The 64,911-nt window shown below is 39.3% G+C and overlaps 2 protein-coding genes and 1 long non-coding RNA gene across 4 annotated transcripts; 1 reads left to right on the forward strand and 2 right to left on the reverse strand.

The window, feature by feature from the left end:
• Window positions 1–14,254: 14,254 nt before the first annotated feature.
• gnrh3 (gonadotropin-releasing hormone 3) lies at window positions 14,255–15,550 on the reverse strand. 2 transcript variants are annotated; one of them, XM_084948149.1, is made up of 5 exons: window positions 15,353–15,550; window positions 15,222–15,246; window positions 15,007–15,149; window positions 14,788–14,868; window positions 14,255–14,462 (listed from the first exon to the last, which is right to left on the reverse strand). In XM_084948149.1, exons 1-5 carry the CDS (start codon window positions 15,443–15,445, stop codon window positions 14,409–14,411), a joined length of 396 nt encoding a protein of 131 aa, XP_084804275.1. In that variant the 5' UTR covers window positions 15,446–15,550; the 3' UTR covers window positions 14,255–14,408. The 2 variants fall into 2 exon arrangements, with proteins under 2 accessions (XP_084804275.1, XP_084804276.1); XM_084948150.1 differs by lacking the exon at window positions 15,222–15,246 and having other exon boundaries at window positions 15,353–15,391.
• Window positions 15,551–15,628: 78 nt separating this feature from the next.
• Window positions 15,629–40,190, reverse strand: LOC146375054 (receptor-type tyrosine-protein phosphatase epsilon-like). Its single transcript, XM_084948148.1, has 21 exons — window positions 39,775–40,190; window positions 33,638–33,869; window positions 27,338–27,409; window positions 25,976–26,072; window positions 25,514–25,587; window positions 24,958–25,094; window positions 24,715–24,805; window positions 24,481–24,557; window positions 24,358–24,394; window positions 24,177–24,274; window positions 23,482–23,601; window positions 21,927–22,090; window positions 21,097–21,232; window positions 20,759–20,908; window positions 20,201–20,294; window positions 19,753–19,829; window positions 19,480–19,614; window positions 19,130–19,255; window positions 18,801–18,952; window positions 17,736–17,871; window positions 15,629–17,638 (listed from the first exon to the last, which is right to left on the reverse strand). Exons 3-21 carry the CDS (start codon window positions 27,402–27,404, stop codon window positions 17,564–17,566), a joined length of 2,043 nt encoding a protein of 680 aa, XP_084804274.1. The 5' UTR covers window positions 27,405–27,409; window positions 33,638–33,869; window positions 39,775–40,190; the 3' UTR covers window positions 15,629–17,563.
• On the forward strand, window positions 39,418–41,129 carry LOC146375055 (uncharacterized). Its single transcript, XR_014801920.1, has 2 exons — window positions 39,418–39,677; window positions 39,765–41,129. It is a non-coding gene; the product is annotated as an uncharacterized LOC146375055 (long non-coding RNA).
• The last annotated feature ends 23,782 nt before the right edge of the window (window positions 41,130–64,911 follow it).

Here is a 64,911-nt window from a genome sequence, read left to right on the forward strand (position 1 = left end):
AATGAAATGGCAGAATGAATTTGGCAGCATTACGCTCCACTTGAAGAATTTCTTTTAGACATATTGTCAGATGGGTTTGATACTTTGATAATTCAACTGAATCATCAACATGAATATAAATCAAAAAGAGGCCCTTGTATCTCAGCCAATAGGAACACACTCAAGAATACAGTATCCACTTAGTAATTAGGGAACATAAAGTTGCAGCTTGACACTGCTTGGTTTCCCATTGTTGTCCTGTCTTTGTTGTTACGCACACGCGGGCTCTCACAGACATGCACTGTCGCACTCACTGAATGGCACATGAATGCATAGACATGCCTGAGCAGAACACGCGCGCGTGCGCACGCACACAAACGCAGACATGCGCACGCACGCATGTGCTTTTACACACACAAATGCACTCACACACATATAAAGATTTCCCAGTTTCCCAGTTATGTTTTCATCAAAGCTTTTCTTTGGCACTACAGAGCAGCGTCAGTATGGTAATGTGTTGTGCTGCCTGGAAAGCTGTCAAAAAGCTCCCACCTTGGATGAGAGACCACGGTAATTCAACTGGGCTCCTGTCTTCTGTGTGTTCAGGTCTCCTCATTATTCCGCTTTGCGGGGTAATGGCGTCTTGCACTGTTTTATCTGTCAGCTCACAGCAAACTATAGTTTTTTAGCCCTGTATATTAGATGCTAACATCAAAGGCAGCTGTCTTGACACAGGAGAGAAAGAAAAAAATTGTTGCGTAAAAAAAAAATGGAAACACTCCCGGTAGGCGAAAATTGAATCTCTTTACGTCTAGGGTGATGTGTGTATTGAGAATAGATTTGCTGGTTGGCGTCTATGTGTTTGTTCTCAAGTAAACAGCAAGGCTTGTTTGGGTGTAACTGTCAGGTATATGCGTGTGCCCCGTGTGAAAATGGGTTTGTTGGCAAAGTGGGAGTTAGAAAAAAACAGCAACACAAATTCACTCTAGCTGTCTGATCAATGGGGATTTAAGTTACCAGTGACAACTGCACAGCAGATGTCAAGAGACACAGACCCTTCGCATAGCGTAGCAATGCTAGCCGCATATTCTATCCGCAGGTTTTGTGACTTGTCTCTTTTTACCCAGCTGAACGCCTCTGAAAAGTGATTTGTACAGGCACCGGTTTGATCATCTGCGCAAGTTTCAAGAAAAGTGTGCCTCCAAAACTATAGTCTGGCACCATCCTGTTATCCCCCTCCTTTGCACTCACCTCTATTTGGGCATGTGGGGCTTTTGCCCCCTTGGGTGGTGGCAGACTTGTATACAGTATGTGTGTTTATTGCAAGTGTGTGTAACATGAGGTAAGTTTATAGGAATAGATGAATGTGTGTGCATGTGTGCATGTGTGTGTGTGTGTGTGTGTGTGTGTGGTGGGGGTAGGGTTCTTCAGAAGATGCGGGTAGAGCAAATTAAAACTCACCGCAGGAAATGAGCGCCCTTGGCACTCCTCTTCCCAAGCAGCTGCACACACCCCAACCATCATCTGCCATTTTGACACATCCACGGGGCGTAGCAGGGAGCGACAAGGGTGGGGTGAGGTGGGGTTGGGGGAGGCCGAGGGGTGCCAGCGCGACACCCACGGCTGCAAGCATCGCCGGGCCGCAGCCTCCAGCCAAACAGGTGTGTGACATCATGCCGCTGGTTCCTCTTCGGGGGCCCGGGGAGCTGGCTGGGGGACTGGAGCAGAGAGGGGGGTGTGGGAGGAAACAAAGGGAGGTTAGGTCTCTACCTGACAAGCTCATTGATAACGTTTGGGACAAGAGCCCTGAAGTCGATGGCAAATTGCCTCTAATGTCTCCCGGAGATCACGGGCCAAAGTCAGGTGCTGGGCGCTAAATGGGCTCATTAGTTATGATTTTTTTCTTTCTTTTTTGGACTTTGCAAGGAGTTTTACACACACGTACACACACACACACACACACACACACACACATACATGCACACGCACACACATCAGAGATAGTTGAAGCCAGAGGGCTTTTGCAAACTTGGGACGTCATCATAACTCAAGACAGGGTTATAGCTGAGCCCAAGTGTTGAGACCTTTTCCTCACAGCTTTCGTAGCACTTACACGAGACATTTTTGGTTTGGAGTTTGACTATATCAACAGCTGAGACATGCAGAGTTACACCTGGGGAATACACAAGTGAATTCACAAATGATCTGAAATCAATCCCACACAGGAGGTGAACACTGTAATTTTTTTTCCAACAAATTTGTAACCAGAACAAAACTTTACACAGAGATAAATGAAATCAGCACGTACCTATTTAGAATTCTCAGCATGTCTCCTGCATACACCCCTCTTCACACTTCAGTCGAATCCCCCAGCGACAGATCCTGTAACAGAGGAGAAGGAGGCTGTGAGTAGCCTGGGGGGTTCCTAAAGGCACCCGTCTGGGACCTGCTTCATAATCAGTGGACAGAGAGGATAGTGGTGGTACAGCTTCCCAGAGCCACTCTCTCCCCCTGGCTGCCCGAACTCTGTTAAGCACCCCAGGGCTACCTGTTAAGGTGTTCCCCCTGGTCCAGTCTCTCTTCCTGGGCAAAAAAACTCACATGTAGGCTGCTGTCGTGAACACGATCTAAGGTCTGACTGCATAAAGGTGTTTTTGCATGAACGTAAAGGTGCATTATTTATGTGTGACCAATGCATACGTATACAGATACACAGCAGACACACACACACACACACACACATTCCAAGTGTGCCTCAACACATCTTGTGTGTGATTTCTTGCGCTATTAAGAGGAGGTGTATTATTGTTAGTTGTCAAGGAGACATTGCAAGGGAGCTAGAATTACTCACCCACATGGACATAACTGCATGCCAAGAAATAGCCTGGACAATACAAGTCTCTCTGCAGACCTCTTTGGCCCTTATCAACAATAATAGTTGTAAAATGGCTCTAATTAGTCTGCAGTGAAGTTAAGTGCTGTAGTCCAATAACAAATGCTCTTCTCGATAATAAGATAAAAATGCATATTAAAAAATATTAAAAAAGAAAGCAGCTAAGAAATTACAAACCCTAAACTTGGAATTATATCTGTGGCTGTTGGATTTTTATTTTTTTAGCTTCTTAAAAAAGTACATTATGACATGTTGTCTAGGATCTGTTTTATCTGTCTGGGTTTTTATTGTAGTTACTGTAGGTATATGTAACATTGGCTGTTTCTGTTTCCATAGTCAGGTAGAATATTCCCTTGACTATGCCTCGGGGTATCTCCTCCTTTCCGCTTTTCCACAGCAGACCTCAACATCACTGCTGTTGTAGATGCAGAAAACTGTGTAGTGGTAAGCAACCAGGGAGGCAGGTCTGGGGTTGCAGCCGTAGACTTTCTAATTCAGGGCCTGGCCAAGGGATCTGGGAGACATCGTCGATTTTAACAAACACACTGGCCATTTCCAAATCTGCCTTGTGTGCTCAGCCGTCCATGGTTCTCCAAGATATCTGGAGGAGAGGGAGGGTAGGCGTGAGGCTTCTGGGAGGAGGGGTGTACAAGGCGGAGAGAGCCAGGACTGTGCCGTCTCTCCAGTTTGGTTTGGTCCAAGCACAGAGCCAGCTGGCCTCATTAGGACTTGATGGGAGGCGGGCTGGCATGAGACGTGCACATGCATGCACACATCAACAAATGTAGTGTGAAGCGTGGCCTGATGCCCGTGAAAGACCCACACGAAAGTTTTTTTTTTCTCTCCCCCCCCCATCTTTCTTTTTTTTTTTTTTTATTGAGTGCACAGTGGCTTATGGGCAGAGAGAGTGCATGATGTGGGAAAACATGATCATTAGTTTATGTCTCTCTTTAAGGTGCTGTCTTTACCTGGCTCACCTGGGCGATCACAGTGTGCTTCAGTGCTTGTTTGAGAAAAGAGCGAACCATGAACAGGGGCGATGAGGGCTGGGTTGGATGGAGTGGAGTGGGTATAAAGGGACGAGAGAATATGATTCATGGTAGGGTGGGTTCATCACGAGAGACGGCCACTGACCTACAGTCTGAGGGCCATTGGACCGGAACCAAGGCCTTGTTCCGACAGAGCGAGTGTAGCGTGAGCTGTGACGGATGGCGCCGGTCTGTTTGAGAGCCCCTGAGCAGGTGTGTGTCTCGCTCACATCTGCAGGCAAGCACAGTGAACCGAGACCAAATGGCAGACGCATGGGGCCCATCGGGTACCTGTGCACTGAGACACACTAATGATTATGGATGCAGGCCTATTAACGGTCACATCTGTAAGGGAGAACAACAACCAGCGCACTGGGAGTGAGTCAGCAGTTTTAACTCCCCTCTGAAACATAGACATGCTGGTGTCAATGTTGGGATAAAAACTCAAGTCAAAATGCTGCCTTAGCCTGAGCTCAGGTACAGACCTCTGCTCGGGCTCTGCTGAAATTGAGGAGGCTCTCTGGCCTCCTTGAGAGAAGACTTCAAGAAGTTTACTTGTTGAACTTGAAAACTGACACATGCTGAAGGACACTGTAAGAAGCAAAAAAAAAAGGAAAGAAAGAAAAAAAAGACTTCCTGTTACAACTCAACACTAAATTATCTAATGAATTCATCAACTTAAAAACAGCGTTAAATATTCATTCTAAGAGTATAGGTAATAAATTAAATATTACTCATTGACTCATTATTTAAAAATGCATAATATGATTTGCATAGTTTTATCCTGATAGGAAATAATAATGGGTAGTTGTCTTGTAGCGTCTTTCATGACGGATGAAGCTTGCGTCTTTTTGTTCCCTCATCATCCCTCTATCCTACTTGCTTCTCATTAAAGTTTTAACGGAGGCTGTTTTAATTGTCAATCCTTTGACAGGTTGATAAAAGCAACTTGACAATTAAGTTCATTGGCTCTGCTATGCATATTAATTAGGTCTTATTTGGGTTTCTATTGTTATTGGAAGGAGCACTCATGGTGTAGCAAAATGTCATCCATTAACTTCTCTCTTCTCAGAACTTAATGTAATTAAGCTTGCTATTGTATGACTACGAGAGGAGACTCTAGAGAGAGGAACTTTTAGTATTCATTGTATAAATGAGTAATGCCATTCCTGTGACACTGCAACAACGCTGTTTCCCCAAAAATCAGCCATTCACAACTTTATTATCTGTAACAAGTGCTGCCTGCTCTTGTTTGGTTAATGAACAAAGGGGGCTTGCTTTCATGTCGCTACATGTGTGTACGCACATGTGCGCGCGCTGCATGTGTGTGTGCGCTTGTGCGTCTGCACATGGGTTTGTTTATGCCTGTGCAAAGCAGGGATGAAGCGAGAGAGGGAGCGCGTGTCAGAGGGGAAAGCGGGGCAGGACATAAAGGGTGCGGAGAGGCTCGGCATTGGGAGGGAGGAGAAAGAAAAATGAAGTAGCGCCGCGGCTCGAGGTGGGATGGATGTGTTCTAGCAGATTACCCAGTGCACCTTGCTCAACTCTGCAGGCCCACACACTCACATCAAAGTGGTACCCCCTATCTGCCCGAGGCTTAGTCGGCCCCTGTCCACCCCCCGTGTCACTCCATACATCCTCGTGTTCGTGTTGAATAATTGACAGTTCTGTTTTACATGCTCAGCATTTGCCAGGACATGGAAGTGTGGCTCCAAACAGGGCATGACTCTGAGAGGTGCCGCGTGTTGGTTTGACTTCATTAGAATGTGCCCTACTAATGCTCTGCACGCACCCTGAGCTGAATACCATCAAGCATAATCCACAGAGGAATGTCTGTGGAATCAACAAGGTGGTTGCGGTAATAAAGATGTGTTTTTGCTGCGCTTTTATCGCAACTTAATTGTCCACATAGCTTCAAGAGTTTCCCCTTCCCACATGTGAGCAGACAGCAGGTTTCATTTCCAAGCCAGGTTTATGAAGGGAGCAGCACCTCCCTTCATTACAATGGGACTGTTTCAGCTCCTTCTTTGAAGATACTACGTACTGTCTGGTGTGCACTTACATTCTGAATCTGCTGAACTTGTTGGACGTCACTCAAGACTGCCAGAATGGCCATGCATAGCAAAGGACAATGACTGCCATGGGTATCTGAAGGGGCTAGAGTGTTTGTGCCAGGGCGATCTCTGAAGTCAAATAAGCCATTATCAGTCTGTCAAGCCAGGTCTCATTTCAGGTCTCTTAATAACAGTTAGGCAGTTTGGTGAAGTCCCTATCAATGCCCCAGTAATTGCTTTTTACAACTACTGTAGAGAAATGAGACAAAGAACTGAAGCGATAAAGCATGGTTGCAACAGAGTGGTGAGATTATAATCTCTTCTTGTGTTTGGACTGAAATAAGTAAAAAAAATATCAAGGAATGCATGTGGTTTTGACTTTGGATCACACAGGTCTGTACGGAAACTTAAGTGTAACAGTAGGAGTGTAGTATGGTATAGCCTAGTACTCAAAGCAAAGGAGGGAAAGGCCTGGCTGTTCATTTGATAGTTTACCTTGACCCCTGAAGTGTGTCGCTCACACCCCGAGGGCTTGGGCTGGCAAAACCTTTCTCACTCCCCCTGGGAATGATAATCTCAACGTGGGCGTTTACCACGGACACCAGACACAACACCATTAGCCACAGCTCCGCTGCTGCTCATTAGGACCCCCCGATCGATATAGGCGGCCACAGAAATCGCCAGCGCTGCGGAACCAGCTATCACTCTTCAGAGTTATTATCGTAAACAGCTCTGGCCAAGATTTAGGGCAGTACCCCACTTTTGCTGCTTCTATTGAAAATAGAGGGTTGGGAGGACCATAACAGAGTGACCGCGGCCCTTCTAAGGACATTATATTGTATGACTTGTTCTCAAACTTTGTGCTGTGTGGAGTCATTGCCTTGCTATAAAATTAGAAGCAGTCAGGAATCATTACAGTGTACGCTGCACTGTTCTCTGGGGCCTGGTATTATGACATGGTTGAAGCAGAAAAACACTGACACAGAGGAAGTTCACTCATTACTGCAAAGATATCTGAGCTCTGATGTCTCCCTTATTGAGTGTCAAAAATAAAGGATTCAGTTTAAGCACAGCTACACAATCTGCTGAGTTTGCAAAGCAACTTTCTTAATGGCACACACACATATATGTATATATATATATATATATGTATGTATGTATATACATATATAAAGGGTTAAAAAAGGAGCAAGTAAATGTAGGATGACTGGGTGCTTTCAAAATGTTTCTCCACACACGCTCTGTTTGATATCAACATGACAAGATAATTTAATTATTTTCCCATTCTTTCCCTTGAAACACGAGGTGTGGAGACATTAGTCACAGGAAATTGTAGATGAAAAGACAAAAAAAAGAGGATAACCCGTTGGTTTCTGGCAGTAGGAGAGAATAATATTGAGGCAAAATTGTGAAAATAAGAAAAAGGGGAGATGTATTGATTTTTGGTGGAGCCAGGGAAAGAAAAGAGAGGGAATAAAGAAGTGCTCTTTGGCCGATGTGTCCAAATGATGTCTCAGGGGAGGTTCTTAATGGTAGGGGGAGGGGTGGAGGGGGGTTAAGGGGGTGAGGTGGGGGTGACGGGGGCAGGTGCCTACCCTGACTAAGGCATGGAACTGCCCTTAGGCTAGGGCTAATGGTATTGGCTGAGCTTACTTTAAGCAGCTCTTTCCTAATGGCCAACTATGAGTGTGCCACAGGATAGACAGGTATTGATTGGTTCAAATGCTCTTGAGTTGACAAGAACTGAAAGTCCCTCAAGCATATACAATCTTGCAGCAAATTATGTCACATGGAAAGGTGATTAAAAACAGAAGCTTGGAGCAGGCACACTCATTAAAAGTGTATATAATATTTCTCTTGTTGTCCTTGTATTACTGTCTCTTGTTTGTGTTCACTCTTTTTTTTTCTTTTTGTTGCAGGAATGAGGGGGGCAAAGCGTTTGTCTCCCTGGTGTTAGTATGTGTTTTCTGGGAAATGTCTGTTTGTACAATGTGGAATTCCAGTAGCAACACAGTTTTCAAGCCTATTTTCCATCATAGGGATCCACTGCATTGACGGTTGAACCTCCATCGCATCAGTCAAAGCGGTGCACACATTGTAGATATGCACTTCATCAGCTGGGCTCAAAATTGTCATTTGAGCAGAGTCAAATGGTCAGACACTCCCCCTCCTCACCATTTAAATGTATGCAGGTGTGATGGTTATATTCACTTTTAAAAAAGGTGCAGCATACGGGTATAGTATACAGAGAACAATGCCATATATTTGCTTTGTTGTCATGCCCCCCTTCCTCATACACACATACAAAAAATGCTGTGTACAAGATTTTCTCTTATTCACAAGGGGCGCTTTCTAGACTGCTTGAGGCATCTGCTTTGATTGCATAATTCCCAAGAGACGAACAACACAAAACAAAAATACTGACTGAATTCAGACTTATAATATACCGAACAAATAACATACCAGCTCCACTCTTCAAAACCATAGTTCTCTAAAGAAAAGGAATTGGAGAGTAATTCAAAGTTGAAAGCTTAGCTCTTTCGTGGTGAATGCAGGGATGAGGGTAAAAGATGAAACAAACTTTTTCTCCTGGCTGAAAATGTGCAGTATTACTAAAACAAATAGGTGATAGCATACACATTTGCGTACACTTAAACTTAAGAGGCACATATCCGAGATACTATAAACCCTTTTTAAGCCTTAAATGCTGCAGATATTTCAGGAATGGATGCCGAGGAAATGTATTATGATGCAGGGGTAACACAACAGGTCCTTTATGTCATCTGGTGCTTTGCCGAATGTAGCATGACAGTTTCAAACAAAGTAAACACTGTTGGCGAAATGAAAATTAAATTAAATGACAGGTCCATTTTCTTCAAAAAAGACAAAAAAAGTAGGGGAGATTTTCTGCATCCAAATGATACGGCTGCTCTCAAAGCTCACAGTTTTCTTCTCTTTCGATTAAATGCTCTTTCTCTGGCTGTTTGTGCTTTACAGTGGAGTGTGCTACATCGCTACTTTCTTCTCTACAGGGGCCCCTGGGCTCCCCAAGCAATAGGAGTAAATTAGAGTGCACCTGTTCCAGCTCCAAGATAAGCCATCTCCAGAGGATTTCCTCTGAGTAAAATGAAGTGAGTGAAGAATAAACAGAATATCACAGCATTACTCCGCCAAGGTGAAGTTGCTGCTGCTCTGGGGACACGGTTCGTTTTGCACAACACCCAGCAAAATATCCTCTATAAACCTCTGGATGTAAGACTGTAGGAATGGTCTCTGCTCACAGCGGAGAGAATAGGTGCTGCACTTTTGTGTTCCAACCAAGGCAGCGCGTCTGCTTCTCAACTGTATCTACTCACAGCCTTGACTTGAAATGCTGTTATTTGTGGTCTGGGTTTTGTGGTTTGTTTCCAGCATGTTTTGATTCTGTGTCAACACATCTGCGATAGTCAAACATCAAACCACATACTTTCCCTTTTTCCATTCCTGTACCGCTGCCAAACATTTCTGAAAGTATCTAATTAAGTCAACTAAGAAAATTGTCAGTACATCTTTCCCCTCTTCCCATCAGCTTAGCCACATGAGTAACTCCTTGTATGTTTCTTAGAGGAAATAAAAGCTGTAACCCCAGTGTGATGCCCAAAGACCACTGACCGTAGATGTCTAGAATGCAAAATTCACTCAGTTGGTTTACACATAAAAGGCACGGATAATTAGAGGAAAAATGTAATTCATCATACGTTTGATAATCAGTCTGATTTGGTCTCCTATCTGCACTAGGGCATTCAAATAACCCCCCTACTATTAGCACCCCTCTCTCCCTCACACCAGTAGTCTGTTTTACCCTCTCTTTGTTCCCCTACAACACATTATCATTATTGTAGCTAATTGCATGGTTTGCCTTGAAGTCAGGCTGGAGACTCATGATCTGGGGTTGAAACATGGACAGGGATCCAGTCTTCTCCACAGCTTGCTTTACTCTGCTAATTGCTGTTACCACAGGATAAGGCGTGCTCCTCGCTGTGGCCAGCCGGACAAGGCTGGAACAAGCATGGGGTGGGATGGGTGGAGGGATACTATCACACAAGGGTGGTAAGATGTGGGAGGGAGAGCCAAGGGTGGCATAACTGACGTGGGATGGGTAGACCAGATTGGGGAGGGAAAGGATAGCGGTTGGAGGTAAACGGGGGGGGGGGGATGGAGCTGGTGTTAGATGTAGGTCAGCAGGAGTGGAGAACCCTAAAGATTACAGTTGGTTAGTGCGACCCCTCTCTGACAGGATCTGAGACCTTATTCCCAGCAGAGGTGGAGCCTGGCATTTGGGGAACCCAGCTATTAGTGAGGCTAATAAAGCCCATGCAGAAAGTTTTGAACCTCCAGTAGCCCAGAGACATTGTCCTGACATGAGTCCAAAGGCTGAATCTTAGTTAATATAAACCTAAATGACTAAAGAGAGTCTTTAAATGACTGTTAATTAGACAGCCGAGCCGTGCTGCGGAGTAAAACACATCTATAGGCACCCATTCTCATTTACAGTCTCTCTTAATAATTATTTTTACGAGCACCTCTTTTTATTATCGTTGTTTATTAAAGAAGAGTAATTTAAAAGATGAGTTCATCTAACTCTAAAAATCTGAAATCTCTCTGAGCGCTGACAGTTTCCTAATTCATATGGGAATGTTAGTTTTACACCACAGTATCAGCTTCCAACTTTAAAATGAGTCAGAGCTCCCCGATGGGGTTTTAGAAAAGGAAATGGAATCACAGACATAACGAGTGACAAAGCCTCCATCACCTCATATAAGATCTCATTCCATCTGTGAGAACTTTGGGTCTACCCTAGAAAAATAATAAATATCCCCCTCTCATGGCTGCCGCTCTTTTTGTTCAAAAGGTGTTTTCAAGACCAAACAAAAGAAATGGTGTCATTAATGATATATATTATGAACTAGCGCCTCTTAGAACAGTTTCCTACAAATGCATGGATAAGGGGTTGATCTCTCTCCTAACAAAGGATCTCTAAAATATGAAGTGAAAAGCTACCCAAGATGAAGCTGGTAAAGAAACAAGCGAGGAAGAGCCTATTTCCACAACACAAACAGATTTCCTGGCCTTTAGCAGTCTCTTACTGGGATACTTTGAGACATATCCATCAAAACACAGCTGTATTCATTCATATTTCATATCTCCTCCTTCTCCCAGTGCTTTAACACTGTTCTTTGATCAAAGGAGAGAAGTCGGATCACAACAGGAAGGTTCCCTGCCAGCCAAGAAGGAGAAGGAAGGCCAATTCACTACTGTACTTGTTACCATATAGCTAGCTGTAGTTGAAGACTTCACTCAACGAAACAAGGGGAGAAAAGTAGAATAAAATAAATGAATGTCTTGCAAATGCAAAACTAAGAACGCTTCAGAAATTCATGACTTTCCATTGAGGAAATGCGAATTTCCACATTTTAGAGAGAGCTTAATTCTCGGCCGTGTGCAGGCCTGCTGCAAAACTGTGCAAAATAAGACACAAACTCCATCAGACAGTGGGATCAAAAATGAGCAATTGTCGAAGAGTTTGGGATGATTGAATGAAGCCTTTGTTAGATTTAGAGGAATAACAGTTTCTCCAACTTAAGTGATGGAATTGCTGAGAGATGGGCATCCACAAGCTGATTCAAAACACACAGCTCAAGAGTGTCACCATGTGGAGATGAGGCGACATAGCAAAAAAAAGTCCCTGAGCAGCTGTCTGAACAAATGCTTAACATCAGAACGCGGCTCTAGAAAAGCATTAATATTTTCATTTCTTCTATTAACCTTTCCCTAGTCTTTAAAATACATTTTCTCCAATTAAATTTCACCTGTTTTACATTAAGCCTTCAGCCACTCTCTTTACCTGACGTCTACCATATCAATTCCAAGACACAGCCGTTCCAAAGACCCTTTTCAGTGAGGCTCTGGGAAAAAAGTGTTTGAAGACCTCCCTGACATTTAGACTCTCTCTGAAGATGACTTTGCCTTCTACTATAGCCTGCGGGAACATAGTAAGACCCACACTAAACTTCAATTGATATGCAGTGCCAGATTCCTCCAGGGGAAATTATCATTCTGTTCATAATAAGAGCCACAACAAGCACCTGGAAAATGACTTTATTATACACTCCGCTTCAATAAAAGTTTCCTATGACCCATCAGAAACACACACGGTGCAAGGGGCATAATAGTGATGAAATGAAAACTATATTATGCATATGATAGAATGCTTATTTGATGGTAGGCAGCGCAAGGATGCACATCTGCTCGGATGTGCTTGATTGGCAGGTGTGTTAATGCTGCGCCGTAGCCTTGGATGGAGGTGCTCTGAGACCCCCTTTTTCCTGAAGCCATTATCCAAATATGTTCTGTTTTTCAAACAAATGAATGGCACAAAAATCAAAGTATCAAAAATGTATTGCCCTTCATAATGGAATTCCCTCTGAGCAAGGACATGTAACAATGGGCCATTCTCAGCTTCCTGTGCTTTCCCTCTCTATGCCAATGGACGTGACCTCCACTGCTTTAACAATGGGGCATCCAGCAGCATAAGCACTTGGCTTCTCTCACCGCAGCCTCTACATGCTGTAAAGCTGCTTTTATCTTTGTTGTTATATTTAAGGGTGACATCCTAGCCTGTCGGCCTCTACTATTGTCTTCACCGTGATTATTTTCTATCCGTTGTTTAGCCCCAGTTGTGGCTCTTTGATGAAAAGGTCGCCACTCAATTGGAAAACAGTCATTAAAATGCGGTGGGTACTATTCACCAGTGTGCATGGGGGAACCAACTCAACTGAGCTGGTTAATCAAAAGTTAATTATATAATTTTCATGCAGATGAGGGAAACATTCAAATGAATCCCAACTCTACAATCATTACAAAAAATAAATAAAGAAATAATTCTAAAATGCTATAAAATGTTCAGGGACCAGGAGGCTGTAAACAATATGAAGTTTAATTTGAGGTAAACAAAGTGAATATCCACCAGGGGGTCTGGGAAGGAGAAAGTGAGGTTAAATCAAATTTGGAAACATAGATACCAGCAGGTTTTGTTGTCCTGATATACGTGCAATTAGGCAGGTCCTTGATGAGGACACTGGGAGGGAGAAAGTTGGCTTTCACTGCAAATGCTTTGGGATTATTTAAAGGGAATTTATGGGATTTTATGTTTTATCTGTGAACATTAATTATCCCCACAAAAGTGTACCAAATTAAATAAAAACTGTATTTTAGGATGTGTTATAAAAGCACGATTATCTTTTATGAAGATGTTGCAAAATTACTGAAAACGCCACGAAGCATAAACTCAAGTAAATCAATTCAAGGAAGTCTCATCGTGACTTTCAGAAGAAAATACCCAGGATAATAGTTTCCCCTGTAACTTTGTCAAAGGAGCTAAAGTATAACATAACACTTTTCAAAAATACTTAAGTCTTTCCTCATCAAAGGAAATGATTGTGCTGTGCAAAGTACAACCATGAATATTAAACCAATGACGTGAAGTATCACAAATGAACAAGCATTGTTCTGGAAGTGCAATGGAATGTGGTTTAATTTCGCTTTAATTCTATGTGCTTTTATAATGTTCACCTTTTCCCAGTTGTGCCAGCGGGTTTGGGTTCATTGGTGTGCATTACAACCATGCTCTAACAATGCCGGGCCTCCCCGGTGTCAGCACAGTTCATGAATCCTAGCCCCTTATGCACCAGGCGATTAGTATGGTGCTCTGTCTGTGGGGCTTTGCCAGAAAATGAGTTCTCTTTAAAACATATGCCCCCTGCTGATTCTTTTCCTTTCCTGATATGAAATTCCAATTTTTTTAATGAACACCAATTTCCTGTACAGAGAGGGGGGAAATAAAGTTCTACTCTTGGTCTGTTTTGGATGACTGCAGTTATCCTAAATTAGCAGAAAGCAGTTGCGGACATTAAAAGCAGAAAATATTTAGGTAGGTGTCTAATCAATATTCAAGTGTGAGCAGGAAAATCAGCTGGTGAGATTTTCCATATTGCATATGCAAGTGACTGGTGTGGCAGAAAATGGAATTACCAAAACTGTAACAAATTCAATTAAGTCATTGATTTCTAATAAATTGACTTAATCACCAGCTGTTGTCATGCTAAGATTGTTGTGTCACAAGTTTGTCATGCTTGTCGGTCGTGTCTGCTTTACAAAGGCAGCTGAATCTGTTTAAAGGCTTTAAAAGAGCATTTTATATCATTTAATCTCCAATAACAAGATCAACAAGATCTATAAAAAACACACTGAGCAATACACAATTAGCTAATCTGGATTTTAAAGTTTATTACAGTTTTACAAGGCTTTAACCACCGATAACAAATAATTAACATCTGCGTAACAAATGATTTGCTGAAGTCACCATCTTGTTGCCGGGCGATCTTTCCCATGTGCTGCAGATAATGATGTAGCTCTTCAATTATTAGGGAACCTTTTTTTTCGGTCAAAGTGACTGGAATCATCATTAATCTGAAGAGATTAAAATTAAACACGAGTCAGTCATTCGAGCTGCTTCTTTAAATATTTAATCTAAAAATATTTCAATTCGAATTGATATGTAGGCTCAGTAGATACCAAACAAGAGAGAAAAATTTGCAGTACATCTATCACCACTCCCAAAACTAAAAGGAGTCACACCCATATTCTTTCATGCGAAGAGGGAAAAATAAAAACAGTCGCTGAGCAGTTTGTATATTGTCATTGCCGCTTTGGAACACACTGGTGGTGTAGTGTACATTAATATTGTACAATTGAACTAGACATTGGTGATAAATTATGCATAATAGGCACTTACTATATTGTATGGTCTAAGTCTCTCTTGGATTTGGGCATTTGCCTCATCGGGAAGAGACACCACCCCTCCTGTGCCCATCATCTATGTAGAGTAAAAGAGAATTTAGAAGATGTTCCCATCTGATCCCATTAACAGCAGGTTTGAAGTGTTTTAGTCGTTCCTGTTACATTTTGCCCCAATTTAACATTTCATTCAGTTCCACATATTATAATTACTCACCCTAATGGTTGCCTCAAGCTCTCCCACACTTCTCTTTCCACCTGGTAGCCATCCATAGGACCAGTGCTGGGACAGGGTGACCTGAACCACCAACGCCAGCAACAACACCTGCATTATAACTCTGCTGCCTGCTTCCATTAGAACTGCAGGGGAAGCCAAAATTGTAGTAAAAAAAACCCAAAAAGAAACAATAATGCCACAGTATCCTTACTCACAGCTCCTTGGCTTGCAGAGCAGGGACTGTAAAGCATCACCAGACACTAGTAAACATTTTAGATAGTAATTAAGGAGAGGAGTACTTTTAACTTAATGAACATTGAACAAATTTAAGTGACTACTGACTCACCTCTGTATTTGCCTTGTTAGCATGTGTCGCATTAGGCAGTGGGGGGATTTTATAGGTGTTGTACAAGGCTGCTGTCAGGATTATAATCCCCATCTGCAGGTGTGACACATTCACTGACTAATGGGACACAAAATACTACTAATGGAGTTGGCTAAGTGCTCAGATATGCTGACATCACCGTGACAGTTCACACAGCATTAAAAATATAACAACAAACATCACTGCGCTTGCAGTAAAGAGGCAGACAAAAAGACAACATTAAGATGAACTCCGATGTTCCTTACCATCAATTATTTATTGGATTCAGCTTTCAGAAAACAATGTTCAAATCCATACAGATGGAAAAGGCAGAAACATCACTGAAACAAGATGCTTGTGCATTTCTAACATCTGCAGCAAGGTCTCACTGTCAATACCCTTACTTCATAATATTCCTTCTGCATGACAAAAGATTAAAGTCCACATTGCAGTAAACCTTAGTGATGATCAATGGCCACTAGTATTTATGTACAGACTAAATTAACTGAAGAAAATGATCAGTGTGTCATGAATGAACCAATCTTACAAAGTTACAATAATGAAAGTACAAACACAGTAGAAAGCTCTTCACCAAAACTCCCGAGCATACTGTTGAAAAATAATTAAGTAGAAGCCTTGCAAAAATATATGCTTTGTTTTTTGCCATTTAAATATGAAACCAAGACAACTGTAGCTATTACAGTCAAAAAACGCCAGCGTGTGCATGATTCATATTTTGCCCGAGCATTGTTATTTGAAATCAATGCTTTCTTCTCGCTTCTTGCTTCCTGTGAATGAAAAAGGTTTAGCTGCATCAATTATCAGCTGTTTCTACTGTGTTTTTCTTCTCTTTTCTTACACACTTACATATATAATTTATATTCTGAGAAGTGTCTCTACAAACAGTTAGCCGATGATCCATACATGAGACCACCATTGAAAAACAATGCATTTTTAAAAATGTATATATAATATCTAAATTAAACATACAGTAAACATCTGTCTTATCTTTATTAAAATTGTGTCACTTGGTGACAAGTCTTTCACGACTAGAACTTCTAATCAGTATGGCACTGCTTTATGCAAACATGCAAAAAGGTGTATAAAAATGTTTTTTTTTTAAGTAAAATGTGACTGCAATGATACATTTGAATTCATGTAATAATACAATATTTTCTGCCTGTTCCAATGTGGGCTAATTACATTTTGCAGAGTCAGGCACGAATCCACTAAGTAATATTGCCACAGGCAAAAAGAAAGTTGGTGAAGTTGAATAATATTGCAGCAGGCAGCAGCTGTTAAGTTATTCCCAGACAGAAGTGAGGTAATTTGCAGCGTCTAACAGAATGAATTGTATCTGAAATTTTATGTTTTACTTTGAAATAAAAGTAGATCATAAATACTAGTTACACATACTGGTCAATGTTATTTTAGAAAAAACATTATTAATTGCATCCTACTGTATTTGTGAAACACACTTTTTTGCTCTTCACACCAATTAAACATGTTAAGTGTGCGACATAAAGTACAATGTAAACTCAAGGCATTGTGCTCAGTAACTAAAATGAAAACTAGTGCACTGTACAATGCACTGGGTATTTTTGTAGGTAAGAAAATATACATATATATATATATATATATATATATATATATATATACATACACACACACACATATACATATATATATATATATATATATATATATATATATATATATATATATATATATACACACACACACACACATATTCATATATATATATATATATATATATATATATATATATATATATATATATATATACACACACACACATATATATATATATATATATATATATATATAATGTTGATAATGTTGCAATTCAGTTAATACTCCCTTTAACAATTCTAAAATGTTGTATATTTGCATTATAATTTTTTATTTTTTTTTTTCTTTACAATTTATCCAAACGATTAAGTAAAATTTGAATTACTACATTTTACAGTGGGGTACTTGAAGATCAAACATTCTCATAAGAGACAGACTTTTTTGTGGACCACATGTTTTCAGTTATATTAAAGTATATTACACCATTTAGTTTAAATCTGTACTCATGTGCAAAATACTACAATTGCTTGCTTTAGAAAACAACATTCAGAAAAAATTGCATATGTTAATTTGACACAAAGCATACAGAGCATTATTACACTATTTGAAATTGGCGTAGTCTGAGAAAATGTCAACAAAATCCTGGACCACTCTGTAGCAAAAGTCGTATTGCTCCTGCAGAGAAAAGCGAAAGAAAAAGTGTCACCGTGCAGAAATGATTCCAAACATGTTTATGCACAGCAGGTTTGATGTTATGTAGTTTTTCACCTACCACAGTCTGAACCATGTGTGGTCTCTGCATGCGTAAACTCTTGACTGTCTGAAAAACGTCCAGGAGGCCTTCAGCTTTCACTCTTTCCAGAATGTTACTGAGGGCAATGAAGGTACCCGTCCGTCCTGCACCGGCACTGAGGTCATTAGGACAAAAATATTAGAAATCTCATCATAAAATGTGAACATTAAAACTTTGCAGAGGAACTACAGATAATTATGAAACACACCGCAGAAGATGAACAACAAGAAAAGGAACCATTTTTTTTAAGAGTAAAACTGCAATGAGACTCTTGTAATCTCACCACATCCTTTTTCCATTTAACTAAAAAAAGTTAGCGGGAGAAAAAGGTGACCTCTGTGTAATGGTGCTAATAATTATCCCCACTTAAAGAGAGGCTAATCCAAACGCTAACACTAATCAGTCTAGAAGCTCAGTGTTTGACTGAGTCAATGTTTACAATGATGGTGGGATGGAGGGAGAAAGACAGAGAGAGACAAGGAGTGAGCGCGAGAGCGATGTGCGATTTGGAAGAGAAGTGTAGAGAGACGTTAGGGATTGCAGCGGGTTAGCCCCATTCCCAAGAGACAGAGAAAAAGCTTTAAAAAGCCCCTCTTAGACAAGTGGTGATGAAGGAATAGAAGAGAGTGATGACACCATTTCCTGTCGTTAGCTCATCTTATCAGATTAATCATAGTGGGAGTCAGAGGAGATTTCACTTTGAGAGGTTTTAATTGACTGTGAATCAGTGGATTGGATCAATCCCACAGGGGCATGCTGCTTTAGAATCACTTCACCTGAAGCTAGGTTCTGATCAAAGCTTTCACAGCTAAGTCTTTATAAGGGATCACATAAGTGGTTTAGGCATAGAACACCAAGCCTACCGAGGAGAGGAAAAATGTACAATTTATTGTAACAGACATTTGTAGGAGCAAAAAGTAGGGAAAATGAAACGGGTTATATTAAAAAGCATGAGTGGACAGCCACAAAGTGTAATATAGTGTATATAATTTCCATCTGATGATGTGCACCACGCTGCAGAATTCTCAAATTGAAGTTCCTCACCTGCAGTGCACAATTATGGGACGGTTTCCAGACTGCTGCTGCTGCCTCTGCACAGCGGCAATAATGTCAATCATCCCTCTTCCCTCGGCTGGTATTCCGATCTCAGGCCATCCATGGAAGTGGAAGTGTCGGACATGTTGTGACTGCTTTTCCTGGTGTTGGGCAAATCTGATTGTTATTTTCATCTAATTAAAAAATGTAAATGGAATGAAATGACATGAACTTTAATTTGCTTTGATGATAACAGCACAAAGAAAACAGGTTGGGAAATTTGTTCAAGTGAAATGTCAATTTTAATATTGTTAAGTGTTTTAATAAACATTACGCACTGGTCTGTAGGTGAGAACCATGTCTTTGAGAGTGAAGGTTTCACACTGTGTATCTCCAGTCAGCTCCACCGTATAATCTCCAAATGTTACACTGCCCTCTGATGGCCAATACCGGTAACACTTTTCCTGGTTGAAGAGTTCAAATGGAAACGCAAACAGGCTACAGTTAACTGGTTTATATAGTGTTTGGTTATTATAACATGAAAATTAATAAAGACAAAACCACAACACACAATGACAATTATGCAAACTGTATGGAAAATAAATATGAAAAATTGAATAAGAAAACATGGTTTAAATGTTCAACTCTGCTTTTCAACCTGTACTTTTACAAGAACACCATACTGTACCTGCTCCCTCTCTTTGAGTTCGGTGAGCATAACGATTGAATGGCACCTCCACTCCCACACCATCCTCCAGAAGTCCTCCACTGTGTGAGACAGTGGGCCCTGGGTTGCGATAAAATAGTCCTTCTGCCTGTAGCCCTGGAGGGCAGATCATCTGGTAAACAACACTTGAGAGTGCAGCAAACATAATATTTTGCATTGTTTGTAAAGGAAACAATGAGCTTTATATATACTTCTATGGGAAATCTATACAGGAGGTCGTGAGGGAGTGCTTACATCAATAAAGGAGGCATTGATGTAGTCGGTGAACTCCTGTCCTCTTTTCACTGAGAGTATTACTCGGTTGAAATCATCTGCAAACAGAAAAAAGGAAAATGAAACTTTTCACAAGTGATTCCTAATAAAATAAAACTTTGAAAGGGCTGAGGAAAAAAAAAAAAACCTAGCCGAGCTAAAACTTTAGCTGTGTTATTAAGGCCAAACGCGCTGCAGTCTATATCTGTTTTCAGTGTAAAAAGTTGTACCCAGGCTTACTTTTCCTACTCCAACTGCAACATAAAGTAAAGATAGAAGCCCAATTTAAATGTCACTGATCACAGAGACATGAGCTGATTATCCAGATATCTGTGTACGGCATCTATAAAATCACCAGCAGGGCGATACTTTTGATGTTACTTAGATGTGATGTATTATGAAACTGTTCCGAGTATGAGTGAGTCCTTACACGGAATGATCTGAAGCACACGGTTCTTCTTCATGTTGGCAGGAAGGTTCCCAGTTCTCATGTTCTCCTTCATTATGCGAACGTTGGTCAGCTTCTGATGGGAGAAAACACGCACAGACGGAAATGATGAAAAAGTACATATAGAAAAGTACAATGCTAATAAAGCTGGTGAGTCTTTTTTAAAAACAGATGACGCTGGAACATTTCCATACTTGTAACAAGTAAAAGCCAAGAAGCTGGACAAAAAACATTAAGGTAGAGACGAAGAAGAGGTGAAGAAGAGGCATTGGGGAATAATTCCTTCTAGTGTGTAGGGAACTGTGAAGATACTTTGTAGCAAAAATGTGAAATTTTCACAGAGCTACAGTAAATTCTATGAGGCAGATGGTGGTGCCTTATAAAGTTTAGTTGATCCAAAGCATTGTTATTTATGTTACTACTGCCAAGAGCTGCACCCTGGGCAAGTTTTCCATGAAAATATACCCATGCAGGGCGCAGGGTGATGGGCACGATTCATTACTGTCTGAAATGTTTAAGAGAGAGCTTCTTTCTTCATACCCTGAACTCCTCCTCCAGGCCCAGCCTGTCGTGGGGAGCCCTGGTGTTGTGAAGCCTCTGCAGATGGCCCTCCAGAGAGCACACATCTAGCTCTGTATCTCCATACAGATAGTACTCCAGCAGAGCCTGGTAGATAAAGGAGTACTGCATCTAAGAAAGAGGAAGACGAGAAGACGAAGTTATAGAAGTAGTTGCTTTGGTTTGCCAAACTATTTCCCACTATTTTTGCATCACAGACATTGTTGTTTCCTATGCCCTCGCTTGTTTATGCCACGACCAGAGCAGCAAGTTGAGCTGTCAGTCCAAGGTACAACAGGTCGGAAAGGGTCAATACTTACATCTGTCTGGATCAGTTGACAGCGCTGTTCTCGTATTCTGCTCACAAACCCAAAGACATCCACTCTCTGTTCTATGTGCATCATGTCGATCATGCTGTCAATGACAATGAATGTCCCAGTCCGCCCAACCCCGGCACTGTGGAAACACAAACAAGAAGCCTCAAGGTCTTCTCTGTAACAAACAGCAAAGTGTACAGAACACCGAAAAATGTGTTTGGGAAGGGTTGAATGTAACATTCTATTTACATGTGCAAGAGCCTTCACAGGAGTGAATGCATACATACCACAAACACCTGAACATTTCATTTTCTAAGCGCTTTTTTTTTTTTTGGCACAAGTTATTATATTTCTCTCAACATAGAAGTCAATTGTGAACAGCTACAACCATATGTAGAAGTACTTCACCTCTGAAGCCCAAGCACAGCCCTAATAAATTTACAGGGGTCATTTCAGCAGACGACTCCTCTGGGAGCACAGAGCTTGGATTCCACGGTGGGGTGTTGAGGTCTTTTCAATGGGCCCCATTCAAGAACAACAGTTCCACCTCCCTGAGCACCTGTTGCAGCAGTTGCTACAGTTGGCTGCAGATTTCTTTGGTGGGGCTTAACACTGGTTGGTCAGGCAACATATACACACCCTATGCAAGGATTTTTATTCATCCACAATGGGCTTAACTGTAGTTTTTATTAAATTTGTTACCTTTACTCATAACTATGAGCACTGAAAAAGTCTTTCCTGCATCCTAACAATGAAATGCATCAACTCACACCGGATTTATATAACTGTGCTCAGATGCCTTCCTCTGGCTTCCTTTTTACTGCACATTTTACCTGCAGTGCACAACAATAGGTCCAGCGTAGGATGGATTGACAGCTTTGACCTTCTTGAGGAATTTCAGCATGCCGATGGGTGAGAATGGCACTCCGAAGTCTGGCCAGCTGGTAAAGTGAAGCTGGGTGACCAGCCGGGGAGCTCTGGGACCATCGCTGCCCTGCTGTGAAGCAAAGACGCACAAGGTTCATATCGGTGCATAAATAATGCTTTGAAGGCACAAATAAGTCATCTGTCTTTTTATTTTTTACAAAGCCAGTCAACCACAAACTGGTACCTACTAGAAAAGGAACTTCAGTTTTATTGATTTTTTTGTCATTTTGCTTTTTGGGGTAGAATGTAATTATTAAACACTTTGCCTCACTTTCATTTCTCATCGATACTCTAGAGATCAGAATTCCATTCTCTTGAACACTTGGTTGCTTTGTGTTCTGAGAGCTGAATGTTAAAGCACCCAGTCTGTCAGCTTGTACTGAAGAGCTACAGCAGTCACAGTTTTTAGAGTCAGAAAGGATATCTGTGCTCGTCTAGCTTCAGATGGAGAGGGAACAAAGTGAATTTTGGAGTCTGAAGGCTTCGCAGTACACTGAGTTGGCATCCAACTCGACAGTCAAAAAGACAAGAAAAAATACAGATACTGTATGTGTATGAATTTCGAAAGATAAAATGACAGAGGCAAACACTGCATATTAATACAGTTCTCGCTGTATTTTAAATACACCTACATATTTATAATTTATGCTGTGTCTGTTATCTGTAGCCTTTGATATTCTCTAATATGTTTCCATACTGGTTTTTCATTTATTTATTATATTTTGGATCCTATTAACGTTTGCTAAAATGCTCCAATTTCCCCATGGGGACCATTTTTGCACCATCTCACCGCGGCTTAGTTTCATCTTCAATATTTAATAAGAATCTAGCAACTACACACATAGGTTGTTACATTATTACAGTAATTAAGAAGAATATTAAGAATAACTCATAAAATTACAGTATTACTTTTAAACCATGTGTAGATGTTTAAATAAAAGCAGTAATGTACGTTTATTTTTCCTTTCCTTACAGTACAGTATTTAACAGCTGCAAAACCATATCACACATGCACACCAGTGTGTGAAATATACTCCTGGAAACACCTACTCTAGCAGGAATTACCACAAAGATGTTTTTCAGTACTTTTGCAGGTGTTTATGCACTATATGCACAAAAGTATTGGGTCACACCTCTTAATTTGTGAATTCAGGTATTTTCAGTCCCATTGCCATGGCTGTATAAAATCAAGCACCTCGTCATGAATCTTTGTACAATTTCTTCCCTCCTAGATATTCCACTATCACGTATAAGTGCTACAGTTTTACTACAAGGCAAGTGCTAAGGTTCATAGCGTGTAAAAGACTCCAACGCTGTGCTGACTTTAAAACTAATAGTTTCTAAACCTCTGTGCACTCTGTGCTTCATGCCATGGTTTACATGGCCGAGCAGCTCCTGTAAGACTAACGTGTAGGTGGTCAGTACATTTGTAGTATGTGTAGATTCACATATTTTACTTACATATTGAACACAGAATTTTCTAATGGTGTAGTCCACCAGTACAATGACATCCTCTAACGCCACCCTGATGTTCCCGTACATCCAGCAGCCTTTTTCTGGCCAGTACTGATAACATTTTTCCTGGTAATGGAGAAAAACAATACAAATTATTTTTGTGGTACTGCAAGGAAAATGAATGCCACTAAAAATGCATAGGAGCTCATTTGTCCTTGCAATTGTTGCTATAGACATGCATCTATTTTGTACATACTATAGCCACATATAAAACTATCTATTTGATGTGTGCCTTTTACAAATTCAAAGGCACTCACAGCGACTTTGTGCTACTCTTTCAGTCAATAAGATCTTCACAATGACGGTTCAACTCATTAAATACATTCTCAGACTAATTATCATGAAGCCTCCTAGGATCTTATCAACAATTATTTCATCATTGATCCCCATTGCCTCTATTCTGCCCCATCAAACCTGCTGCTGAGCGCTCAATTGATCATCCCTTTGAGGCTAAATTTAATGCGATGCTAAGTAATCTGCTGGGTGACACTTTGCATGGATTCTCAGTTAAGAGAGGGGGTCGAATAAATTATGTCCATGACTTTGGGTCTTGAGAACTTAAAAGGGTTTTCACTAAACGTGCATCGGAGGCACAGGGATTTTAGATTTCTTTAGAATAATGCAGTGCAGAGAGAGAATACCTCCTTCCTTTCTTTTAAATTCGTCAGCATTACTATAGTTGTTGTTTTCTGTTCCCAAATCATCCGCCAGAAGTCAGCCACTGTCTCAGGTTTTGGACCTGAAACAGAATCAAGAGATGTAGTAAAACCAAAGTGAAAATGGTTATAGACTTGGGTAAGATGAAAGAAAATGTGCATTTACCTTGAGCTGCAATGAATTTGTTCTTTTCTTTATAACCCTATGTGTGAAAAAAAAAACAGTAGTGAATGAACATTTTGATGAGGAATTTTATTCACTTTATAGCTTAACCTAATTACTACTCACATCTATGTAAGATGCATTTATGTAGTCTGAGCACAAGTGTCCATCGAGATGACTTAACACCACCCTTGAATGATCGTCTGTGGAACAGAGGGGAAAAAAGGTAAATAAAAGTGGTTCTTAATTTTCATTTCAGCCCACAGCACGTTTCCTTATGTTGGCTATCAATAAGTCTGCAAGCCAGAGGGCTTTTGCAGAAATACTGTCTCCAACTGCAGAATATAGATCCTCACTCACATGGTAAAATATTTGGATATCTGTTTTTCTCTCTGTTGTGCTCTCTGCTCGCCTCCTCAAAGGACCCATGGTGGTAGTAACACGGCAGTGACTATAAAGAGAGAATCCAATCCTCATGAGATAAAAATAAAGCCACGGGTACGAAGGCTGCTAACATATAATCTTAGTACTGTTTTTGTACACTTTTTGCTGTATGGTTGCAGAACAAAGATCTCAATCCACACCAAATAAATGCATGCTTACATTGAACTCTTCTCTGAAGAGCTTGCCATCATCTGCAGAGCGTATCCGGTACTCCTCCTCCAATGAGTCCAAAGGGATAGGGAAGTACCTCTTGGATGGTGAAGGAGATCTGGGGAGGAGGACCACTGTCTGCTCTCCTGTGGTTAAAAGAATATATGGTGGTCAGACTGCTAATGTCTCCCTGTAGAGAACATTACAAGCTCTTACAGCACCTGCAAAAACAAGCCTGATAGCTATTAAGATTTCCTACTTTAGGGGGTATATCACGACAGAAATGATTTCTTAAACCATAAACATGCCCCTGCTGCACAAAACTGTCTTAACTCAGAATTTGGCCTTTCTGTTTATTTATGTCGTTTTTTTACTTGAAGTGAAACTTCATATGGTTCCCTACAGGGTAAGAGCCTTCACAGCTACTTTGGACTCCAGATCGTGAAATCTTTCTTGTCCATAAAGAGACTGAATTTATAAACCAAATTAAAAAAAAGGCTTAAAAAGCAAAAAGGTTGCTTTATATTTTCATGCAGTGGTTATATTGAGTACAGCACCGACGTACCTTGCTCCTCCAAGAAGCCGTTTGGAATTTTTTTATCCACTGAGGTAACCAGAGCTTTCCTGTGGTTTTTGAACCTACGGTAAAGACAGGGCAAGAGGTGAAGAAAAGCACAACCATCTATTAAAGAGAAAAAAAGAGCTAAGTAAACACATAAGTAAACAACAAATACCAAAACCAATATCAACCATCTCATAGAACCAAAGCTGTTCCTCCTCATGTTGTTGTCAGCTGGCTGGTCAGTGAATGAGTGTCTCTGGCGTGACTTGACCTAGCCGTCTTTGTTTATTGTCTTAGTGGAAGAGCAGCTGTTTATCCATAAGCCACTGCTGACCGCCTATTTAAAAACCACCCCACCCCGATGCCCCAACCTGATGTATTCACCCTCATGCTCGCGCACATACATGTGAAAAGGGAGCTGGAATAAGTGAGAAAGTGTTAATGTGTATGTACAGATTTATTCACCGCAGGCAGTAGATTGTCAGCAGGACAACGATGATAAGAAGAAGGGATAAAACCAGTGTTGAAGGCAACACATGCACACCCTGATGGGTGGAGTTTCCTAGATAAAAACAAAGTGAACAACGTATATTAGTTTACAACAAAACAAGCTTTTAATCTAGATATCACATATTACGGAATATACTATATCTGGGATGTCAAGAGCCACATGTAGCCCACTTTGATCCCTTTCTGTCAGTGTGAAGACATTTAACAACACATTTAAAATAACTGAGATTTGTTAATACAAGAAAAAGTGCAATTTCAACAGTACATCTCAGTTTTTCTACTTGATAAATAAATGTTGGTGTAGTAAATGAAATAAATGTGTCACCAAGAATAAAAAATATAAGTGTAAACATTTTAAAAGTTCTGGTAGCTCATTGTCCAGGCTCTCCTGTAATTTCAAAACTAAAAGTGACTTATGGATTTTTTTTTATTGTTGACCCACAGTAATGAAAAACAGAAACTCTTCTGTTTTTTTTTTTTTTTTTATCTATTATTAATCTATTACTTAACTACTTGGCAATGGGGAGATCTTCATGAGTAGGAAAAGCTATAAAACTTATGAAAATACAGTCAAAAGTCCAAAATCTATGCTTGCCTTGACATTTTCCAAAGCCATCCAGCTGGCCAGATTGGAGTCTTTGCTCAGCTGATTCTGGCCCCCGGGGCTTACTGTGTGTTTGACAACCTTGGACTATATTAAAGAAATATACTGCAAATACATTATTTGCACATGAAGCAGAGCTTCGGTTGAAATCCATTTTTTTTTAACCTTTAAAGATCACTCACTGACAATTTATTTTTTCCTTGTTTTATTTAAATTTAATTCAAATTAATTTGTAAAGTGGTTTTAAGGGCATTTCGTGGACATTTTTTTTTACTGGAAGTCACTAATCACTGTCTAGAAATAGTCAGTGCAATTTTGTGCTAATCTAACTGGTGCTAGTATAAGATTTGACAGACAGACGTGAAAATGTTCAGTCCATCTAACTTAAGAAAGAGCATTATTATGTTAAATGTGAATCTCTTCTTTACAGCATGACTTTGTACATTTTTTGAAACATCGTAACTGAAGCCATAAATGACAATGGCGCATAAAATAGAGTAAAATATAGGGTAACAGAAAAGATCAGCAATATATGTCTTAAGTTTGTTTATTGAGTCATAAGGTACGAGATATACAAGTTCGAGTAACGGTGAATTCAAGTCAGTTTATCTGGTTTTCCTTTATATGTGAAAAGAAAAATCGTATCCTTCTAGAGTCTGGCTTTAACATTTATTTCTTAGACAATATAATTGCTCAGTTGTTTCATCAGTTACCTGCAGTTTGGTTCTCATGAGAAGAATTATTCACAGGAATAGAGATCCCAATCAGAAACAACACCATTGTCACTGTGGATAAAAGAAAAAAAACCCAAAGCAGTCACTTCAACAGAAAAAAACAAAAAATAACAGAATAAATCCTGCAATTCTACACAAACTCCACTAGACGGCACCAAACTGACATGAAATGCACCTACAGCTGGATACAAAACATAGAGGGCACAAAGGGGAGCTGGGCTTTGAAGATGTCTCTCTGCTGAGCAGTTAAAGTACTTGTGGGAAATCTGCTTGATGTCTTGTCCTGTCAGGCTGACTTGAAAGAGCAGCATCAAATAACCTAATATTCAGACATCAAACCAGAGAGAAGGCCTTAACCCACAGGTGACAGTAACCATATACCCTATGGGCCTAGAGGATTTGGCAGTGGAGCTGAGCTCAAGTAGTATTTGTTCGAGACTATCTTGTTTTGCTGTGGTCTGTTTGATGTACAGCACTATGCAAAGCTTAGCGGCAACAAGACACACGTGTGTACTCACTGTACTTTGTTTTTTTACAAAAGTAAGTTCATGTTGCACATTTAAATAGGTTACACCTCTGCCTCACTGAACCTTCTCCCATATTCTCCATCTTTCACCGTTTCTTTCTCCGCTGAACCCATAATTTTACTCTAAACTATATTCTGACTCTTTCCTTTGGCTTTATAGCTGAAAGCTTTTAGTGATGTATTTGGGGCAGAGTGCCACGAGTGTCCTTACAAAAAGGAAAACAGTATGTCAAATTCCTTACAACTTCGTCAGAATTAAATTAATTCCAACACATTATGTCCGTCTTTTTTATCTACAAAGTACCAATTTCTCCAAAATCATATCCATTTCTTCTTTCTTTCCCATCCTCCAAACGAGAGGGTATAAAAATCACAGAATAAATTGGGCAAATGGGGCAAATCTGTCTAAATGGCTTTGATGGAATAAATGGGAGAAGCAAGAATTGAGTGTCCTAATTTATCCTCTGTTCTACCTCCCCGACTTGTTATAGAGGCCACAAGACTGGATGGAATAATTCATTGTGTCAATTTAGTTCTTCCAGAAATGGGTCATCTAGGGGCCTAATTTGTGATGTTTGAGAGAATTTTTTGCACATAACCCAAGGGGGGTTTCATATGACTATGGCTCCCAAAGCTTTTGTAGAAAACTGAGCTACATAATAACCCTCTAACAATGTTCCCAAAACAAAATGTATGCCAAAACCTATAAATTACTATTGGACAACAAATAAGTGGCTGTGTTTTGTTTGTATTTCAATTTCTCTCTGCAGCAACACGCTACACAACACCTATGACCGAGACACACATTTACACAGAAAGTTGAGGCTACTGTGCATTTTTTTTTTTTACCTGAATAATCCCCGGGAAGACAAATCAAATAAATCCACCCAACCAATGGCCCAGAAGCATGACTGTGTGCAATGCACATACGCTCACTGCCTTTTCACATGTACGCATGCCTGCACATAATGTACGCCCCACAGCCAAAGGCAATGTGTTGCATATGTGCAGCACTCTGTCGAAGGAGCCACTTCTCTACCCAGTGTTAACAAGCTGACAGTGCCAGCACCTGTTCCCCGCTCTCCCCCACGAGGCAAGTCACATTCGCTCACATCGTACATCCCGCAACTAGATGTTGTAAGGCATATTGCGCGTATGGGGGTCACCGCACAGGTCATTGCATATCTGTCATATTCTGGCAGCTCCTGTATATACACCGTATAGCCAGGAAATAGGAGAAAAGAGTTTCATTGTGAAAAGATGTCAAATGCTCTGTTACCTTGAGCAAAATCGTAAAAAGAAGAAACAGTAAGTCATATCTTTTTGTATCACTAAAGAGAAAAGCAGAAGCGGAAAATAGAACAGTGTGAATGAATTTTAAGATAAGATAAGCAACTCTAGTGTGACCAACAGAGGAACAGCACAGCTTATATGCTGTACTGACACGCTGTAGCATAACAAAAACACGCTTATAACTTTTTAACCTTACGGCTGGCGATATATATCATAATTAGTAGACCCAGTCATTTAACCCTCATAGAAAGGGGAACCTGTCCAGGGTGTACCCAGCCTCTCGCCCTATGACAGCTGGGATATGCTCCAGAACCCCCCGCGACCCTGAAAAGGATAAGCGGAAGCAAATGGATGGATGATTGTGTCATTCCTAGCAGGTATTGCCTCGTTCACTCCAGATGCCTGCTTTTTCTCTTCAATGAAATACTTGCAGCAGTGCGATTACTTCAACCTGCAGCACCTGTTTGACATAAATGTTCCCAGGAAATAAAATTATACTGCATCACTTATGTTGGGAGTGCAGACGCAAATCATCCCATCCATGCATGATGTAATGCAACGATTCAGAACGCATACTTCTTGGCCTAATACTTTAGGGCAATATTTTTGGGCATTAGTATGCATTATTCATCAGTGATCCACTTTGCTTTGTGAGCACAGAGGAGACAATGATCAGCACATGAAAATAAATGTGTGTGGCAGCTGCAGAAACAGACCCTGCTGGATTTCAGCAGTATAAACTTCAAATCACTCCCCTCCTGGAGTTATGATATCCTAAAAGATCTATTTCCAACAATAAAACAAAGAAAACACAAAATAAAGCAAGAGAAAATGTTACTAACCTGGGTAAGAGAATTTCCTAGTTCTGTTATCAAAATGATTGTCTTCACTCTTAATTAGTTTTGTATTTATCCTCACAGATGTGGCCAGGCAACGTCTTCTTAAATAAAACAACAGCTGTATGAAGCCACCACAAATATGTTCCCTATTGTTGCTGTTTATTTGAGCAAATGCTGGTGAAGAATTTAACATATTTTAAATAAAGCAGAGCATCACACCTCGAGGCTTACCATCTGACGTCAGTTAAACGCCTTTTTGTAAATAATTTATTATATTCACAGATCAGAGAGAATAAAATAATATGAAGGTTTTACAAAAATCAGATTTTCTTATTTCTATCGATTTCTATAGATAGATACAGCAACTTCAAAATTATTTATGATAGTCCACATTTCCTAGGCATGGCTCTGGGGTGGGGCTCTTGTGGCCCTCTCATGAACAGGGTAACTTGCTCACTTTATTTGCTTTCTTTACATGGGGGTTCACTGAATTTGTCTTCTTCTGGCCCCTCACCCAGGAACAATCTGCCTTGGGAGAGCCTATCAGGAGCAAATTGCCCCGAGCGACACAGCTCCTGGGGTCACTAGGGTAAAAAACCTCCCCAAGGTGGCGATTCAGCTACGGCCACAAGCTGTGACTATAGGACTGAGGTTCCAGAAATGAACGACCTCCGAAGGGTGTCTGGGCTCAGTTCTAGTGATAGGATAAGGAGCTCGGTCATTCTGAACGGGTTAACAGTGAAGGTGCTACTCCTCCTCCAGAATGTCTCCCAGGTGCCTTCTAAGTGAGATTATATCTCTCGGCTACCTTGGGAATGCCTCAGGATCACACCCAGATGAGCTGAAGTAGGTAGCCTTGGGAGAGGGAGGCCTGGGATTCTCTGTTTAAACTGCTGGGTCTGTGACCCAGACTCAGATAAGCAGGACAAAGATATATCTATCTATATTCTATATCTATCTATCTGTCTTTCTATCTGTCTTTCTATCTATCTATCTATCTACAGTGTGTGTATATATATGTATATATATATTTATATATATTGATTTGTCCTGACCCAGACCCAAATTGTAATATCTGTCAACTGTAATGTCCATTCATGCAAGCATAATGATTTTTAGATTATTTGAGTCATCCTGTTTCCATAATGTGATGCTCTGCTGCTATTCATAATTATTATGGGAGATTGAGTCTACAGGAAAAAGGAGAGAAAAGGAGAAAAGATACATACAAATTAGACTGACTTGTGAGGCCACTTGTATCTCTCAAATCTTTTAAGGCAGTTTCTGAGTGTTCACACGGAAACTGAACATTTCATTCATGCACTTCCTCTGTGGTCTAACCTCTGTGGTCACTGTTTTTGCTCTGTTATTTTAGTATATATACTCTCATGCTGCACTAGTATGAAACAAACAATAGATTTCAGGTGTTTATTTCTGTGTAATCTATTCAACATGAGCTGGCATTTACAGCAGGTTTTAACAGACAGTCTTTAATACAATGGTACTATTTAAATTTGCTGACGTCAACCATGTCTATTGTTGCACATACAGTATGTGCTACTCAACCCTGATTCCATATCTGCATAAATCGGTTAGTCAAACACATCTGTTTCTGCTCATACAGCTTTTCTTTTCTTTAGCAAAGTCAACACTCGACTTTGATTTCACTTGATTTCTGTGCCGTCCATTTCAGCAGCACACTGTCGATGTCAAATGCACGCAGATAAAATGATTTTTAATGTAAATGCAGTTTACTGTGTAGTTTAACATGACCACCTGCCTAGCCACTGTGTGGTTAAAGGCTAACAGCCTAAAGCCTCTGTGACTGTACTTACATCAGCATGCTATAACATGACCAAAATGACAGCATTGACATATGTGCAGCTCTCTTTCAGGCTTGCCACAGCAGATCATCTCCCTCTATTTCACCCTATCCCTAACATCTTCATCAGTCACAGCAAACCTCTGCATTTCCTCCTTCCTTACATCCATTAATCTTCGCTGACGTCTCCCTCATTTCCTACTTTGATCCCGTCTTTCGTCTTAGTTTAGTTTTGGCACTTTAACAGCCAATACAAGCCGCTCTTTTCTTTTATACCATTTGACTTCATTTCCTGCATTTGGGCTCTACACATGCTATACTGTGACAGTTTTCAAGGTTTTTATCAAATACAGTTAACTACATAATAACCAATCACAGCAAGTGCCCTTACATTGCCTCCCAAAGCACTCTCCAAATGCCTCCAACTGATCCAATTAAAACTAACTGTAATGTATAGTCTGCCATTTGGAGGATAGCTAGCATGCTGGCTGTAATTAGTACTATGAAAGAAAATGTGAATGTCTAAAATGTATTTGATGTCAAGGATGTTGGGGCATTTCACTCATAAATGGCTTGTTTAAGCATTATTCACCCCAAATGACATTCAGATCAACATTGCCTCTGGACACTTACAAAGTATAGCACTTTCTTCTATTTCATTGGGGTTATTTACTTTTTAACTACAGTTGACACTCTATATTACAACTACGCAGTATGTATGTCTGGTTAACAAATAGCAGGTGCACCGAGCTGACCCTGCTGAAAGCTTACTGCCACTGAAAACACCACTGCTTTGAAAAATGCATGCATTTGTAAATCATTCAACATGTTCCATCAATGACACTGTGTAGAGGGGATCTATGGCTGTTTGCCAGATGCAATGCTAGAGAAGAGCAGTGAATGACTATATATATGTGCCCAACACAGTGTAAAGCATTTAAAGAATATGGATAGTATTTACTGCAAACTTAACTTTAAAAAAAAAAGAAATATAAAAACTGTTCATAAACAAAAACAAAAATATCCAAATAGATAGCTACATCCAATTGTGTCTCAGTTTCCTCAGATCGATAAAGATTCCAAGACAGATTCACATTGTGTGCTCAGCATGAAAGGATAAAAAGGATAAAAAGATTTTTTTGGTTTCCAGGGAACAGAAGAACAAAGGCAGTGCAAAAAAAAGAAAGAAACGAATACCAGAAACAGCCACCACTTCCGTTGTCAAGCGCCAAGGAAAAGGATGGAATGAGAGCACAAACACATGTCAGTAAAGTGTGACAGCAGAGAGGCAGGAGACATGAAAGAAGAGATGAGATGAGAAGAGAGAGGAGAGGAGTTGAGCTGCAGGAGATAAATGTCAAGATTCTGGGTTCACAGATAACAATCATAATGGAAGACATCCTTACTATACAGAGGTAGTAAAAAGAATGATGCTTCACAGGTTTGGGGAAATCACTGCCATATCTTTAAATGCAACTTTTCAAAATACACCTGTCACAGATTTTATAAAACATCATATTACAACAGCTTTTTTATCAGAAAGACGTTTAACCTAACAGTGGGAATCCTATTGTATCTTTATCTCAACGTTTAAACCATGTTTACAGCTCAAATCCCTGCCTGTTGCATAGTAATGACTGAAAGAATCAATTTGGAGAAACAATTTGAAATTAAATTAGTCTCATCTACAAAGAGGACACAGTCATCATTTCATTATTTCCCATTAATGAATTGAATTGTAATTGATCCTCTAAAAGATAATTGACCTGCTCTGTGGTCAGATGCAATAAAAGACTTACACTTCCAAGCAAAGCCACACTGATCTGCTTTCAGCTGACTCGTCAGTCCATACCAACCATGTGATCCTAGTTCCTTTTCCTTTTCTCTGTTGACTTTATGGGGGTTTTCTACCCAGTCCTTCTCCTACACATCATTTAAGACACCGATAATAGTGTTGAATCAAGAGATCACAGAGGTCGTTGGCAGTGCCTGAGGTTACTCTCAGCTTTGGATCAAGTCACAAGAGAAAACCTGGAAAATAAAGCAAAAACACAATAGTTAGACACGTATTAACCATCCTGCTGTTATGCAGTATGTACTGTGTTATATTCTGAAGCAATAATGAATGTAGCTTTTCTATGACTTGTGTTTTACAGATGACTCAGACACATGAGAAATGCATGAGTGCACAATAAAAGGCAGGGTTAATGAGTAGGGTTTGCATCTGTAAAATACGCCAGAGAAAATGAATATGCATTGCATTTAATCAGCTGAATGAGTACGTGTATGTGCAGCTCTCTTTACTGTGCATGCCCAGCATTCATATACTGTATAGTCCTCTCTTCTATAACATCCTACTGCAAACCAAAACTGTTAAGACATTAATGATCTCTGACCAAACATATCTGCTTCAATTCCAACAAGGTGTTGGTTACAAACAGGACTGTCCAATAAAGTTGTCACCACACACGGTCTTGTACCCGTCCACAGATGTGCCTACACAATAATAACCACCACACAAAATGTGTTGGAATTATTTCTTTACTGTTTTCACAAAGATATAAAAGTGATGATATTCTATTGTCTTGAAGTCAGAGAAAGAAAACATGGCCTTTTTGCGCACTCACTCCTACTTTACCGGTATTGCACTGCCCACAGGTGTGAGACACAAAGGCATATTGTTAACACTTGCCACTGTAACGCAGCTTAATAGAGCACAAGGAGAAGAGATGAATTAGTCACCTTATCCAGCTGGATAAGCCCACTCAGTCCGTCTGAGCTGCGGTGAGGAAAATAGATGAACAAGGTTTGGAAAACACCTCTTTTACCCCTTGAAGTAGGAGCAAGTTTTCCAAATGCTTTACAGCTGCTGGCATTTTGACCTGAGACCTGCAACGCCTTTGTATCTGATACTTTAGTAATCAGTAATGGTTTTGAACTGCATGTCTATAAAGATGGAAGATCCTCAAGAAATACACCATAGTTTTTCTGTCTTTTCAAGGGACACAAATACCAAATTAACCACTTCCCGAACAAGATAGTGTCACAAAGTAACTTACATTTCTGTGTACAGTATTTTAGCTGACAGGTTTGTCATTGCAGTGAACTTGTTAATTTCCCACCAAGGATATTAAATTTGTGCGTGTGCTTCTTAAAGGCTCTATAGGCCTTATATATGCCACTAAATTATGTGGTATATTGTTTTAAAGTCCCAAATGGACAGACTTTTAAATCTATAAACACTGGGACAAATTCAAAAGATTTTTTATTACTAAAAAGAAAGAACTGGCAAATGTAAATAATATGTCAATTAGAAGACTGTTCTTATAGCACTCCTAAATCTGTATTTTGTTGGCTGGCATTTCCAGAAGAAGTTCAATTCTGGAGACATTCGGTGACAATACAGCTAAAATGAGACTGACAGATCATTTCAGGTAATATGTTTTTTTGCCACTTTAAACCAGTTAGTAGATTTGATTTTATCCTGCCTGGTTAACACACTCGAAGCTGAGCTCCTTGGGGCTCTCTGGTAGAAATCCCAGCTGTCTATCTATAAAAAATACTGTTTCAGAGGGTTTAAGAAAAGTGTAGTTATTAAGCAGTGGTAAAAAAAAAAAAAAAAGATATTAATGATGGATAAAAATACGTAATGTGTTATACTGAAGTTATACACGCTAAAGAATTATGTTGGGTTTTTCACAATGTAATATATTATTATGAATGTTAAAAAGGCTGAGTTAAATTATAATAGGTATAAAAAATGTATGAAATGTGCTAAGTTATTCATACTGTATTTCATGTGTTTAAAGGTCTCTTCGGAGATAGTTAGACAATCATTTTCAACTTTTCAGCCTTAGTATTTTGGTCCTTTCAGCCCTGAACATTCAGTCCAAAGAAAAGCGAGACATGCTCAGAGCATGCAATTTATTCCAGGCAAAAGCACTTTCTGTGCCGCTCTGCCCATTGACTAACAGAGGAAACATGCACGTCATTAAAATTTGATGTGAGTGCATCATCACCCAGCACTCTGTGATTCAATCATTAATTCATACCACAACAGGCAACCCTGGGAACTGTAGCTAAGCAGTTTTGAAGTAAATAATCTGTTCATTATTATCATTATCATCATTATTATTAGTAGTAGTAGTAGTAATAGTAGTAGTATTATACTGTGATGAAAATATTTATAATCCCCATTCAAAAATGATGGGTGCTTTTCATATGCTCTCGATTTTAAATGATCATGCTATTCAAATCCTGCTTTCCTAAGCCATTAATACAAAATTGATGGCTTTGATATCTGAGGCTCATGTGGTTCCCTGTTATGATGACTCCTTGATTTCATGTTTAAAGTAGGTCTTCGGAGAGCATATAACTGTCTGCAGGCACCTTCGTTCATAATGCTTAGTGTGGAGAGCCAGCTGAGGTTGTATTTTGCTAGTTGTCGGTTGGAAAATTTGATTTCACGCAGATCACACGGCCTGTCTGTTTGCAAATTTGATTTCATTTGTGTGTGGGGCTGCCCACTGAAAAACTGCCAGGACGACAAGACAAAACGCTGATTTTGCAGCAAGAGAAAAAGGATGCCTCCTATGTGTTTATTTAAAGCATAGCGAGTTTGAGGCTTTTCATAACCTCTCTGCTCACACTAACCATAAACCTTTAACGACTTGTTCACTGAGCATGTCAGTATTGTCTGAGCCTCAAACACCAGTACTTTGAAATGAGCAATTAATACCAAGGGAAATAGCTGTAAAATATTATTTTTATACACCCATATGAGAGAATGAGCAGAGTAATCTCCAGCCTGCAGTTTGAGGACACTGAAAGTGACACTTCTAGGGCACAGTATAGGTAAAACCAGGGACAAGCGATGATAATCACTGCAATTACAGCATCGCCACTCGTTCTTCTGCTGCTCAGCCAAGGATAACGAGTTAGCTTCTTTTACTGGAGTCCACTACAAGTGGCATAAAGTGTGAGCAAACAGAGCAAAACTGCTTTAGGCTATCATATACTTAAAGCTAAACTTAGAGCGTGCGGTACATATTGCTAGACACATTGTTTTATTTAGTTTTCAGCTTCATTTTGACACACCAAACTGCTCATCTAATTAATATGGCTCTCTTTAGATTTGCTTGATGCAGGTGTATTCTCTGACTCCCTCACCATGAGAGTTGCCTGAAACAATCTTTGTGTTTAAGTGCAGTGTCTCATTAAAATGAAAAATGGCTTTCCTCCCCCACTAACAGACAGACTGACAAGGCTAGCACTTCCTCTTCTCACAGTAAGCTGCACGTCAAATCATGGTTTACTTAAGAAACCCTGAGTGAGCATGGCAAGTAGCCGAGCTTGAAACAGACTCTGTGATTATATCAATTCTATAAACAAAAAACAGACTTGAGTGACAAGATAAATTTGAGCAGGCTTCTTTGTTTTAAAAATGGTCTGTCAAGATGTAGACGTCTTAATAAATAAACGTGTATAGGTGTGCCTTAAGTGCATATGTAAGAATGACAGTCACTGTCATTCGACACACTTCATCATAATCATGACTGAAGAAGGTGCGGTCATCTACACACAACTGTAATGGTTTATGAGGTTATGAGGTCTCTTGCAACCAATTGGTCCAAAAAGCATCTCATAGTGCTAAGTGCACACATGCAATCCATAGAATAAAATATAAGCTTCTTTTATCAGTATAAAATATAATGTCAACAGCAAGGTTAGCCCATTTCGATAAGAGAACAATAAAGCAGCTGCACAAGCGCCAGATAAAACGAAGTTGGACTTAAGTAAGGCAACATAGAAGGGTTGCTTTGCACAAATCCTCACTGGTTTCACTATAGATATATATATCTGCATGAATCACAGGTTTTCTCTACATTAATATATAATAGATTGTATATAATAGATTGATACAGTACCTTAAATATGATATCGTTTCCAATGGTTAACAACCTCAGCTTCTTTAATCTATGACCTCAGCTTAAGCTTTCCTGGGGGAACTTTTGAACTGGCTGCTAGTTTCAAGTCTTAATCTATCCAACATGATGGTTTTTTTTGTTTGTTTGTTTTTTTAAATTATAATTGCTAAAGTCCAAAAAAGTGACTAAAGAAAGGCATTCTTCAGTATGATAACCAACTCATTAACATACAAGCATGTAGTGTTGTTCAGTTTCTTAGTCGTCAGAACTACCCCTTGATGACCAAGATGGTGAAAATGTTCTGCTCAAGGTGTAACAATGGGACAGTCTGTAAACTATGGATACAAACCAAGTACAATCAACTTTAGGGGACATATGTGCCCACCTTTAAATAGCATATGTATGTAGGATTTTAAAATAAACAAAGTGCATATATTGTTATGTATTAGCCTTATGTCCCTCCAGACTTCTCTATTTTTCTTCACCAATGGTGTTCAGCACTTGTCTCACATCACATGACACCAGTGAAACCCCAAATTAGGTTTTACAAATTCCATCTGAGAGAATATGGCAACCACTGAATTGGTCCTCAAGGATGTCACTTTGGGCAAACAATAACAGAAAAGCGGATAATGTTGTAATATTCACTCAACAATAACATGTTTTCTACACATACAGTTGCCATATCAGTGTTCACCACTTCAGTTAATGTTCAGCTTTATAACTAGGCATCCGTTTCATCCATCCATGCAAAACACTTAACATTGGCCATTACTTTCAGCTATGCAAACCTGTTTTAAAAAGGCCAGAATCTACCATTTTTAGCATCATTCTTACCTTAGGATACTGAAAAGTCATCATTGGCAAATTAACTTTTTTTTATTAACATGTGTCTAACTATAGCTCGTGTATTCCCAAGGTGAAAAAGATGTGGGCTAAGTAGCTTGATACTCACCCAACAGATGGGGAATGTGAGGTAATACCAAAATTCCCATTAGCTTTTACTGGCCCATTTAATCAGGGATGGAACTGGAGGTTAGGTTATTGTGAATGAGGTTATGGTGAATGAGGGGCATTTATAATTCATGTTTGAACACAAGGCGTTTGAATCAGAGTTCCTTAATGCAATTATAGAGACCCCATTCTCTCATTCACCCATTTAAACAGTACCATCCAAACATCTTCACCAGCTACATAGAAGCTCCCTGCCCGTACTGTGCTCACTTGTTCTTGATTCCTACTGCAGCATTTTCATATTAGCTCACAATTAGCAAAACAAGCTATTTAATTTCTAAACTGTTATTTTTTAAACTCAAAATCAGAGCACAGCATGTCCTTTCATCAAAACAGCCACATACAAATTAATTGACACATTACTCTCTTCTCACACGATATAGCAAAAACAGATCAAGCTACAGCATGATGTGCAACTGCAAAGGAGCTTAGAGGCCTGCCTACTACTGCATGTGTACTCATCCCTTTATATATATTTTTTCAGTCTAGAGCAGGGAGCTGCTGCAAGTACAAAAACTGTGACTGAAGAATTACCTATACGTAAAATATCTAAATAAATGATTTAAAAACTGCAGATCGCCGTATAATGAATATAAAAGCAATTATTTTATAAATATATATAAATCACATGGGGCATCCTGGTGGTAGCAGGGTGCATGGCATTGCTCCACTAACCCACATTTACTGTAGTCCATGTTGCCAATGTCCAGGAATGACGAAGAAATATAATGTCCAGTCTCCGTGACCTGCGAGCGGTTCCACTCTTTGGATTGCTGCTCTTGCAGATGCTTTTTATGATTTTTGCTTGATGGACAGTGTGATACACACGGGCAGTGGGATGCACGCAAGCTACGCTGACAACCGGGAGCGGCTGGAAAGCTTTGCTTAATAACCGAGGGTAAACAGTCGGTGTTTACGCATAAATACGCAAACGGAATAAAAAAAATAAAATAATAAGCCTGTCTGGTTTCGCTGTGTTTTTCAGCGTATCTTACCGCGGTACTGCGGTGACCTCGCCTCACACGTAGCGGCGGCTGATATCGGCTTGTGTCGTTCTGCACGGTTCGTCCGGACGCCGGTCTCTGCTTATGTCGTTTGGAGAAAAGCACAAAACGCACTCAGTTGTGGAATCATCTGACAGGATCCGAAGAATGCGTTTAGGTTCCCCTGATGATCATGTTTCCAGCAGACCTCTCTGAGGATGTGCTTCCCCCTCCTGCCTGTCTACATGCGCTGAGCCGTATTACGGCAGCCAGAGTGGAGACTGGAGACCCTCCCCCGGGCGCAGAGCAGTATCAGGTGGACGCTCAGCATCCTTCACATTCCTGCATCACTGAGGGATAAAGGGCAGGCCTTTGCATATAAATGCTCAGCCGGCCTTAGTTTGTCTCCTTCCTTATGGCACGTTTTACGGCTGGCATCTTAGGTTGATGTTTGCTCAAAAGAATGCTCAAAAAGCCTTCCTTTAGTATTCTTCTGAGGGTTTTACATTAGGAGTTCAGAAGTGACCTTATTTAACTTTATGATGTTTTCACATATTAACCTCGGCTATATGATGCTATAGATACGACGAATTTCTGACAAAAAGTTTATACATCTTAGTTTTTCTCTCATATTAGCAAGTCATCCAACACTTTATTTCAGTTTGGTGTATAAAGTAATGGAACACTCATGAATAATGCATCATATTGGGTTTATGTGTACACTGGGCATGGTATTTACAAGTAGATGTTAGTGTACGAATTAATATTGCATGAATCATCCCTAATGTATATGTTTTCAGCCCACTGCTGCTCAGAAAATGTTTGCAGTCACATTGCGTTAACATTAATTCCTGCACAGCAAGTGGCATTTGCATGGGAGTCATTATGACTCATGAGCTCCAAGGTAAAAATTTGAAGGGCGTCTGGGTAAAGTGTCTTTCATACCCGTAGATTTGAAGGTAAATTTTAAGTATGCAGAGGCTGTTGAATATTATGGTGATGATAATGACCTTTTGTACATATAAAACAAACAAACCAATATGTAGACATACATATATACACACATACATGCATATACATGTATACATAAATATGTATACGCATACATACGCATGTGTAAACAAGATCAACAAAATCTACATTATAAGAATTAGTTGTGACAAAAAATGTGCCTCTTAAAGATATTCTAATGAAATAATCCTCCGTGGCATCACAACGTGAAAACATTTAATATATATGGGCTGCTTTGCTGACCTCTTGTGGAAGGTATATCAGTTAATACAATAATAAGTCTTAAGCTATGGAAAATGAATTTTGTCAATAAATGTGTTAAGGCTGTGGGATAAATAATAAATGATTATGGAGTATCTTTGTTTTGAGCTTTGTCTGTCGGTTTTAAAGCTGCATTTGATGTGTTAATAAGACTTGTAGACAGTCAAGGGCTGACAATAACACTTTAGACTGGCTCACAAATTACATGAAAGCTATGTTGCAGACCTGTTATAAAATCTGTGTCTCCAGAAAATTAGCTCGTGCTTTCCAGTTTTATATAAACGTAATTTTAGTTTTGTTCATTTCACTGAAAACGATTCCACTCGCTGCATTTAGACTCAGTCATACTTCATACCTCCAAAGTGGAAATGGCCACAGACACGTTCACTTGGATTGAGACAATTAACAGCGTTCTGGGTGGATGCCTGCAGAAAAATATGTAATATAATATACAACTTCTCTTTATAACAATGGGCACAGTATAAAAAAAAGACCCTTTAGTGTTTACATATAAATCTATAATTTAGCATTTTGCAACACAGATGGCAAAATCTATAATTAATAATAATGCACTTCATACATACATATTACATATAATGAAAAAGTTTCAACTGCTGTGTAATTCTGACTCATTTATTTCTGAAGGATTTGCAAACATAATGTAGCTTCTGAACTGAGAATAAGTAGCAACTCTGTTTTTGAAATAATCATGACAGTTCAAAAGTTGCAAAGAATTGAAGAAGCTGTCATTTCATGTTCTTTATGCATTATCATCTTAAAGGCATTTTTAATATATGTGTGTCATTTAAACAACAGCCATCCTTTTGAAATGTGTTGAACACCAGTTGCACATGGCACATTCAGCTGGGGGCAGTGTTGCTCTATAAATTCTGCATCAAGCACTGCTAATGCTGAGCCGTGCTTAGTGAGTCATTAAGGCTTGTGTGTGTATGCAACAATGACCCATTCACTCAGATTTACTTAATCACACAATAATATATTTTTGGTTCGCTCCACAGAAAGTAAAAGAAAGCGAACCAGCTGTCATGCTCTGTGCTCATTAACCAAACTGAACTGTGTGTGAATCATGAGGATTGTGCGCCCAGATGTTAGTTGCCACAGAGGAAACACTTAAACCACTTCTTTTTGTAAAAAAAGGAAGACTGATCCTTTAAATATAGCTACTTTAAAATAATTTATTTGTCTCATTCTCATTAAGTTTTAACCAATGACAAATGTTTGGTGTATCACTAAAAGTTTGCACCTTCACAGTGAACAGGATCGAGGCTTTTAGCGAAGGTCATTTTGCCAGTGGACAATGAGACACTATGCTGTATGTACATTCACTTCCTCAAGGCTCAAGAGACCTTTAGGGAGGAAAATGTTTTCCACCTGCAAGTCAAATAGACTTCTGTCCCGAAAAACACCTCAGCCTGACCTTCATCACTTCTTTTCACCCCGTGTGAAGAACCGATTTCTTCACATCATGACTTTAAGCCTTTAACATCACGGTTTCTTTTTATTTCTTTAGATTGTTCAGTTACAGTGTTGATTTTGTTCATTCATGCCTAACACAGGAATGCTGCTTGCAGTCCGTGGCAAATCCAAGCTGCACATCTTAAGCGGTGTCCTTGTACTTGAAACATCTGCAGCTTGGCACTAGCGGGCATATTTTTCTGAAATAGGCCATCGTGACAAGTTGTTCACTAGTGACCGCTGGCAGTGATATAAATTTTTCTTTCTGTCCTGCCTGTTGGGTCTAATGCCAGAGCAAGAGAAAAGGTGCTGCTGTGAGCTTTATGACAAAATGCTTTATCCCCCATTAACCTTCACAGAGTGAATATCAGGAGGGGATTTCAGGTGGAATAAAGCACCAGTGTCAACAGGCAGGTGTGTTGCTGAGCTCAAGGAAGAAGACAGGCTAACATAAGGCGCCCTCCGTCCTTCATTTCTCCTTTTTCTTTTGGGGTCATTCCTTAGCTGGGCGCTGACAGCAACCACTGATAAGAAAATGATTAAGTATCATGGACTCAACCACAATCCAATTCACATTCCCAGCTGCTCTGCAGACTGCAAAAAAGCTGCATCAGATTTTTTTTTTCTTCTTCATAGGCTAGAAGTTCTAACCGTTTCTTTTCTTCTTTTTTTTTTTAAATTAGTCTTCATATAAGCTTCATATGTGTGTATGGCTGCCTGACATACAGTAAAGTCTGTAACCTATTTTCAGTACATTGTGTTTCTGAATGATCCACAACTTCCAGACATGATAGAGCTGTGAAACCCAGATCAGGATCAAAGAAGTCGGCGAGACAATTCAGGATAAACTCGCCAACGTATCTGAAATGGATTCGTTTTGGCTCGCCTACTGTAAAAATCAAACACATAAATGCACACGCTGTGTATGTGTTTGAACAACAGATTTAGTCCACAGGGATCAGCAGTCAGCTGTAACATCCCTCCCCCACGTGAAGCATCTGGGCACCCATGAAAATGGAAATGGCAGCGCCTGAACAGTTGATAGAGACCAATCTGTTTCCTCATCAGGACTCTTCATTAAACTTGAGCAGTGTCCATTAGGCCTGTAATCCTCCTCACCCACTGCTACACACGACCTTGAGGTGTAACACTACACGCTGTTTTAATAGCTCCTGAGTTCTCACCGAGGTATACTTACTGTCAGATGTACTGCTGCTGCTGCTGGACTTCATGGGAGAATAAGTTGTTTCGAAACAGGATTTAAGAACAGTTCCTCACAGAGTCATTTGTTACATTACATCCAATCATAGCCAGTAATTTAACGTATCCTCACGATGCTCGTCGCACAGTGTGAATTTTTCTACTACAGAATGTGATAATTTCTTGCTCACCATAGTAGCTGCTTAATTGAGCTGGATGTGCGTCAATGATTTCACTTAGAGGGGATCATCAAGATTCAGACAAGCACCTGGTCTTTTATGTGCCTGTAGAAGGCTGGCAGGAAAAACGATTACCGGCCTCATTTGTTCTCTATAGACATTTGTGACCTTTCCAATTGGCACATCCTCTTACGAATATGACAGCTTTTCTTTCCCAAAACCAGGAGTGATCTTGCATTTAATATGCACATAAATTGCATTTTTGCCTATTGGGGAGCTTACATATACTGTAAAGTCAGTGTGGTGGGGCTTTTTGACACTGGATGTGTCAGTTAACGATGAAAGTTTCTGGGAGTCCCATGGTGCACTCCTTTCAGCTCTGATGCTATTGTTATCCAATCAAAAGATTTCTAGTTGTACATGCACATGCTTATATACATAATTTACGGTCCATACATATAAATAACTGCAAAAGTTAATGTTCAGTGTGATGAATATATAAGAATAAGTACTAGCAAGCAGTTTGAATACAGATTTGAAGAAAAGACTGACTGAGAGTCATATGAGCAGAGACAGAAATGCACTTTTAGAGCTTTCTTTGCACTTTAAAATCCACTGAAAACTGCTAAACAGGAAGCTGCAGAAATACAAGTAACGAAGAAAAATACACACATGTGAGATACAAAGATAATACAGCTTTTACAGTCCATACAAAAGAAAAAAAATGGCAGCGTTTGTACAGTGTGGCTAGATTGTATCATAAAATACATTTTTGCTGAAGAGTTTTGGACAGAAGCAAAGGGAGTGATTGCCAAAATCCTTGTTTACCTGAATGGATTACCTTTCAGAGAAACTGTTGGATGTGCAATCACTGAGAAATATCGGTGCAGAACGAGCTGACAGGATGATCAAAATGAAAAGCTCCAATATTGAGTGGATGTGTGATTTGGAAGTGTTATCATCCTCCGCAGGGGCCATGGGATTTACAGTAAATGTTGCCGTTTTTTAATGATCATAAGCTTTACAGTGTCATTCCACTTGTGTTGTGTTTATCAACTAAATAGCATTAGGTATTACTGCTTTTATTCGCAAATGCATTTAGTTCATTTTGACTCAGAATCATAAATTACAATTTTTTCATCTCTTATTAAGCTTGTTCTTGAAGTGCACACACTCAGGATTTTTCGGTGATGAAAAAATAGGCTTTAAATATTATTAGAAACTTTGATTAAAAAAAGTAAAACATTAAAATTCATCAGATCTTCATATTTGACCTTAAAATAGAAGAAGTGAATGGCATCACAGCCAAGAAAATGTGGTGTGAGGCTGACCTACAGAGCACAGCTGACAAGTCAAATTACAAGCATGATACGAAAAACTATGGCTTGATGAAATGCTTTCTTTTTTTTCCCCACAGAAAAAGAAAAGAATTCAATTTGAGCAGGTTAGAGCGAGGGATTCATCTTTCCGAATGTGAACAGAGAGAGAAAATGCAGAGGAATACATTTCAGGCACATTTTTGTCTCTCTGGGAGTGTTAATGCTGTGTGTTGTTGCCACTGTTTGTTGTACGGTGCCTGAGCTGATCAGGGTCTGCTGCCTCACAGATATCTCTGGTGACAGCGTTGTGAAGACTGTGTCTCAGATGCCCACGTGTACTCTCATACACAAATAAAGGAAAGCCCACACATTGAGTACAAACACGGAAAATGACTTCATGGAAACAAGGACACACACGCGCGCGCACACACAAAAATCTCACACGCTGTATTTCAGTATTTAGACTCCTTTTTCTTCTTCTTCTAGTTGCCATGCTTTTGCACGATGGATTCTGCTTCAAGATTTAATCCCAAGACTTCTTTAGTCATTTTATCCTAGGGCTCTTCTGTCCATCACTGCTTTCATGTCTTCAACCAAACTGGAGCCCAGTCTAAAACCGGGCCTTAGTAATGATGACCAGCGGCACAACAACCATCTGTAATGTGTCCTCTCCTCCCTTTAGGGAGCCGGAGAAGGATCTGCTGTCAGTCTGGCAGGGAAAACATCTGTTCCCATTAAATTACTGTGGCCCTGCCATGCAACTTATCTCTACTGCACTCCATTTTACTGCCTGAGTCCTGCGCCTGTCGACAAGGGGATAAAACAAGATTAGTTAAATGACTGGGAACTGGGGAAGTAGTAAGGGACAGAGGGGGGAAAGGAGAGAAAAAACGGGAGATGTCTCTTCCCTTGTCATAAGCTCTCTTACCAATTAGAAACTGGGGACTGTCCTCGAGTGAAGTGAAGGAGGGATATAATCGCCTCATCTATCAGCTAACTTGTTACCACATGGCCTAAACTCATTAAAGGAGTAACACAGCGAGTGGCCTCTGAGAAGAAGCTTGTCCATACTGAAGCTCTCTCAGCTTTGATGTTTTACACACATATAGATGTTCAGACATTTGCAAACGCTGCACTGCTGCTCAGTTTCACAGCTTTGTGTTTTTGCTTTTAAATCTGTTGTAGTAGCGATGAGGCTGCTGCTGTTCCTGCTGCAGTGTTTTAGTACTGTACGACTGATGGAAAATGAGTCAGTCACTCTTGAGAACTTGCACCTAAGTATGTGGCAGATAACCATAACAGGCAACATTACCTCTCTAAAGCTGTGGCACATCCAGTTTTTTATTTTCTTTAAAAGGACACATACATAAACAGAGGAGAATCGTTTGGACAGTTTGTTCACTCAGCATGAATTAAATATAGCAAGGAGAGGTTTGTGTGTGTGTGTGCTCTCAGTGACTAACCTTTGTATCGCATTTCATTGTAGTTTTGACATTTTCATCTGACAGTTTAAAAAAAGGCAGAACTGTCCTGATGTTTATGCATCTGTAACATATTCTGCTTGATGTGCAGCAAAGCAGAATATTTTTTGGATATGCTTTTGTTGTTATGTAAATCTATATCCTGTGTCTTCACACACACACACCGGGTAGTCAACAAACACAGATGTGAGCCAAATTAAAGGCTGCTGTCAGCTACTAATGTAATAAACCTGCTTGAAACCTGAACTAAATATTTCTGCTGTCATAAAAGATTACTGTCCGTTGTTTAATAACAAGAAATATCACTACATGACACAGACAGTGGTATACTTTTTTGTATAAGATTTCCTTCCCCCCAGCTCTCAATTTAATCAGCAGTTAAGAAATTGGACAGAACAATGCATGTTTTTTTTTGTTTTGTTTTGTTTTTTGTCATGTGAAACGGCAACGGGAATATTGACAAGGGGTAACTAGAGTGCAACATAATAAAGTATAAAACTGCAGTGCTATTTGAAATTAAAACTCAGCGACAGCAAATGCTGCAAACAACTGCATGTAAAACTGTGCTTTTTTTTAGCTGTGAGGAGTGAGGTGACGCCTTCAAATCAAGGAACATCAACAAAATGAAATTATACAGACAGACAGACAGACAGATCATCTCAGTTCATGGTTTAAGTGACTGTGAATGTGACTTGTTGAAATCAGGCAGGCTGGACTTAGTATTTCAGAATATATTGATCTACTGGGATTTTTCTGCATAACCATCTCCGGGGCTTACAGGGAATGGCCAGAAAAAGAGAACATATCCAGTGAGCAGGAGTTATGTGAATAAAACTATTACACAGAAGCTATGTAGAAAAGTATATCTGCATGTACAACAGGCATAACTTGATGCAGATGGGCTACAGCAGCAGAAGACCATGCCAACTGCCACTCCTTTCAACTAAAAAAAGGAAATAAGTTCACGCAGGCTTACCAAAACTGTACAGCAGAAGATTTGAAAATGTTTCCTGGTCTGACAAGTCTTGATTTCTGCTGTGACAGGATAGGGTCACACTTTTGCATTACATTGAAAGCTTGGAGCCATCCTGCCTTGTAACAGTTCAGGCTTGTGGTGGTGGTGTAAAGGTGTGCAGAATATTTTCCTGGCATGCTTTGGGCCACTGAGTACCAGCTGAGCATCGTTTAGATTTCCACATAATGTCTAAGCTGACCTCTGTGACCACTCGCCTTCTGATAAAGTTTACACTGCTGAACCTTCTGGTAAAACCATAGAACCCTAATGTTTGTTTGCAGATTCAAGCCAACCCTAATATCTTAACAGTAACTATCTTCAATTCATATTTATCACCAGATTACCAGCACACAATTTAAACGTTTCAATAAGCAAGAGAACAACATCTTCGGCAAAATCTTTCTCATATAGCTAAGTTGGAATGAGGTATTTCATAATAATTAATAAACCTTATAATTATTCAGCGAAGCTCAGCAGGTGTCATAAAGCTAATAATAAAAACCAGCAGTGGCCATCATCTTTCACCCACACGGTTTAATTCTTAGCACTGTCTAAGTCTGATTAAAGCACTGCAGTTCATTGCTATGCTTTTCAATACAATAACTGGGAGCTGTGATAAACAACTTTTTTAATTGCAAATGCCTGGAGTGTGACCAGTGTCAGAAGTTTGCATTTTGTATTAGCATGCATTTCCACTGCAGCATGGCTCGCCTCACCTAACAGATGGCGAAATGTATGCCTGGGCTATTCAAGACATGAAATGCTGCTTAATTATTTTAATAATAGCCCGTTTTGATTACTTTTTACACGTTTTTCCTCTTTCTTTCTCATGGTTTTGTTTGAACAGTAGCTTTCTTTGCTGCATGGGCTGCATTCAATGTAGTCTTTTATGAATGTGAGCACAAGCATCACTAAATATTCATTATGTAATTATTATTACCATCTTCAACATCCAATACATCACAAGCTATCCCTCCTTCTCGTGAGCCCATAATTGGGGTCTGCAGTCTAGTGGGCTCTGGGAGACTCTCCGTCTCCAATTGGTTGATTGGTCTTTGGTGTCTTTGGTGCTGAATATTGATTATCAATGATCAACTACCCTTTAAATGTGAAGCAAAATGAATGTGCAAAGACAAAGAAGAAGAGGCTCAATCTTTCTATTGAGTTTTAATCACTGTGACAAAATACTGTTTTGCCCCCATTTCCATGTGTGAATAAATCAATGATATAAAAAGAGAGAAGGCGATCAGTCTCTTTTCTCACCCTGTCTCCCGCTTTCTCTCACTCGTCTCCGTCTCTTCCTTATAAATTGACTGGCCTATGACTCGTTCCATCACTGAGATTCATTTTATAGTATACTTTTACAAGAAAGATATCTTGGCTTGTAATAGGACAAATATAGATTTTATAAGTTTGCAGTGTATATGGGTGGAAGCATCCTCCCCCGCTGTGATAAACACCATTTTCTAATATGCATTTCACCTTGAAAATGTTTTGCTGCATCATCACTGTACCATAAACAACAATTTGAAGCAGCCTTATCATTCCACTTCATAAAAAATACAAAAACTGAAAATAAAACATTGGGTATCTTGATAACAAAGCCCCATCCTGCTTTCAGCTTTCATGATTATATGTATTGAGGAAAAAAAAGACAAAAACTGTTGTGTAATACAAGGACATTATGAAATTGCCTTCACAGCAAACTAACAAATGGCTTCAGGCCCTTTATGCCACACAGTGCGATGCAGGACATTCATCTGGCACACATGCATATGTAAGCATAGATTTTAAAGCATGTGCACACAGACTGTCCATGCAAAAACTCTCTGTCTCAGTCCTGTTCTCATTTCAACAGGATGCTGCAGAGGAAAACAAAAAGAGAGACTCATAACCTCTGCTGTGGCTAGTCTTTGTAAATTGTTCCCTTTAAATTATTCACCACCAACATATTTGTCAGCCAGATCCTGGTCTCCTGTAGAGGCTTTTAAATATTGAAAAGATTTCACATCTAATAACAGCGGTGCACGAGCTCAACTCCAAAAAGTAACTATTAGGCAATCCGTGACTCATACACAGGTTTTGTCAGCAAAGCTCTAACAGCAGAAGAGGATCCCGCTGCATATGTCAGCATCACACCCAGTCACACCAAGTGCAGCATTAAAAGTAGTAAACAGCATGAGAGCTTCCCATTGAATCTACCTCCCACTCAGATTCTCTCTGCTTGGGTTTCTGACATTACACTGGTGGGAAACAGGGGGGTGGGGGTTAGAGACACTGTGCCCCCGCACTCAAGAGACTCATGAGTTCAGGACTGGCTCTAATTGTGGTTGCAGACTGGAGGAGGTTTTGACCTTTACTGATTTATTTACACACAAACATCTCTCATCGAGATGTGGATGGTCATCTTCCCGGTGAGAAAAGATCCTATCATAACTAAAGGCCTTTTTTTTTTTCTTTCTTTCTTTTTTTTACGAGCTAATATAACAAGCACTGAGACACGCATGCCAGCATTTGCATGCTCTAGCATACACACAGAAACTCAGGCTTACAAATGCACACACACTGGAGCAGATTCTGAGCAAAGTCATTTGATGTATATATATATATATATTTTTTTTTTTTTACAGGCCATAGTTAAGATGAATTAATTAAATGGACTGGTTTGGGGTTACATTTACATTTTTTCTCAAAGGAATATCTTCCTCAGGACATAATCTTTGCATTTTATTCAGGGCTAACGATAACATCACTTCTTGTACAAGCCCCAGTGAATATATTCAAGGTTGCAGAGAGGTCGTTAAGTAACGCTGTCTATTGGTCTGATGCAATCCCCTCAAACAGGAATTTCAACTTTTTTTTACTTTAAGTCATTTTGTTTATTGTTCAAGTTGACTTCAGGATGGGGATGAGGCCTAACTGTCCTCTCCACAGAATTTTAATTAGAGGCATCCATTATGTTATCTCATCCATACCCATGGATAAAACCTTAACTGATAATATCTATTATTAAGAATACAGTGCTCACTTTATCTTTCTATCTATATTTAAATTTAGTTTAAAATGTAGTTTAACTATAAAAGAGTAGATGTAAGCAACACAGACAAATCCAGTTAAGTTTGTGTCAGTCCTATATACCTGCTCATTACCAAAACAAATATTAGATAACCTTTACTGAGAGGAGTAGGCCTGCATGGAGCTCACTGAACATATGAAGCAGGACTAAACATAAAGAAAAAGAACAACAACATTTTATGCTGTGTGTATTAGAAACATTACAAAAGCAAATGGCTGCAGCTTACTTTAAATAGTCAATACAAGTCAAATATTGCTGTTTACTCTGCTCCTGTTGAAATGCAATGGAAAATTCATTCTCCTTTGACATCCTTGCCGAGGTCAACTTTTTCAGCCTAAACCAAAATTCAGTAATGTATTGGTGATTGAAACTTACTGGAACATAACATTGCAAAGTAGTGCAACTTGTAAATTTAGCTATTATATAAAATTCAGTTTTGTATTGTAACGCAAAGCAATATTCCCAGAAATGGAAAATACAACTCAAACATAGCGTTGTCAAGAGTTGACTAGATCCTTTTAAGAGTCAGAAAACTGTTAGTGAAGCATTCTTCTGTGTAACGTCTAGCGTCCCTCATCATGTCCTCTCTGTCTTTGATTTGAAGTTTTAAAAGGTTCCGTGTAAAACATGACCTGACACTTCTGATTAATATCATGTACGTATTGCAATTATCCTGTATTTAGCTGCTGAATCGTCATTAAAGATCGTGTGCCTAATTTAAAAGTTTAGTAAGAGATATGCCATGATGACAAATTGAATATTGGTCATGCAAGGAACAATGTAATTGGATCCGGCAGATATTTTGCAAAAAATGATTAATTCATGAAACTGCGGCTTATAATGAGATGCAAAGAAACACCATCTTATGCCGATAAAGGCCTGCAAAAGTCTAATTACACAAACACAACGAGGCTCAGAACATTAACTGCATCTTTGTGTCTGCCATCTAGAATTCTTTGCAATCGGTTAAATTAATATTTTATCTGTGGTGATCTGACTGGTGAAATATTATACTGATCCCAGAAATAAGTCAGAGGACACAAACTGTAATCTGCAAAGCCTCGGCGCAGTTTGGCAGCAGAAATGGAGACAATGTCTCAGCGCGTTACCTGTACAATAGAAAAGTTGTTCATAGAAATTGGATTTTAATGACGTGGCTTACACTTTATTTTGTGTATTGAAATTGGAATTTTACAAACAATGATGAGTCATCTTGCACTGTGGTGCACAGAGAACAACCTGCTGCTCAGTATCAACAAACCTAAGGAAAATGGAAAAAAAGGAGTCTAAGACACTCCTGTTTACATCAATATTAGGTTGACCAATTTATATCAATATCACATAGATGATGTCACGGCCCACCCAGTACAGAAAGCTTACAAACAACTGTTTAATAAAATTATAGAAGACCAGATTTGTATAAGATAGAAAGCATCATAACTGCTGGAGTGTAACAGGTGATGAAAAGTATCCAGAACCACCATCTACCATCTGGAAAACAATAGTATCTGCTGTCATACCAGGAGACTGTGGAGTGGTTTCTTTCCTCAGGCTGTGAGATTACTGAACTCATCTTCCACACTTTAGCATTGAAAAATAACTGTGTAGTGCAGTAACTGATAAGATACAATAGTCTGAGAACATTTTGCTAAATGCTGAAATGACAAGCAGGAGCCAGTAGATATCTTACGGTTTGTATTCTCAAAAGACTTTGCAGCACTGTATTATACTGTGATTTCCTGTATGCCTTCACATTGTGTCTACAAGTTTAATAACTGAGCCATGAATGGAAATTAAATAATAGTCCCTTTCATTGGTTTTAAAATCTCCACTGGCAAAATTCTTGATTCATCACTGCTTTGGCTGTTGCAAAAGTTGTACTCAAAATCATTTAAAATGCATTCTTGATAACTCTGTCTGTTCCAATGAGACAAAACCAGAGCAGATGAAAATTAACTGGCAATACACTGAGGATTTCTCCAGCATTGCTCACCCACCATGTGTGGATCAGCCACAGGGGACAAAGTGAACAGCAATAAAAGAAGATGAGTGAGGGATCTGGATAAGTCACCCAGGATCACCCCATTATATGAGCTATTCCTTTTTAAACCCTCATCAGCATACCAGGGATTTCCAGTGGAGCTTTACCACAGCTCAGACAAGACGACAATCTCCCAGGAGAAAAAAGTGATTTTTTTTCACTGCCACATGATGCAGCTGCCACTTATCAGCTCATGAAAAAAGAGGCTTTTTCATTTATAAGATTTAAGAAATACCAGAGGCAACACCTAACATTTAGGTCATATCTACACTTGATTCCTTTTATGTACAGCAAGTGATCTTTAATGTAATTTCCAGGCAACTGTTTATCTGCAAATCCTGAAACGGTGTTGGTGTGTACAGAGGAGAGGCCGAGTGTACAGTGGATATGGAAGACAAAACAGTATAAAGCTGCCTGTTGAGGGAGAAAACGATTCTATCTCAGACTCACTAAAATCTGCAGAGATCTGACCATACTTTCCTTCCTCTGTTCGGATTGTAAGCCAATACCTTTTTCCAAAATGCGTGAACACTTAAGTGAAAGCTGTCTCCTCCCAGCCTCAACTTATCCTCCCAATTCCCTTCAACTACAATATGTGCTTTATTAATCACAAGGCTGTAGCATGGATTGCTTGTTCTAGTTAGATGTCATTTCTTCGGTCAACTGGTGTAAACAAGACACACACACCCCTTAGAAAAAAAGCACCAAGCTGTGCAAAATGCAGCACTCATGGAGGATTGAAAGCTATAAGGAGCATACATTTTTTACTTGTTTACATCTAACTTCAGGTGTTAGAAAAAGTTTTGCTTGGTAAGTTCATCCAGCATCCAGGATTTCTGGCCAAACAGGGTTTGCATCTGAATACCTGACTGTTCTTGCTAAATATTTTAGGTGTTCACTTTGAAGAGAGAGGAGCTGATGACCAGACAAAAGTCCTTGCCACATGCTTGAGGTGAGATCAACTTTAGACATCTAACACAAAAGAGGCACTTAAATATTGATCAGCCTTCTTGAGAGGAAATGGATGTGGTTGACAGCAGTCAGCAGAACAAAACCCACAGATAAATGTTGCATGCTTCCTTTAATCACGTCAAAAATAATGAAATAATGCTAGCCATCAGTGGAGGGACGTCACTGCAGTTAAGTAACTTAAGAACTGGTCTATTCCCAAGTCTCTGAAGGAGAAGTACTACTCTGCTGTCTTTAGTTGCACTTATAAGAAGTTCATGAGAAGTCCAGATGTTGACCAGTACATGTTCTGGCAACTGGCCATTGATGCATCTAAGCATAAGGAATTTGTGCTGTCATGTTTCATTTGTTTTCCAGAGCAGCCACTGTCAGCATGGATGAAGGTTTGATGTCCTCAGATGGAAACTTGACAGGGATGCCAAAAAACTTTTTTTCCTCCTATAACAACTGACGATCTGTTTAAGCATGCCACCTGGCTAAAGCTTTCAAATTGAAATGTTGGAATACGATAGGAGACTTACTTCTTTATTTGGAACGACCTTTATTTGGAACAATGGGGTTGGATTCAAACAGAAGTACACAAAAGAATGCTTTTCTTTTCTGCTTTTCTAGCCAGCAATTACCAGCTGAAAATCACAACAGGAGTTGGCAGACTTTATCAGCTGGCTTACCAATTAAGTTCCTAGCTGAACAAGCTGAATGTCCAGCTGGTAATGGTAAAGTGTGGATGTAGTAGTCATGAATGGGCCATTTCATTACACATTCTAATTCTACAAACTAATGTAATTAGTTTGTTTTGTCTTTCTTGGATTAATAGCAGCTATACTGTACGGAACAATGGCTCAGTCACACTACAACACCCCCCAATAAAACAGGATGACAACCTGCATAGGGTGTGTGAGCAGTGTAGCTGGACACTGTAGTAGCAGCACCATTGTCTTTGGAGCAATCAACCAGGGTTTAAAAACCAAACCACAGCATGGATCTGATAAGCGTCCCCAGGCAAGCCCTCGGTGTGGTTGAAGCTAGTTGAGCAATGTTGCCATGACATCCAGCCAGTGAGAAAGATACATAAACATAACCGAATCCCTGAAAGACAAAGACAAGAGACAGAGCTAAGACAGAGAAACAACTTCCTCCGAATGAGCAAACAAACATCTCCGATACATAATGCCCAGCACTATTCACACAATCAAAATACATCAGCAATACATGAAATATGGATCACAACCTGGTACTGGATGAAAGAAGCCTGGCTGAGTGCTCCTAGCTGCACCATTGAACACTACCAACAAGCAACCTGCACGACAACATAGAAGGACAAACAGGAAAGCATACAGCATGCCCTCATCACACTTTGAAGTTGGCAACCGACTTCAGGTGGTCACAGGCCTGGTCTCTGTCTTCAAAGCAACCATTTCTAAGCATTTCTAAGGCAACAAATTGCAAGTTCATTAAATGTTCACTTTGTTGGACATGCAAAACATGTCAGATTAGAGCACAGTTTAATCCATTCCTCACACTTTTGCTGTTGTGTTTCTGATTTTGTTTGCTAAAAACAGACACTATGCTCGAAGTATCACTCTTACGTCACTCTTGCGTGAGCAGAATTACAAAGCCTGACAAGTCGGCTCAGCTTACATTGGTTAAGCTATGATTGGACATTTCCTCCCCAGGGCAGCGATTTACTGAACATTCAGTTGCTTACTAGAATAATCTCTTTTCCCCCCTCTGGCAACTACAAGTTTCAATCAGTGTTCCACAGTACACTTTATATTTCTAATTCATTTGTCTGAATTGTAAGTGTACAAATTAGACTCTCTGAGCCATTTTAGTTGCTCAACTCTACAGTATGTATATTGAGTGAAAAGCACGAGGGGTAATTGAAGCACAGCGGGCTAAACCACAGACTTTCAGAACAGGAGTAAGGTACAGTGGAGAACCTTTATTAATTCTCTGTCAGGTAAACAGACCGCAGCGGCGAGACCTGGGTGCAGAGGTAGATGTCATTCTGACAAGCAGCACAGGGAGGAACAGAGCAGCACTGCTGGGATCAAGAAGCACCTGCTGCTCTCAGAAGAGCTCTTCAGCAGCACGGAAATATTGAGAAGGAACAAAAAAACAAAACAATAAACATGTTATGCCGTGAACAAACAATTCTGGCTTAGCATTTGAGTAGCGCTCCTAATAATGGCTTGAAATGTGTTTCCAATTCTGTCTCTACTGAGACCATAATCACATTATGCGTAACATTTTCGCCTCTGAATACAACTGGCCCTCTTACCTGCACAGTGGGACATCACGATGTGTGCGGCTCAGTTTGCAAATACCAACCCCGCTCCTCTCTTTCAACCTCTCAAACATGGGCGGCACACACACACACATCCGCAAAAAAAACATTTCAAATTGTTACACAAACTATGTAATTGTGAAGTTTTACTTATCAACTTGCAGAGAACAAGTTGAGCCGTTCTACCAGATACATCAATTATATAGAAAAAGTTCAGTCTTATGTTACCTGAGAAACCACACAACAGCCACACACTAGCAAAGCAGAGACCTCACACTTAAACATGGGTCACTTCTGAAATTACAACTTACTGAGGCAGAGTTCTTTCCCCAAATTGTGATTTTCCAAGTGCTATATGTGTTCCTTATGCTTTCTGGACACACCATCTAAGTGGGCTAAGTCCTATCAATTCCTTAGTCTCATCAACTAGAACCACTTCTTTTTAACTCAGCCAGTGGCATTGCACATGCATCACGGCTTCCATACAAATCAAAGTAGGACGCCTGCCAGACTCGTGTCTGTAGAATCCCTAAATGTTACATTAGCACTTCTATCAACTCTGCCATTCTAAAGAAAGAAACAATGTAAGCAAAGGCAAATAATGAAAGCGGGATAATAGAGATAATTATCCAGATTGCATGGTAAAAGATAATTGCGTTTTTATAGTGCTCAAATAATCTAGTTATATTTTACAATAACCATTTTTCTGCAAACCTTTGTAGTGTAGACATGAAAAACAAAGCATGTTCCTCTCGCGCACTCAAGCTATTCATGACATTATTATAGTATTGTTGTACTCCACTGATGGAAGGATTTATATTTTGTGGGGGGTCTTGTTGTTTTTTTTAGGTATGGGCACAGTGGGACTGTGGTTAGCACTGTTGCCTCACAGCACGAAGGGTTTCCATGTTCTCTGTGTGTGTGTGTGGCTTTTCTTCAGGCACTCCAACCTTCAAGCACAGTCCTAAGCAGAGCTAGTTATATTAAACGGTGATTCTAAAATTGGCCATAGGTGAATGGTTGTCTGTCTCCCTATATTAGACTAGCCACCTGTGCAGGGTGTGGGTCTAGCCCAGCAGGGCCTTAAATTGGATAAGCAGGATGGATGGACGGATGGATGAACATGGATGAATGGATGGATATTTTCTGGGCCGTAATTGCAATATCTTCAAAGGCTTACTAATAAACTTATTTACAAAAGAACCAAGAGAAATTGGACTGGAAAAGAGGTGCACTGAGGATAATGGAAATTGGAATTATAATCATATTAGATGAATCTACATTTCATTACTTACTGCCAATATGCAGTGCCAGTGCAGGGAAAGGGCGCCTGACTTTCATGCAGTGAGAGCACACATACCACACACCTGAATTTAATATTTCATTTTTATAACTTTAACTTCAATATTTCTTAGACCCTTAAAAGGACAGTTCACTTTAAAAACTCCCATGGGCTGTATGGTTATTTAAAAAATACATTATTTTGGCATTTGTTCATAGTAGAGTCATCTTTCTCTTCTATTTGCATATTATTTCACTTACACTGACATAGTATATGATTATTTTAAGACATGTTAAGGAGACATATCTACTTTGACTAAAAGCTCTTGCAGTGTAAATTAGAGAAATGACAGAATACATGTTAGGTCATTCCTTCAAGTCACATGATAAAAATACCAATTTCAGAAATCACCAACATATTCACACCAAAGACAGCCCAGATTACAGATATCTACTCACAATCTACCCTAATAAAGCTAAACATACATTGTAAAGTCAAAATCTTTTCACTGATACCACTAAAAGAGAAGATTTGTAGATTAAGATTCTACAAGAGGGGAAAACCTGGTAATAGCGGTCATTAATCAGTGTAATGTTTTTTCATAAGACACCAAAATGCCTGATCCAGACTGAAGTTTCTCAAAAACATTGTTATATTTAAGTAAAAAAAAAGAAAACTGGAAGTAAGTTGAAAACTTGCATTGTTATTATTAGTGTGACTTCAACAAACATGGGTAGCAAAACAATAAGACAAAATGAGGGCCTGAAATGCACTGCAAACCTCCGGTTAATGGACCCTCATGCTCCATGAATGATTGTCTTTGATAGTGGAGAACACTATTACACACTCTCTGTTTCTATTCTTTAACACAAAGAGCAGGGGAAAGGGGAGCAGTGTGAGAATGAGAAAGAAGAAAAGTCATTGGTTCTTGCTTTAATGCTCTTTGTTCCAGTGCTTTTTAAAATTAAATGTAATGGCATGCATTTTACAGTGCGTTGTTCATTTTCCACTTTGCTTCTTTATAATACATCAAGTATTTTCCTAGGTATGTTTCTTTTTAATGGCTGCTGCTGTGTACATTTTTTTTTCACTAAGCCACATAAAGTAATACATTTAATGATTCAACTCAGACTCTCTGTGATGGAATTTTTGCATCTCAGCAGAAAAAAAGAAACACAAAATACTGTTAAAAAATACACACACATGGCCCCAGTTTTCTTCAGTCTATGCTCAGACCCAGTGCATGGACTAGCATGGACTATCTTGAATCAGTGGAGAGTAATGCACCTATAATGCCCCTGTCACGCACCTCTGCCTATGGAGGGAACAGCAGAGTGGAGAGATTGCAAGATGTGTTTAGGTTCTCTGGCTGTTTGGGAAGATGCTAAAAGCATCAGTCATGTGGAATTGCATTAAATCTGGATTCTCTATCAATGTTTTTTTTTTTTTTTTTAGAGAACTAGGGGAAAGCATGGGTATACAAAAACACAAAGTGCACTCAGAGATGGAATTTAGGTCTAAAAAGCTCAAACTGGAGCAGATTATGATGCCTATCATTTTACTAGTGTGCTCTGAAGACATTTTTCATTGAAGTAAATACATGTCCCACAAAATCCCCCTGTATTTTGATTTACAGAGGATTTGGGGAGTTCTAAAGGGATTATTCTCCATTAGCAAGTCCTCCCAGGTAAAGAGACTTAAAGAGAGAGAGAGAGAGAGAGAGAGAGAGAGATCTACATTTGACAGGGCTTAAGTGTTTAAGTGTTTGCATTCACTGTATCCAAGACAGTAATGAATTCACTTTTAAGGTCTTATTCATAATATGCAGCTTATGCTCAGATTAAGTTTCTGCTTAAATCATTTTATCTTCATACATGACAAAATGTTTATAAGATGTGCCTGATGCTAATTGTATACTAGCTATTATACCTTAAAATATACTTAACAGAAACTTGTGCAAAAACACCTAAAACATTAAGATGACCTTAAGCAAGCATCTTGGTAAATGTTGATAGCTTAAATCATGATATATGTTCATTAATGCTGAAATTGTGCAGTACTAAAACTGCACTACAAGGACACCCTCTTATTACTGTGTCTTACTAATTGTTATCAAAAAGGTTATATGTTTGGTAGTGTTTGCGTGTGTGCATGCCTGTGTGCTGTTCTGCCTGTGAAGACAATAGCCCAAAATGTTTTGAATGCATTCTTAAAAACATTTTAGTGGTATGGAGAAGGGTTGTATTAAAGGTCCATAAAAATTTGGCTCATGTCCACCAAGGTCTTCAACGTAATGATTTATTGGTCGAAAAATGACAGAAAGCCTTATAACTTAGAGAGTAGGATTTTTAGAAGTATGGGTATTCTGTCAACAGAAAAATGTCACATTTGACCTCTGACCTCTCCTTCAAGGTTAATTGTTTGATCTGAAGTCCGAAGCGATGATAGCTAAAAGGAGCTATTTAAAACTATGATTCTTACTGCTGTTGTTTGTATTGACAACATATAGGCATAAAGGGAATGGGATGTATGGTAATTCTCACTTTCATGTTAGTTTGCACCTCTGACCTCTTTTTCAGGGTCAAAATTTCTTAAAATTTCTTTCATCTTTAAAACAACGCATTAAATTTAACTGCCTAGAATTATAGTTTGTCATATTTGACCTCTGAGCTCACTTTTATATTTCAAATCTTTTCTGTCAAGTTCTTTCAAAAATGCGTTATAACCCTAAAGGAAAGTATTGTCGGGAGAAAGAGAATGAGCTGTTCAGTCAGCAATACACTGTAGTATAATATATAATAAGCTCAAGTTATTCAAGTCCAGTTATTCATAAATCAATATTATCCATTACCTACTCCTACATAATTTTTGTGTAATTAAAGTAAATATTTGTCATGCTACCCTCATTTGATATTTACTGCTTTACAAAAGACTTAAATTATATTTAAAGAAAATAAAGGGGAAAAAAGCAACATACAGAAAATCCAATACAGTTCTTCTGAAAGTAAGTACTGCCCAGAGAAGCTGCCTAGGCAGATATTTGTGATATCTGAGAGCATCTTGCTACATTTGTATTCTACTGCTAACTGCATATTTGGGGAAGCACAGTTGCCTGGATTGTGTTTTTCATTAAAATATTTTTTCAAGTGAGGTGGGGGGTAGCAAATGTACGGAGCACAGGGCTTTAATACTGGAGATCAGAAGTCACAGTTTCCTAGAGTTCTGATTTTGTCAAAAAAGAAAAGATTATGGAAGAAGACTGAATACTAAGTCAATACCACAAGTATTCCCTGAAGTGCTGAGTGCCAAAAGATATTAACTCACACTGGATACTTTGAGTGGATTTTATCAGCGAAAAATGAGTTTGTTGAACATAATAAATTAATTTAGTTCCAGATCTCAATCCAATAGAGCACCTATGGCATGTGATGGATATTTGCATCACAGATGTGCAGCCGACAAATCTGCAGCCACTGTATACATGTGATGTTAATGTGGACCAAAATCCTGGCCTCCTCCCGGACCTCAATATTATTGAAGTAGTGTAGCACCATCTTGACTGAGAAAGAAACAAAAGACAGCCAACATCATAAGAAGAGCCTTGAATGTCTTTCAAGAAGCCCAGAATGCTTTCTGAAGAGTACTTAAAGAAATTACAGAAAATCTTGCCTAAAAGACTTTGTTGAAAAGGGATTTACCCAAATATGGACTTTACAGTGAATTCATCAGAACTGTACGAATTGTTTTTGCCTTATATGCAGTACATTTGCATATGTTTCAATAAATGCCTGCACCTGTTTCCCATTTCCCAAACAAATATAAAGAAATGAGGGGTGGCTTGAGATTTTTGCCGCAGTTCTGTAGGTAAAGGTGGGTACAAGCAAGAGGTACTTAATAAAGTGTCCAGTGAGTGCATCTAAATAAAGTTTCTAGGAAAATGTGACACAGCAGCATTATTTACTGTTTATGCCCCATAAACTTGGCTAGCAGGTAACTCACATTTGGCTTCTCAACGTCAAGGTTTAAAATATGCATATTATACACAGTACGCTGCCCTACACAGCCACATACAGAGTATACATTCCTGGAGGCTTTTCCACATAATACACTAATGGAATTTCTTTTTTTCAAGATCCACTTCAAATATCAGCTTAAAAATTGGAAGTTTGGACTTTGGGGGAAGTTCAGCCCAGATATCCCCAATTCATAATTGATGTGTATAAACATAATCTCCATATCAATGACATTCAAATAACTTTCATGCTGGATTCATTGCAATCACTGAAGGCTTGTGGGACGTTTGTCATATGTGGCAGCTCTCCAAATAGTCCCTTTGTAATATTAGCCACAGGGAGAGGCTGGTGGTTATAATGAAGCAAGCACTTTGATGGCAGTTTAAAGATGTCAATGACGCAGGCGAGGCAGTGGTTTCTGACTAGTATAGTCAGTTGAAAGCACAGACACTTAACACAACTCACATGTTAATCACATAAAGTTAGTGCCAGTTAGTTCTACTCTGTCACGCCTGATGGGTTAATAAGAAAAAAAGAGCTGAATCTAGAATAAAAAGAACACAGAGCGCACTCATATTTCAAGGATAACGTTTAAACCAGAGCATAAAGAGTTTTTGGCAGCAAGCATTTAGTTAGAGAAAAAGAGTGAAGAATATACAGCCACAGGTTGGATTTGCAAGTGATGTTCATTTCCCTCATCAGCAAAAAGACATTAGGTCCTTGAACTGATGATGTACCTCATTTCAGCTCAAATGCTGATGAGTTAAAAGTGCGTATAGCGAGCATTAACATACCTGCAATTCACAGCATCTTAGTTGTAAAGTGCGAAATGTTCTTAATTTTAAACCGTTTATTGTTGTGCATTTTTAATTGGATGTGTCATTGTTTATTACAGCCAGCTGCTTAGAAAAGGCAACCGACTCCCCTTCAAAACTGAAAAGAAGATTATTTCAAAACACAGGTGGCGTTTGGAATATGAATGTTTAATTTAATTCAGCCTCATACAATTCTCATCATGAGCTTCGTTTCTGAAATGAATGAAGCGGCCTTCTAATGTGAGAATTCAGCAGTCCTGCGTTTAGAGCGATAAGGTTTTCCTCGAAAAATAAAATAACTTGTTAAAATTAGACACCAAGTGACTGCATTTTGGCTGGACTGGTTAAATGTGGTATAATGCTCTGCCAGCACATTAAAAGATAAAGGCTTATGATATACAGCCGAGGCTTGCCTGGCCCTGGTTTTTAATAAGGGCTGACTATGAGCTGCTAAGATCTGTGGCTGTGCATTTCCTCTGGGACTGTGTTGTGCATCGACCCTATGCGCTGCCTCTGCATACACCAGTGACTGAGTCCTGCTTCCTTTTTCCTCCTCGCCAACCATTAAATGTTCAGCGCTTGGTTGCATTACAGTTTATGGGATGGAACACAATAATTACTGAAATTAGAAAATGAAAGCATTTCTCTTTATCATTTTTGAAAAGCATCAAATGAGCCACACATTGTTAGCTTTTTTTTAACATTATTGTGCTATATTAGCCATTATTTTTGACTGCAGCTTATTGCAGCCGGATATACTCAACTTGCAACAATATATGTTACATGTTATGCTTCTGTTTTGCTATTCAGAACTAGGCCATGTATTTTTTTCAAAATAACTGATTAATAATTTTTTTTACTAATACCATTTCTTTCTTTCTTTCTTTCTTTCTTTCTTTGTTTTTTACTATTCCCCAGATTTGTTTGTACATGTTTTTTTAAATGATGGCAAATGAAGATTTCAGTGACTATGAAGAGCTTAAAGTGATTCTGTTGTGCAGTCTCCACTGAAATCTCATTGAAGGCTTGGCTTGTCAGCCCATTTAAACCTGTTTGGACATTCTAGAATTTACTTCATCACTTGATAAATAAGAGAGGCTTAGCTCGCCTGAAGGGGGGACTGCTCCCTGTGCTGCATAATGTCAGGTACATCATGTCTTTTTAATGATAACACTTGTTTGCAAAACCGCGTGATGCTGACCATCATTAACCCAATTCTGTATTAGTCTGTGTATTTGGATGTGTTGTGTTTGGATTTATTGCACCTATGCAAGAAATAGTGGGCAAATTGCAAGAGGATTTTAGAGAAAAGCAGCCTCACTTTGTTTCTAATGGACAGCAGCCTTGCTCCACTGCTTTTCCAAATAAATCAAAGGAGCTTTGCATTTCAAAACATTTCAGGTTTGGCTTACCTGTTTGTATTAATTAGCAAGCATTTTAAAACTTACTTTCCTTTCATATGACATACATTTTTTTTTTTTCAGGAAATACAAGAAGTATAGAAACTAGGGAGCCCTGTAAGGGACATCGGAGTACAAAAAGATGTACTTTTGCGAGATCCTGAGTTACTTTTGCGCAAAAGTCTATGCACTTCCAGGTCAGTACTGAGACCTTGGAAACAACCATGGTGATGGAAGACACACAACCATGCAATTTTTATTTGGAGCTTGGCCTACACTATAAAGACATTAAATCAGTGCTTAGCAGGAGACACGTTTTTTATGTAAGTGAGAGATATCTGAAGAAAGTTCTTAGTGTAAGGGGACGTCATCATCGTGAGGCGTACTCTGACCTCTTTGTTGACTTGATTAGCAACCAGCTGCAGACTCTGGATAGCTAGAAGTACGATTTCCAGGATCTTGCAAAAGCTTTGCAGGATCTCGCAAAAGTAACTCAGGATCTCATTTAGTTCATCTTTTCTTTCCACCTTGAATGTCTCTGGCAGGGCTCTGTAATAATGTACATGTCATCTTTACATTCATAGGATCCATTGTACTGTTAAATTCGAGTAAAGATCAGTGTTGGTCGTTAAGATATTTTTAAAATTAATTAAAAAAAATATCAAAAGGTTCGATCTGAAATAATCTTTTCATTCTCTATGAAGTATATGAGGGATGTGACCTTCAGAGGTAGGAGGTACAATGCTGAAAAAATTTAGGTTCATGCCACAGCGGCCATAAATTAGTAGTAAAACTGGTAATTCCTGACATCCTTTTTTTAAATGTTTCCATAATGTTTGATCCAACAGTATGTGCAAGTTTTTTACTTGGAAAAAGATATTTTTAATGAAAAAATATAATTACCCATGAATTTAGAATGGATTGCTTTACAAAAAAAAGAAGAACAAAAAAGTGTATTATTATTAATATTTATTATGATGACAAATCACATTTATTTACTTGCATTCCTGAATAGAAAAATTTGTTTTAGTGGTTGATTAGTGGTTGAGTCCAGAGTAATAGCTCAAATTTGGATATAAAAATGTGAATTCAGTTTGTTATGTGTCTGACAAATCAATCAACAACCAATAATGTATTATGATTATGATATATTATTATTTTTTGTTTTAAATTAGCTTGAAAATTTCCCCAAAAAATGTGCTTTCTTGATTTTATGGTAGGTGTTCTAATAAATTTGAAAAGCACTGTGTTCATCTAAAAATGACAGGCTAAAGGGAAAAACATATGCTTTCAATCATATGAATAAAACATGTGGTAGTGT

This window comes from Perissodus microlepis, chromosome 13 (assembly GCF_051167445.1).
Source record: "Perissodus microlepis isolate ML-2025 ecotype Zambia chromosome 13, ASM5116744v1, whole genome shotgun sequence".
Taxonomy (NCBI): domain Eukaryota; kingdom Metazoa; phylum Chordata; class Actinopteri; order Cichliformes; family Cichlidae; genus Perissodus; species Perissodus microlepis.

What these genes read in the sequence shown, in the direction of transcription:
- gnrh3 (XM_084948149.1), bottom strand. Translation starts at nt 15,445, where the DNA reads ATGGGGATTATAATCCTGACAGCAGCCTTGTACAACACCTATAAAATC. An exon ending in CTAACAAGGCAAATACAGAG is followed by an intron (nt 15,247 to 15,352) that starts GTGAGTCAGTAG and finishes GATGCTTTACAG; the next exon opens with TCCCTGCTCTGCAAGCCAAG. An exon ending in AGCTTGAGGCAACCATTAGG is followed by an intron (nt 14,869 to 15,006) that starts GTGAGTAATTAT and finishes TACTCTACATAG; the next exon opens with ATGATGGGCACAGGAGGGGT.
- LOC146375054 (XM_084948148.1), bottom strand. Translation starts at nt 27,404, where the DNA reads ATGGTGTTGTTTCTGATTGGGATCTCTATTCCTGTGAATAATTCTTCT. An exon ending in CGGCTTCTTGGAGGAGCAAG is followed by an intron (nt 25,095 to 25,513) that starts GTACGTCGGTGC and finishes TTTTAACCACAG; the next exon opens with GAGAGCAGACAGTGGTCCTC. An exon ending in TCAATGCCTCCTTTATTGAT is followed by an intron (nt 19,615 to 19,752) that starts GTAAGCACTCCC and finishes TCTGCCCTCCAG; the next exon opens with GGCTACAGGCAGAAGGACTA.